We start from the raw sequence: 71,556 nt of genomic DNA, 5'->3' as shown, positions 1-71,556 counted from the left end.
CAAGAAGGAAATTATTCAAATTTAAAATCATCAAATAACATGTGTACATGATTTTTTTCCTTATATTCTAACTTTTTATTATTCATTTATTTGTGTTATGCAGTTGACTCTAACTGTAATATTTCCTTTTCTCATAGATTTCATTGGGTCCCTACTCTTAAGAAGGCTGTGGTTGCTTCCCATAACTCAAAGGTTACAGCTGGTTTTTCTGGACTTTTGAGTACAGTAATTGAGAGTTAACTGTACTATGTAGTAGTTTGTCTACACATCTGAGAAGTGTTAGCAAAAGCTAACTGTGTTAGCTTTTTCTAACTGAACTGTTAGTAGTAACTGAACTGTTGTTGTTGTTGCAAATCTCCGGTGTTTAGCAGCGCTAAACCAGGTCTATGAAATTTGTCACTCTCAAAAAATCCAATACCAACATTGGATCCGCCAAAAGATCCAATCTTGAAAGTCCCAGACAATTCAGTATATGTTCGGGGGTGGCCTGATGGTCGGCACACTTCACACAGGTTGGAAAAGTCTTTTTTTCATTGCAATAAGTCAATGATTTTAGGTGTCCACTAATGAGCCTAGTGATGGTCGTCTGATCTCGCCTACCACACTTGAGAGATAATGCACCTCCCAAGCACTTCGCCTGGTACCAACTATGGGTAGGAGGGACAGTCCAGGAGGACTTTGCATCTCTTTTAGCCTTAGAAAATAGCTCCAAGTAAGTCAAAGAATCAGGTGTATATAATGGCTCACCAGTCCCTTTTTTAGCCAAGATATCGGCCATCTCGTTACCGTGTACATCAACATGAGATGGAATCCACTGAAAATGCAACTCTCGAAAAGAAGAAATATACTCCAGTTTGTTAATAATAGAAACACCAGTACCATCACCCACTTTATGCCAATTAGAGAGGTACTGGATGGAACTTCGGCTATCTGACAGAATCCAAACGGCTGAAGAGCCGGGAGAAGACAGTAAAATTAGAAGTTTTTCGCCAAAATAAGCGATTACTTTGCCAATAAGTAGCCCCTACTGGAGTAGACTTCGTTAGCCAATCATAGCTGCTTATTTTCAAGGAGTAGTAGCAACGTCCGTATCGATGGCATAGAGTTTTTTCATTACTCGAGTCCCTATATGAATACGTCTTCATACAGGGACTGAATTCAATTATACGATGAGTTGGGTTTCCCCTCCGTTCACCCAAGTGGTCACTGGTTAAGTAGCGCAACTAGAAAATTTTTATTTATTTATTTATTTATTTTTTGGGGGGGGGGCACATTGAAAAAAAAAATGTAACAGGGAGAAGTCCGGGGGTCTCCCCCGGAAAATTTTAAACTTGTAGTTTAAAAAACGCAATTTTTTAGACAGTCTTCTTTAGCAGATGTTAATGGGGAAGAAAGGTACAGAGGGCTCAGGGGGTTAGGGTAAGGGATGGAACTCAAGGACGGTCTCCGATAGATCTTTTTAAAAAAATAGATCGAGATTAATTTCTCCCTTCCCTTCAATTTTTGAAGTTTCGCAAATGCAATTGTGAACAGACTTTGAAAATTTTCGAAATTAAGATTCTGAAAACAAGCAATATTCCAGAAAGAAGAGTTCAGGAGCTACACTTAAATTTTCCATAAGAATAGTTTAAAAAATCCAATTTTTTTATGACAATAGGAAGGCGGTTCGGGAGATCCTTGCCGAAAAAAAAAAATTATCTTCGAAATTGAAGCTCCAAAAATAAATTTTAAGCGATTTTTAAACGATGTTGTTAAGTATTTGAAGGCTCTCCCCTAGAAATTTTGAGAAATTGAGGATGAGAAAATGAAGTTTGAGATTCTCTGTAATGCTTTTAACGGCGGGGGAGCTTCGGAGAAGTCGCATTTTTAAGATCTTATTTTTCAGACGAACTAGAATTTCATAGGATGCGTTCTTTTCTTCGCTTCATTAATGAAGAATACTTTTGAAAAACATTCAACTCGGTATTTTAGGGGGAGGGGGCGTGCGGGCGTACCTCCCTTTATCGTTGTGCCACTGCACTGGTTATTGAATTAGTATATTGATAATTTCATACAAATTACCAACTTTATTTTGAATATATTATTTAGAGCACAGGAAATTGAACAGTAGGTTTTGATTGAAAAAGCGCAATCAAGTCCAGATCCATATTTTGACTTTATAAACGATAATGAAATAGATTCAGAGATGAAAAATATACTAAAAATCTTTTAAAAAGGTAATAACGCCGAAAATATTTATGTGTGACTAAAATTACAGTCAGACCTCCATACATAGAAGTAGCAAATTGCCGAAAAAAAATTCGAATTTCAAAAATAGAAATTTCTATGTATAGAAACGATTTTATTTTATCCTAAAAATCTCCTAAAACATTAAAATTAGCTAATTTTCGTGTATGAAACCCAACTTATAATTTATACGAGCATCGGATTGAATGAAAGTTAATAATTAAAAAAAAGAAAAAAAAAACAGAAATTACATTTTGCGCCTTTACATCTTCATTCTTTTGGCAATTCACCTTGATCCGCAATCTTAGGGGATTTTCGTTTTAACAATATAATCGAGAGAAAAGTAAAAAATCAATCAACCTAAGATTGCATGATTTTTACTGCAGCTAAAAAGACTAGGAACGATAATCAACAGACAAAAGGGATAACTTGAAACTGATTTTACATCAATGTTACTCGTTACAACTAAGATTTGAAATAAACTTGAGGGAATTTAAGAACTCCAGAACAAAACAACGACCTATCTACACATCCCACAACCCCAGATTCTTTATGACTATGGTAGCAACCTTTAGTGAACATTATTTTCTCCCCTAACCTTCAGTTTTTACGAGACAAACAGTCTAAAGTGGAAAAAAAATCTACGAATGTCTTGAAAAAAAATTGGATATACATACAGATTTTTTCGATACATAGAAACAATTTTTCTATGTAATAAACATAGAAATTTGCTGGGATTTCGATACGTAGAAACTTTTGATACGTGGAAGATCTATATATGGAGGTTCGACTGTATTAGTAAATTATTTCAAACATTTTAATGCATTCACCCGCACCCTTGCAATTCTTCTAGGTATTCCGGGTTGAGAAGAACTGCTATAAAGGCCAGGGCCGATCCTAGGGTATCCGCCGCCCGTGTGCAAAGAGCTAATGTGCCGCCCCTCAAGAGTAATTTGCATATTTTGACTACGCTTTAACGTCTATATAAATCTTTCTTTAAATTTCCATGCCAAGTTCGAATTCAAAAAGGGGGGGGGGGACAGAAGAATGATCTTATAAAAAGGAACAAATTTTTTTTAGTAAGAAACTCCTTAGGTACAATTTATATCTTTTAAGTAATAGATACCAAAATTTACTAGTCGTAAAAACGCATTTTATAGTCTTTCTTCGGTGACATCAGAGAAAGGACGGAGGAAGGGGAAGCGTGGAGGGAGGTATCAGGGGTTCAGGGGAGGAGAATTGCTCTAAGAAAATTATCGAAATCGGCGTATGAAAAATATTTCTAGTTAATCTTTAGTTGTGTTTGGTTGCAAGGACAAAAGAGTCAAGTATATTCAAGGTGCATGGAGAAATTTTCGAAATTGACATCAAATATCGCAATTTTAGGAACTTTTTCGAGACTTTAGGTGAAAGTAATGTTGCAGTTCTTTCCTAAAATTCTTTCAAAATTGAAATCAAATTGAAGCTATTTTTTAAGACCGTAGCTTAGGAAGGATCGGCGTTCTTCCCGAAAAATCTCCGAAACTGAAGTTTTAAATCCGCAATTTTAGGTCTCCTTTGTTGACGTTTCAAGAGGGAGATTCAATTGTCTTGCATCGAAAGATTTCGAAATATGAGTTTAAAACGCAAATTTAGGCCGTCTTTGGTGACGGTAGGGGATCTGGCGGCTATCCTCCGGCAATTTCTCGGCACTATTTTTTCAAAAACCCATTTTTGGCTAGATTTGAAAACAATAGGGGAAACGTGAAAATATTCCGAACCAAAATATTTTTCGGAACTGAAATCCAATATAGGCTTTTTTTGGGAAGGAAGTATTTTATAGTTCTTAAGCGGATATTTCTAAAATCGCAATTTTATATTATCTTTGGTGACGTTAACAAAACTGGAAAGTTTCTATGGATCTTTCGGATATTTTTCAACATTAATATCTGAAAAATATAACTATAGACTTTTGTTCACCTCACCTCGACAATTGATGGATATGCCCTAGCGCCGTGAAAAGTTACATAAGCCTGGCAGTTCTCCTCCGGAATTCTTTAGAACTATAAGTCCCAAAATCGTACTTTAAGCATTGTTTGATAACGATGGGACTAAGAGCGGGCGGGGTTCAGTGTGCCCTCACGAACTGTGTTTTTGAAACTGAAGTCAATTTCAGACTAGTTTAGGCAGGAAGCTGTGTTCGTCTAAAAACGAAATTTTTAGGTATAGTGATTGCGTTGGAGAAAATGGGGATCCGGGGTCTTTCCCCAAAAGTTCTTGAAACTGATGTTTGAAAAACGCAATTTTAGTTTGTTTTTCAATACGTTAAGTGAGAGGGGGTGGAATTAGGGGCTTCCCTAAAGACGCTGATTGAGACTGTCTTTGGTAGTAATGTTTGCGAATGGATTTCGGGGTCTTTCACTGCAAAAAATTTGAAAAATGCCAAAGCAATTTTATATGATGTTTGATGATAGGAAGGGCTGTCGTCTGAAAACACGTTTCGGATTTTGGAGTCAACATTTTTAGGCTATGTTTGATTAAGTTAAGGTGGAAGAGTTGAATCAGAGACTTAATTGGGTCCTTAAAATCGATGGTTCAACCAGCGAAATTTTCCGAAAGTAAAGTCCTAGAAACGCAATTTTAAGCCTTCTTTAATTTCGTCAAGGAGGTCATGGCAGCCTTTTGGATCTTCGTTTTGGAGCTGCATTTGCTTCCCGGGGCAAGGGCCATGTCCTCCTACCTGATGAAACCGGGCAGTTCATTCAAGATTTTAATCAGAAAAATTGTCGTAAAGGGGGAAAAGTACATCATTTAAGTTCGTCATTCATATATGTTAATCTCAAGGGAGTCGTAATTTTCCACTTTCTCTCCACGCATCCACGACTGTTAAACACAGAGTTTGTTACATAGTTTGTTGTTTGAAATGCTTGCGAGAGTATCTAATCAGTATAGCTTTTTTTTGAAATAAATAAAATATGTCTTCATTGTTTAGGTCTATAGAAGCTTGGGGGGTAAACATTAGTGGCCGCCCTCGGTGCTCCTTTTAGACGGCACGATTTCATGCTTCAGAAGAGGGCCTTTCCCCTCCCCTGTATCCATGCCTGATTACCGGTTCTGTCGCAAACTTTGCAACCAAATGAAGCATGTGTGTTAAGAGCAGATATTAATGGACAATGAACCAACACAATTTTCCCTAACATTATATTTTTCTTAAATTATGCTATGCTGTCAGGAAATCGACACATACTTTGACAATTGAAATTTTAAAAATCAGCATATTTATTCTACTTATTATAAGTTATCTTGTGAGAAATTCTTGAGGAATTTTGCTTGATTATAAGAACTTTATGATTCGGCCTGCGGCCGCCCCTTTCTTTGGCCGCCCTTGTGCGGCGCACACTCTGCACACCTGCTAGGATCGGCCCTGATAAAGGCTATATGAATGCGTCGTGGGAATGACCATCAAGAAAACGTCATTGACGATTAAGGACGTTCAAAGGCATAGGCGACTGGTGCGCAAAAAAAGTGAAGGGTTAAAAGAGTGTGTGTTTGTGTGGGGAGGGAGGGGGCGCTAACCCCAAAAGTTGATTTTCCCCCCTCGATTTTCATAATTTTCAGCTATAGGTTATTGTGTATTCACTTCACTGATTAAGTGACCACTGAAAAATGTCAAATGGGACCTAGAAAATCGGGACAAATGACCACACTGTAGACTTCCACCATTCAATTAAAAGTTCCATTCTAATGAAATTGAATGAAAAAAGTCCATTTATTTGGCATTTTGGTTTTTATTTTCGTGAAAAAAATTAACTTACTAGCAAAAAATTATTTTGCAATCGATGATTAATTTTTAACTCTGAAAAGTGAGGGAACAAAGCCCCTTCACATTTGGAAGTGAGGGGCAGTCGCCCACCCCCCATTACGAACCAGAGCCCTATTACCGCAGGGGCATGTGGGGCACAGGCCCCTGCTTAGATTTCAGGGGGCCCAAAATCCCCTTAATTTATCATGCTAAATAAAAATAAATAATGATTTCACTCAGAATCTAGATTACAATACTATCATCGATATTTTTGCAAATGCCAAAACAAAGAAAAAATATCTTATAAAAATTCCTCTTAAAAATTTGATCTCTTTGCAAATCCCAAAACCACTCCAAGCTTGATCTGTATTTACTGTTAAAAGTTATACCATAGATAAGTTTGATATTTACGGTAAACTGTAACAGGTAAAGTTTAACCACATCTTATCTAAATATCGTATACTATATCACTTCTACTTTTTAAAGGTTGTGATATGAGGTACCACCAAATTTAGCATGGTTGTGTTAACATGCAAGTATCGAAATATTTAGTAGCTTCAGAATAAGCGGAAATAGGAGGAGGGGGCACGAAATGACTTTCATGCCCAGTGTCTTCAAAAATCTTAGTCGGGCTCTACGGAGCCCTGAAATAGAAATGTGCCCCATGTCCAATATCAGAATGATCAGGCTCTGGTACGAACCGCCTATGAGTTAAAGCATTATTTGTACTTGCATTTTTTAATTTATTTAACAATTTAAAAAATTTTAGTATCTTCATTTAGTTTTATATTGGAATACTTTTGTTCTTAATTATTTTATTTGCAAAGGTTTTCATTGCTATATAAAAAAGTGTATTTCTGGTGAAGATTTTTTAAAAATCAATCAAGATTATGACTGCAATTTTATTTGACTAAGATATTTTTTAAAGCTATATAAATTAAATCAAAAAATAAAATAGATGAATAAAGAAGTTTTCACTTAGAAAATTTATTTTTGCTGCAAAATAAGTTTTGAACTTAAGTTGCATTTTACTGTTGGACAGTAAAACAGTTGTCATAATGTATCAATAAAAATCAACTCATTCATTGTCTAAGTGTAGCAATGTGCATTTCATATTTTTATTACATTATTTCTGAATTCTCAAGAGTACTCTAAAATATTTTCCTAAAGCTTGAAAAACACAAAACTGTTTTTGTGGATGGAATGAAAATTAACTCTTTTGCATTACAACGTTCAACAATTTTTTTTTCTCTTCAATTTTGAGTTCTTACTCGTCTATTGATGATCATGAGTAGGGTTTGAATAGCATTGAAGATCACCTCCTGCACTTCTTTTCAAATTTACGTGATTTTCCAGATTTTGGACAGCATTCAGAAAACATTAAAATAAATTCTAGGGGCTGTAGGGTTCTTGCACTTCTTCCGTAGGAAATGAAATTCTGATCATGAATCTCGATAAATATACATATATATTATACTTGTATTAGAGGAAATAGCACAAGCATAGTATACTAAGTAAAAATAGCTTTTATGAGAGTTAAAAATACGAAATATGTAATAAAACTTCTAAAAGATTACCTCTATTCTTCAAACAGTAACTTTCGAATTTTCAATTTTTAATGTAGTAGCAGGAATCAAGAATCATCACTCAGTTTTACTTTTCTTCGGCTTAAATACCAAGTGGTAAGGAAAGATATTTTGTAGTAAGTTACCGCCCTAAAGCCAGGGCTAAGGCAGAAATACTTAAAATACACCGCCAGCTCAGTTATTCCATCCGAGGACAGCAGTTTCGTGCTTTTTAGCACTCAACAGCCCGGAATAGGAATCACATGAGCTGGAGGCGAAAAATCTCTTAAGGCTAAGGCAGAAATACTTAAAATACACCGCCAGCTCAGTTATTCCATTCAAGAACGGAATAACTGAGCTGGCGGTGTATTTTAAGTAAGGAAAGATATTATCTTATTAATGTAATTTCACAAGTTACTTACCCATATCACTTGTTAATAAAAGTTATTTTTGATGTAACACAAAATGTTAAAGCATGAGCATCAAATTTTCAAAATGGCTTGTGTTATCATATCTTTCAGATTACCCTTTCCTGACTAGAATGAACTACATGTTCATGCACATAGTTAAAATATTGCCAGATAGATTGTTCTGAAAACTGAAATATTTTACCATTTCACTTTGCCTTGCTATTTTACTTTGCCCTACATTCCCCTACTTAGGTTATAACTAGTGTTCTTTAGCGTATTTTCATTTAAATGCAAATCATTAAAGTTTTCTACATTTAGTAATACATGATGCAAATTCGATAAAACTTATTACTGCTTCAATTAATATTGATTTTCAGCATACTGTATAAATATCCCATTATTGTTCTCATCTGAAAAGTAGAGCTTAAAAAAACATGAAATACTGCTCAAGTAATCTGCTGTGGGAAAGTAAAGGGCAGTATTTGCAAATTTTTCTTTTGTACCCTGCCAGCTTGCTAATTTGATTTCGGCTAAAAGTAAAACGTGTAACAAACGTCAAATCCCAACATTTCCTTATTGTAAAGATGAAATCCAAAAGGCTTTCTTCAAATATCTCAAAAACTCAAACTTATTTTTGCAGATACTGCCCTTTACCTTTCCATTACAGTAGTTTTCCCCCTACTAATTAAATTATTAACATTTAGTCATCTAAGCAGTGCTATTTATTATCATACAAAATTAACTTTCCTAACTCGTAAAAAGAAAGTCTCAGCAAATCCTTTGAAATTAGTAAAGTATTATATCATTTAGAATTAATTTTCATGACTTGTACTTTTGTTAGTAGTTATAGCCTTTGTTCCAATGAGCCTTTGTTTATTATGGGGTTAGGAGGTTGACACATTAAACAGCAAGTACTTTCAAATAATTTTGCTAAAACAATTGTAAATTTGACACGTTTATGTTTTTACTTTTTAGTATGCTATAAATTATTGTATTTACAAAACATTTGCCACTCAAAATTCAATGGAAATTTCCACTCAAATGAATTTGCAGCTAAAAATTTAACTTCCTACCAATACCAACCTTATCCTCATATAAATAATAGCCGATGACCTGCATGTTTCAACAATGAAACTCACGCCACAGCATGATAATTTGATAAAGTGTTTTGGTAATGTTTAACATGCAGGGAAAGGCTTTATTGTGACAAAGCTGAATGCAATCTAGCATTTTAACTGTTTTACAGGTAAGACTTTGTCATTTCAGGGGAATGAAGAAACAAAAAAATGGTCAACAATGAACACTACCTACTGGAGTTTAGGGTTCATCCACTGGAGTTAGGGTTACAATTTCAACTATCGAAATATCACCAAACAGGCTATTGCTTGGTTAAAAAGGAAGAGAAACACTTTTTACCCGTCATACCTTGACGGGCGTTTTTCTAGTTATAAATTAAAGAGAAGCTTTTTGGTGTCATGTTGGAGCAAGATCTTCAATAAAAATATTAACCACTCCTTAATCAGTTATGTCGCATCTTTTGTGATGTACTTTTATGTAGGGGCCAACTGAAATATGTATTTTGACCACAAAAATCCATTTTAACCAGTTCTTTGTAGCCTATACGTACATACGAGTCTCATATAACTCAAAATGGTTAGTCTAGAAGGATGAAATTTTCAATGTAGAATCAGTACTCTAGTTGTACACCCTTTTTTGGTTGCAATTAGGTATTAAATAAAAAGGTTTTACTTATTTTTGAAGCAAATCAAGTTATTTGTATCTAGAGTAGCTATTTTTCTTAAAGCGTCACTCAATCCATCTCTAGTATAGTGAAGTAACTACTTCTCACCACTTCCAGAGTGCCCCTGACAGATCTTCTAATAACTTTTAATTACTTTTCTGTATGCAGTTAAGAAAACACCACAAAATAAATAAATAATAATAATAATAAATAAATAAATTCAGAGCTCTTAGTATCTATTACATAAGAATGTTATTGTTAAAACAGAACTCAATTTAACAAAAGTAAATATTTACACAATGTAATGATATATATATAGTACACGGGAGTTATGAGTTGTTAACATTAGATATTTTCAGGTACAGAGAAAAAAAAATTATATTGAAGACATTCTTTGTTTTCCCCAAATTACAACATCTTTCAACAAAGAATACAAAAAGCAAATAGTGACAGTAAAAAGTAAAAAAGACAATGTCTCAGTAACAGGAAACTAACTCCAATAACTTTTCCCCTCAGAGTTCCCATGCAAAGCTGGGGATCCTTGGATATTATACCCACAGGCTAAAATTTAGGAGTGGAATTCGGTCTTCCTGCTGAAATTTATCAGAACCCCAATTGAAAAATTTTGGGATGGAATATTCCTGCCCGCAGTATATGTGAAAATCTTCTGTGATGAAGAACTGTTAGCAATTCAGATCAAGTATTGTACAAAACACAACATAAAATTTCAAAGGGTGAAAATACACAGAAATCAAACAGTAAAAGTCAATGTAGATGTTATCCCTCCCCCCTCCTCCAATTGTAATTGCCTCCTAAGATAATGTTTTGGAAGGGAGTCCACAGTCTTGGGTTGTCATAAATCTAGATAAGATAAAGGTAACTTGCTGGAAAAACCTGAATGTGGCAATGGCCTTTTTGCTGGGTCAAGCCAAAATGTTTTGATCCAAACATTTTTTTAAATTCAGTTGCCACTTTGATGAAGAAAATTTAAAATCCTGATAAAAATATAATATTTTAACTTCTACCTTAAAAAACAAATATTGCTTTCATTTACTTCAGTATTTTTTTATTCTAAAAGTTGACAAACATTAAAAAAAAAAAACATAAGGCTCAAAATATCAGGATATGCAGATTAAAGTACCCTGCACATTAACAATGTTATTGCAGGAAATTTACTAAAATAATTAATCTGTTTCAACAACTGAAACTGATAATAGAATCTTGTGAGAAATCATGGTATGAAAATCCACTTAAAGATTAAAATATAAATAAATAATGCTCATTGAAAATTAAGCTCAATAAAAAAAGAAAGAAGACTTTCTAAGCAAAAGGATTTTGAAAATTACAACATAATAAAAATTATCGCACAAACTTTGTTATTATGCTTTATTAAAGATTACATAATCAATTTTAACAGAATTCGGAACACTAATAACTATTGAAATATTAACTACCATCTTTATTTGGAGATGTTTCTGTATGCTGCAAACGAAGCAAAAAATGCCATTTGTTCTTCAATTGCACTAATCATTGGATCTACTGGTACATTGCCTCCAGAATCATAGTTCAAGTCAAACAGCCATAGCGATTCAATATCATATAAAGCTCGAGTTTCTTGCAAAAACACATGAAGAACTATATTTCCTAAAATATAGAAGAAAGCAAACATAAAAAAGAAGGATAATTTTTATTCTTCTTTTAAAGTGATATTTGTAGAAACAACGCATTAAAACAACAGGCAAAAGAAAAACAAAATGATGTAAAACATTATCTCTAATTATGATATTGCAGAAAACGTTAAAATAGTTTCTGTACACAGAGCTAGATAAAAATACTAAATAAGAATTTTTTAAAAACATATTTGATCAATGAACTCAATTTAAGCATCATACATATCAGGCTTGATCAGTGGTTGGAAGTAGCATGCTACAAGTAGCGACACTACTGTAGTAGCTACATTTTTTAGTAGTTTGTAGTGTAGCGCACTACTTTTGAAAAAAAGTAGAATAGCGAATAGTTCAATACAAAAAAGTAGTTTGTAGCGATTTCAAGAAACTACTTTTAAATAAAATTAAAAAAAAAAAAAAAAAAGACGAGATTTTAAACGAATCTGATTGGTGCAAGTCCCTTAAGAGAGTAAAAGTTGCACCAATTAGACTTATATAAGACTCTGAAAAATACAAGCGGACCTCAAGCATATTATTTTGACGCTGCATGTTCTTTCTGTTTGACGCTATTAGTTTGTTCGGCATTGGAATGTAATGTTTATACTATAAACATTACATTCCAATTATACAGGGTGGCGACAGATCAGGGAGATCAGGGAAAAGTCAAGGAACTTTATTAATCAGGGAAAAGTCAGGGAAATATCAGGGAATTTTGAAAAAATTACAAAAAATCAGGGAAAATTGATTTTTTGAAGGAAAAATTTTTTTTTTTGCTTTACAAAATTAAGTGCTCTAATTCCCTACGCACTTTCCGCCAATTATCTGTTCAAAAAAAAAAAAGTAAAATAAAAATGAGGTGCGATTATACACTGCCGCATATTTGTGCATCTTTTTTCCTCAATGTCTAAAGTATTGAATCTTACTTATAACCACAGTATGAACTTCCTAAGATTGCTTCTGTGTCTGTTAGGTTGTTTATTTTACGTAGCTTGAAACTTCCCTTTACGCTTTCAATGCTACGTAAAATAAACAACCATACGGGCAAAGAGGAAGCCTTCATTAATGCCTTAGCTCCTTTGCCTTTATTCCATTGTCTCGAAGTAATTAGCCTACTGTGATCACGATTTCAAGAAGAAATCTTTGGTTTTTGAATTAATACTATAAAAGCTTAAAAGTTATTACTTCTTTGCGTTTTTCATTTAATTGCTAAAATTGAACTTTCAATAAAAAAAACTTTGTTTTTGCCGTTATACTATTTGTTGTCACCGCAGATTATAAAGGTTTTCTTTTCTTCAGACTTAAGTAATTCTTTAATTTTATAACCAAGTTGTATTCTTCTTTTATATATTTTAAAATTAACTAATTGCTTTTTTTTTCTTTTTTTCTTGCATTTCAAAGTTGTTTATTACAAAAGCAATCTAAGATTTTTTTCGTTACATACTGAAATCATTTGAAATAGAGTTAACTTGTGTACTTAAGAAAATATCTTAATTTTTTTATTGTTAAAATGCTGTATTCATTCATTAAAACCTATGTTCTTGATTAGAGAAAAGCTCCCTATGAATGGATGTCAAATGGTTTCATCTGTTTTGCATAAATATTTCAATTAGTTATATAAGAATAACTACATTACTTCTATTCTTTCACTATTACTTGTTATTCTTGCATCAATTATTATACTGTTTGAAAACTTAGTTCAAAATAATTTCAATTACTTTTTAGTTCTATCATAAATACACATATGTTTTTAAGAGTAATTTTAATAGTTTAATTCTTATGCTAAGTGGTTTCTGGAAGTAATTTTTTTTTTTAATTATCTCTAATTTTTTCGTGTAGAAAAATTTAATATCCTGTTTTGTAGGGTTTTTTTCCCAAAAAAATTGACTTGATATGTTTTTTTTAACCATTTTATTTAAAAAAGTAGCATCTTTTTTAAATATATCTTTAGTTCAATAACTTTAAACAACTTAAAACGTTTAAAATACTGCATTTTATACAAACATACAATGGATTTCAAGTAGAGCAAAGAAAGAAAAAAATTATTATTGGTAACGTAAATCAGGGAAATTTGGTGAACTTAATCAGGGAAAAGTCAGGGAACTTTTTTTCACAGTTCCTGTCGCCACCCTGTTATAGTTCCATTTATAGTTCCCCAATGTTTGCCTTGAAAAGAGCATGCATAGAAATAAAAGAAAAAGTGATAATTGCCAATTTAGTGCAGTGCTTGTGCTTTCTGGCAGCAAAAAAGTCCCGTGGATGAGCATTTTAAAATGTTTTAGTGCCTGACCAGTTAATAATATATATTACATAGTTGTAGAAATGTATGATAACGGAAATTTTTCCGTTTCATGCAAACTTTACCCGTCAAGCAAAAAGATTTCAGTATCAATGTCATCCGCACGTACAGTCGAATATCAACTTATGTGAGTGGTGTGTTTCTTGCATCGCTTGAAAAACGTGTTATTGAATAAAAATAACGTTAGGAATAGGGGAGAGGGGGGCACATGTGAACAAACCATATTTTACCCAGATAACATGAGGAAAAAAATCTGAAAAAAATTCATGTAGATGACAGCAGTAGTACTGTATGCTGCCTGAAATTTCAAAGATCTCAACCATTTTGCTTTTTAGTTATCATAATAACTTCTGTTTTGGAAGGTGCCAGTAAACTTTCATGTTCCAGTTCTCAGAGTAAAAACACATTCAACACTATCTTTATTGTGATTTGAACTTTATTCATTTTGAAGTGGGATTTATAAAGCAAGTTTTTGTACTCTATTTTTTTTTTAAAATTTGAAAGAAATATTGCTTTTTATCAGATTAGGCTTAAGTTGTTATATGGGGCACATGTGAACACACTATGTCGAGGCAGGTGTGAACTGTTTACATGTGCCCTTTGTGTTTCTTTTTTTAGTTATTTCAATTTCAAAAATTGTTTATTTTTTTTATTTGATTAGGCTAATTAAGAAACATTGAATAATTAAAAATTTTAATAATTGAAGTTAGTATCAGCTGTATCGCGACTGTGTTGGAGGCTCCAAAAGTGATCGCAGTTTGTGGAGAGAAACAAGTTGGACAAAATGTTTCAGGCGAGAGAGGTGAATTTGTATCATTTTGTGGTATAGTTAATGCAATGGGAGACACTGTACCTCCTGTTTTTGTATTCCCAAGAAAAAGATACAAAGATATTTTCTTAAATGGAGCACCATCAGAAAGCTTAGGGTTAGTATCCAAAACTGGATGGACGACAGCAGATATCTTCCTAGAAGTTGTAAAACACTTCCAAAAGTACTCCCACTTGTACCGCAGCAAATCCTGTTTTGCTTCTACTTGATAATCATGAAAGTCATATCAGTTTGGATGTAATATTATTTTGTCGTGAGAATGGAATAGTACTCCTTACATCCCCCCCTCATTGTTCACATCGCTTACAGCCTTTGGATGTAGGTGTTTATGGCCCCTTTAAATCTGTACTGAAAACTTCTTTCAATGAATGGTTGACATTACACCCAGGAAAAAGAATAACTATATATGAAATTGGTCAGTGTTCTTCACCAGCTTTCACAGCAGCCTTTACATCCAAAAATATTAAATCGGGTTTTTCTAAACCAGGAATTTGGCCGTTATCTCGGCTTGCTTTTACTGACACTGATTTCATCCCAACTCAAATAACAAGCTTAATGCCAGTTAATCCTGAGGATGCCTCTACCAGCTGCAATGCACATTCAAATCCTACCCCAGAATGTGTGAGACCATTGCCTAGAATAGAATTTCACGATTCCACTCTAGGGAAAAGTAAGCAGCGTCAAAAAAGAAAATCAAGAATTCTAACAGACACCCCCGAAAAAGACATTGTTGTCAAAGCTATGGAAGAAAAGGGAGAGAAAATGAAGGTAAAATGTGAAAGAGTTGCAAAGAAAACAAAGTTAGAACTTGCTGAACTGTTGAAAAAGGAGCAGTCAAAGGTTGTAGTCAGTGACTCCGAGTCCGACATTAGCTTTGAAGAGAGTAGCCATCAAGAAATTTGTGCTGAAGTCAACCTTGCACCAGAAAATTTAGCTGTGAATGACTTTGTCCTCGTAGAATTCACTACAAAAAAGACAAAAAATTCACTATGTTGGCCGTATCGAGAAAATGGAGAGTGATAAGGCGAATGTTAAATTCATGAGGAAGCAGAAGAAAGAAACCTTTGTATTTCCAGAAACAGATGATACATCGATGGTAAACACTGATGATATTCTGCTAAAATTACCCCCACCTACAATTTTAGGTAGCACATATCGAGCTGTTTCTTTTTCTGTAAAACTTGAAGGCTATAATGTTCGTTGAATCAAGTTAATTTATTATGCACTCAATATTTATATTTTCATTGTGTTTATTAATGTGTAATAAAGAGTACTTAAAGATATGCTTAGGTGCATTTTATACCATTTATGTATCTGTTCACTTGTGCCCCAGGTGTGTTTACAACTGCCCCCCCCCCCCACTGTGGCAGATGTGAACAAAATGTAACATATTTTAGAATTAATTTTTAGGTTGGAATTTACTCTTGTAGAAGGGGGATAACTGCATGAAAATATTAGCAAATGTTTGATTTATCATATTTAGCACTTTTTTCCTTTTTAACTCAAATCAATAATGAAAATTATAGAAAAATGTCGTTTTTGTTTACATGTGCCCCCCTCTCCCCTACTAGTAATACTTTTAATACTAGAACCGTGTTTGGGATATTTTTCCCATTTTTTATTTTATTCTTTTTTGTTGATTAAGTTTTGACATATTAATATAATAAAAGTCAATTATTGAATATTGTAAGTTTTTGAGGTTATTGAGTAAAATTGAATAATGTTTTTATTTCATTTTATCAGTGGCATAAGAAAGTAGGTGGCGTCCATGTCCAGGCCCGTAACTTGAAGCTCAAAATCAATTAATTAGCTCCTACAAAATATAAGTTCCTATAAAATCAACTCCTATAATGGGTATCAAAGTTTTTCTTTTTTGTTCAAAATATGTTTTTTATCATCTAAATCAATTTTATGTATATATGTATGCATATGTAAAATTTAAATCAAATTACGCCTGCATCTATTTACATTTTCAAGTAGCCAAGTTGTTCTTCTTGATTTAAATCTTCACTGTCAGGAAAGAATTAAAAATTTTGAGGTTGAATTCTTTCAGCTTTTTAATCCAACTTTCAACTTTTAATTTCTTGCAGAGAATATTCATAAAAATCGTAAAAAAGGTTTGGAATGACTAATTGATTCAGTAAAGTGAAGGAAGAATAAATAATACTTCATAAAACTCTCTGTTCAAATGGACCACTTTATTAATCTAAATCATTTTTTAAAATTTTTCGTTCAATCCTCAAGCGGTGTGTATGCTTTCTATTTATTTATTTATTTATTTTTTGAAAAGTAGCGACTACTTTTCAAAAGTAGTTTGTAGTTGCTACATTTTGAAAAAAGTAGTCGTAGTTTAATAAAGTAGTTCTAGTTTGCTACAAAAAAAAAAGGACTCCCAACCACTGGGATTGATCTCTTTAAATACTGATAATTACTTTACTGCAGATTATGTAAAAACTTTTTAATACTTTTAAAGTTGAAAATATAAGGGGCATTCAAATGAAATCTGGTCACTAGCCTAAAATAACGTTTACAATTTTATTAACTCAAAAATAGTCACCAAAACTGTTGGCACATTTATCCCATTGTGACACTAGGCAGTCAATTTCATCTTTGAAGAAGCTAGTAGGGAGCTATTGGTCCCGTGGCAGAAAGCTGCCGACACGGCGACATTGTCGCAGAATGAGAGAGTTTGTGCAGAAAGAGTTTGCACTAAGGGGAGGGGGGTAGGAAGAAAAGGAACCCAATCACACACTTCGTCGTCAGTTGTGATATCCACGATATTCGGTGTGTTGTCTGCGAATAGCTTGTTTTAGAGGTCCAAAAACATGTAAGTCACACAGTGAAAGGTCTGCAAGGTAAAAGGGTGCACGGTGGCTGTTCCAGCTCCAGTGTTTTCCACCGAAACTACTGCAATGTCATCTTCACCGCATTGGCCGTATGGTGACACCTTTGGACAACATGCCTGGCAGTTTCGACTTAATAGCTCATCTAAGGCTCTGTAAAGTGGCTTGATAACGCTGGGCATTGGTGGTTCCCCGTTTCAGGAACTGGACAAGCAGTGCGCCCTCTCCCCCTGAGTGGGCCCTTGTGGTCAAAACAGGACATGTTTCGTAGTGGACAATAACTTGTGTGACCACCTTCTCTGCGGCGTTAAACCACCGTCATGAAACAGTCGCTCTACCAATAGATGATGTCTCCATACATGCAGTTACATGGCAACCTGGTTTCATTTGAATGAAACATATAATAATAAAAGATAGTCAAGGATAAATGTGATGCTGTTCTATTCAGCTTCCCCGACTTCTTTAAACTGACAGGTCCCTCAAGGGAGGGGCAATCGGCTTTCTTGTATCTATTCTTGATTATTACATATGCCCACTTCCTATACACTGAAAAAAATTTAAAATTTAGAAAAGTGCTTCCCAAAAGCCCACCATTTCAAAATTGTCCAGGGCAGAGGAGCAAAAGATATACACTCAAAACATTTAATAGAGGAAAATGAAACTCAAAATACATTGGGCCATTGGGGTAAAATAAGGGGAGTAAATGGAAACAAACTCAAAAACCACACGGGTGGTAATTTTAAAAACTAAACTGTTGGTGAGGTAAGTGAGGACAATAGCTCTGGCTTAAATGTTCCACAAAAGTAAACATTTGATTAGTACTGTCATGTCCGCTTTACTCAGTGTCCTTGTATGTCGATTCTCTAAGGCTTGTTTCAATAAACCATAAAGCACAAAAGTCTATTGGAGAAGCGTCGGATGATTTTGTAGGTCATCAAATGAGATATACTTTAATCCTGTTTCTGATTTTTTCTTTGCTCAATAAGCGGCAGTTGACTTAGACGTGCAACTAGTGGATTGTCCGTATAGAGCTCAACTATCTATCTATCCATATATCGCTCATTTGGAAGAAGAGTGCCACAATACAAAATTTTTAATTTTCCTTTTTTTTTTGTTTAAAGGCCTTCAAAGGACGTTATCTTCTTTAGAAAATAATGACAGATTTTTTGTTCAAATATTAACCACATGAGAGCACATCAAACTTACTTTTCATAATGCCAATTGCCTGAAGAGTTCAACTTCAAATGTTTTGCCTGTAAATTTCATTTCTTCGTATTGTGGCACTCTTCTTCCAAATGAGCGATATCCATCATTTATACATATAAATGATGGTAAACTATTAAAAGTATTAGTAAAAAGAAAAGAAAAGGGGAAAGAAAAAGTCAATTCAATTGATCAATTTCTTCAGCATTAGGAATGTCAAGGTTGAGAAATCCTTTTGGATGCATTACTTTTGAAAAATCAGGCCCTTTTCAGAAAACCTACGTCTTTTATGTGCTACATGTGAGCGGGACACCTGGAATAATTTTGAACCTACTTTGCAGAGTATCTATGAAATTGACCTATTCTCAATTACCGTGCCACCCTATTCTGCGGATAATCAGGAGTTAACAGTAGATGGGAAATCCGTTTGCAATATTTCCAAAACTGAAGGTCTGACAAGTTTATTGCACAAAAAAAGAATGCAAAACTGTAATAAATTGCTTTCAAAGCACTTTAAAAAAATAAGTAAATCTCTGTTTTTTTAATTAAAGCTGGCACATGTATCTAAATTGACCTGTTTTGAGCTAACAAAAATCTGTCAACCACGCCATCTTACACTATAAAAAGGTAGGTGACCAAAAATATTATTTTCCAGCTGCAGCAACTGATGAGAACAATTGGTCAAAGAGAAATTTTATCTTGCAAAAATCTACTTTCATGCTTACCCATATCCATGGCTTTCCATTCAGAAACTTTCTCTCCTTCAATTATAATGAATGGATCTTTTATATTTTTCTTCTTTTTGTACTGGAATGAAAACAATTTTTTAAATGTAAAGTCCAAAAATCAACTACTGTCAACACATATTACAAAGAAACCTAAGTACTGCCAAGTGAAACCCACTTTTGCAGTAGACTTGCCAGACATCCTGATTTGACCGGGACAGTCCCGGTTTTCAGACAAATCCCGGTGTCTCGTCTGGTTTACATCACGTCCCGGAAAAAGATAAATTTGATTAAAAATGGTAAAAAGGTTTTAAAATAATCAATTTTGAATGATTATTTCGGATAATTACTTTATCATTTGTAACATTGACTTGTATAATAATTACCGAATTAACTTATGAGGATTTTTACAACAAGATTAAACCAAAAAAGACTGTCGTAAAAAGTTCGATGAAATGAAAAGTATATCTAAATACAGTTGGCTCTCTGTTTAACGACTTTCAAGGGACCAAAAAAATGTGTAATTAAGTAGAAAGCGTTCTTAAATAGAATGTTTTTAACACTATAGTGGACCATCTGGGAACGTGAGAAGTCGTCGTTAAATACAGCGTCATTAAACAGAGAGTCAACAGTATTGTTAAATTTTTTATTCCTCAATCAAAGTGTTTTTCTGACTAAAATAAATTGTGAATGTATTTACATCCACAGAGTCAAATGTTCAAATTTCATCTGCTTACGTCATTTTTTACTATCCCTATTTTAGGTCTATAATTAGTAACAATTTATTCGTAACATTGACATTGAGCATATAATTTAGCACTGCCCTATAAAACACTCTTAGAAGCAGCGAAAGGCCTGTACTCTTTTGAATACTACCGATGTATGAAGGGGGGGGGGGGGCATTCCGGTGTCCCAGTGGAACATATTTGAGAAATCTGGCAAGTTTATTTTGCAGCAATCTTTAGAGCAGGATAACTAAATTTGGAGCAGTATAACTTAAATATTATACCAACTTACAGTATTCTTAAACCTCATTTGAACTTTGTGACTATCCAATCATTTGCAAGTGTAAACATTACATTTAGATATTCCACTTAAGCATATAGAATCAAAAACTTTAAGTCATATACATACTGACCAGTTTATTAATTAATTCTGTGACAGCTTTAGAGTGACGAGGGGATTTAGAAGTTACTAAAACTAAATAATCTGCATAATGGAGCTCTCTCGGGATTGAAATCACAGCAATATCTGAAACCCGTTCCTGCCGCAGAACATCAACTAATTCCTCAATATCAAACACTCCATGCACTCCACCTACAAAAGCAAATAGACCAATTTTGAAGATTTAACAGAATGAAAAACTCAGTTCAGAGTAATTTCTTCTAAAATTTTACTCAATAGAGAAAAGGAAAATATGAAAGTTTTAAAATGAACTTACGTTTTAATTTTGGCTCAATTAAATCATATTCATATTCTTGAGTAACATGGTACAGTATTTGATCATTTTCAAGTTTTGTGGATTGTAAATCTTCGTAACTAAAGATGAGAGACGAGTCAGATTCATTGAAATCTGTATATTTTTCTTTTGAAACTGAATGATATGAATGTAACACTTCAGAGGACACATCATTTTTTTCTGATGTATCATGTGAAAATTTATCGCCTGTTTGATTTAAATTTTTTCTAATGTCCTCTAAAATGGTTTGTGACTCATCACCAACTTCAAAATCCTTTGCAAAGTCTTTTAATATATTTTGAAACTCTTCATTATCTAATGCTTTCTGGGAATTTTCATCTTTCTCGTGAACTTTATCTTCACAGTTTTTAAAACTACAACCAGAAAGAAAAGCTGAGTTCTTGAGAATGTTATTTCCAGTGCAAGATGTTGCACGAAATGTATAATTTTTTCTTTTATTCAGAATGGAACAGTAGAATCTCTGAGTCAACAAAGAGTTTAAACTTGTTTTCTGAAAGCCACTTTTAGAGGTTAATAGGGTCCTAAATTTTAGAAACTTTAAACTATTCATTGTTAATTTAATATCCAAGTGCATGAATCATATGCTATGGCTATGCAGCATCACGATAAAACAAAATGAAAGAAAATCCGAACAACTTTTACTTTGAGAAAACTCATTTTTAGCTTCAGCAACATTTGCAATTGAAATCTTTCAAACACAAAATATTGATAACTAAATTATCACATGAGATGCAAAAAAAAAAAAAATTGAATATTAAAAAAAGAAAATCTGAAAGTAAACTCAAAACATGACAGCACTGCCAGGTATCAAAAGAAATTTTACTAAGGGTGCGTTCGACGAACCTCACCGGTTAACCAGTAAGCAACCGGTTACTTACCACAGCGTTCTATGATCAACCGGTTACCTCACTGGTTACCATTCTAAGCAGTTGATTGGTTGATTGGAGCACGTGATCATCAGTTGTCACGTGATTAACTAACCGGTCGCTCTCGGTCGTGCTCATCGAACACAACCTAAAAGAGGGCCTTATTCACAGCTCTAAATGTGCATTTTAAAAATATAAAATCAATAATATTCATGATTTTTCAAGTGTTGTTAGTATGTTTTATTTATTCAGAAAGCAAAATAATAATCATAATAGAAATAATTAATAGAAATAGTAAAACATTCTTAAGTTCTTAAAATAAAGTGGCAACACTCTTTTCATGTAGTAAACAAAAACATTGACACGAACTTTTTTTTTTAATTTTTCGTTTTGGTATAAGTATGAAAATTAAGGAAGGAAAGTATCAGTAATTATGAAAATGAAAGTGCTCTTTATGAATTTATAGCTAATTTCAACCAAGAATGAAAGTATTTTTACTGACAAAGCCAGTAAACGTCAATATAATCATGTATTGAGTTATTTCACGCCGTGACCTGTACTATATAGGGCATAACGTGTCCTCCGGCAATGGGCTAAGGTGTTTTTATTAGAAGATGATTCGGGTCAAGGGGTGTCATTCACCTTGAATCTGAAGCCTCAAGTTTGTCAAATTTCATTCTCGTATTAAGTAGTTTTAAAAAGGCTTTTAGAACATATGCGTAATAATGCTCTCGAAAACACCAGTCTTAGTATATGATGTATGCTTGAAGTTGTTCTCTAAGACGCCTCGTTTAAGGCAAACTTTGATGCACCGTAATATTAATTCTCAAATATCTGCTGCTTCAGTGCCTACGCAGAAATGGTCTCCAGCGGCAAAGACCCATGATTGGAACCGAGCGGTTTCAGATGCAGAGAAAATAGTTGGTTATCCTACATCTTATTTTAGCTTGAAGTGTTTACTGAGTGATGAATTTACAAACATCGCAATGCATCTCAGAAAATTAGTTGGAACAAATCATCCTATACTTAAAACAGCTAAGTGAGTATGTTTTCCAACTTAGTTAAAAATAAGTTAATGGAACAGAAAATTTTTGTCTCATACCTGATAAAATTATCTGGTGTTTTGAAAATGTATATTTTCTATTATTCTCTCAATGCATAATAAATTACATGTATCCTGCATTGGAAATGTTAGGTTAGGCTAGCTATCTAATTTTTTGCAATTTTGAAATCAATTTAAAAATGCATAATTATTGAGCAATAAAAATTTTGATTCTAATTGCAATGTCTCTAATTGTTTATTCATCAGAATTAAAATTCAGATAAATGACTTACCATTCCATAATGAAATATTGACATGTATAATAATGCTACGGATAAATTCATTTCTTTATTTTTGAAAAGTGCTTAATTATTGGATTTCATATCGAAAGTTTAAAAATTGTGTGAAGAGGTGCAATCTGCAGTGGATTATGGGTCCTTAAAATGGAAGTTCTCAAAATAAATTTCGAAGTTTAATGATGCAGATGCAATGTAACATTTTATTTCTTAAATATTTTTATTTATTTCATGATTTAATTAACTTTTTAACTCATTGATGGTTTGAACATTTTATCACACCCTAGTGAGCATTTTTCAAAAGCATTTTGCACTTATTTTTCTGATGCTAAATGTTCGTTGTCGAGCGGTCAGTTGCGCTTGATTTACATGGCAAGTTACTTCAAAAAAAATTATAATGAAAAAGAAATTCACACTTCTTACTCATGACCTAAAACCTTCAGAAGGGTTAAAAGTTATTTTTATTTTTCTTCCTTATTTATTTATTATTACAGTAAAACCCCTCCTAACGGACACCCCTCAAGTGCAGACACCTCTCTTATACGGACATTTTTTAATTCCCCGATTCCAATGCAAATAACATTATTAAACCCCTGTTCTGCGGACACCCCTCTATTGTGAACAAAAAAATTTGTCCCGTTAGTGTCCGCATTGGAGGGGTTTTACTGTACTATTCTTTTTTTCCTTGAGGGAAACAACTCAATAACATTTTTATTGAGTTTGAGTACTGCAAAATCCCGTTTTGTAGCAAATTTCAAGGGGCCGCAAACTTTGTTCTTTGTATTGGAAATCAGGCAATGTAATTTAAATTAAATCAGATCTGAAAATTTATTTTGTTGAAACGGATATCTTGTATTTGTTGCAACAGGATTTCACTGTATGTCATTTATCATGCTGTTTTCAAATGAGAGCATGATCAAAGCTCTTAGTTTGTATTTGCTTTGCTCATAGTGCTTCTAAAAAATGTTTTAGCCCTTTTATAGGTATGAAAGTTAAAACTGAAAAAAGAGACTATGCATGCCTCCTAAACTGTTTGATGTATCAACTGAATTATTTCACCATACCGAAAGCCAGGGTCAGCTCCAGTAGTTCTACCGCCCTACGTGATATGGAAAGTGCTGCCCCCACTGAGTAAAAAAAAATAATATAGAGTAATATATTGATAAAATAAAGATAATAGTAAAGCGCTCAAAATGAAAGAGTTTCCAGTGAAATTCCAAATTGGGTTTTACAGTAGTTCCAAGCGCTGGTACACACTTTAAAATAATGTTTTTGTACATTAAAGTAGTATACCATTTGGCACTGACAGATATTAATATTTTTAAGACTTTTCAACGCAACTTGCCGCCTCTAAAATTAAATTAAATTTCTAGTTAAATTCCGAACATGTTTTGCATGTCCAAGTATTGGTATACACTCTAAATTAATATTTTTAACACTGAAGCAATGAATCTTATGGCGCAGAAACAGAAATTCGTACTTTAAAAAAATGCTTCAATTTCGAAATTTGCCACCTCCCTAAAATCTGCCACCCTATGCGGCTGCCTACCCCAGGTGCTGGACCTGCATAAAGCAAAACTCTGTCGAAAGCCAAATATACAAATTTTTTGTTAAATAGCTCCTCAGGACATATTAAAAATATTTTGCGAGAATGTTACACAGTGGTTCTTTTGCCCTCCCTCATCTTATCTGCTTTTGCAACCATCAGATGGTATTGCAGGCGCTCTTGGCTCACAAGTGAGATTGATCGGAGGAATAATAAACACTTTGAGTTAATCAATATTATTTTAGCTGTATATTAGCAGGGGGGGGGGGCACGGCTGGATTTGGAAGTGTGGAGGCCCCGTGACAACAAAGGAGTGGAGGCCCCTAATCAGGGTTTGAAAAGATCATCATATTTTCGAAAATATCTGATACTTTGATATATATCCAAATATTTTGATATATATGTATATATCTGATACTTTCAACCCGTGAAAGTTAGGATATTTTGTAAAATTTTTGTTGTGGAGGCCCCAGGGCAGTAGCTCTGCCTGCCCTCCCCTAAATCCGGCCCTGGGGGGGGGGGAGGAGAATTAAATCTCTTCGAAATTAAAACTATTTCCTAAAAGTATATTTTATCATATTATTTTTCTATTTAAAAAACAAATGTGTATTTCTTTCCCGCCGGGGATCATGTGCACAAATAAAGGAACTGATGTGATATACCCCACCCTTGGCGACTTTTTCCTGTTGGCGCCAAGAAAGCGTCGCCAAGAAAACGATGTATGACGACATATGTCATACATCGTTCTTAGCGATGCTTTTTTAGCGCCAACAGGAAAAAATCAGATAAGAAAACATGATCAAAGCACTTCAGAACACAATATATATAAAAACAACATAAAAACATAACAAAAAACATCACGAATATATGCTTCAAAAATGTACAGGGCCGGGGTTTTTTGTAAACATATTAAAATACAATGAAATAAATTATTGTATTAATTACAAGTCGAAATTAATGCATTAATTTTTTTTTCATCATTTCTCCGGGATACGAGCCCTCGGTCTCATAGTACTTTCGTAATGAGACCTCGGCTCGCCGGCCCTGCCTCGGTCTCATTACGAAAGTACTATGAGACCTCTGGCTCGCCAGGACCTCGCTTCGCTCGGTCCGTTATCCCTCCGACTGTTAATATACATTACAGTCGGAGTATGATCACAGTTATGTATACTACAAGAACCCCTCAAGGATTTGTAAAAACAAAGAATTTTGGAAGTGAGAGGTTTTTTTTGAATTCTAAAATAAAGAACTTACCTTTTTATATGGTATAAATATTCACACTCAGTCTAAAACAATACATCATATGACAATGGCACGTTACAGATACACACCACGTTGGAGTTAACTTTTAATTATCCTTCAAGTTTGAAGAAACTGGCATTTTCTAATGTTTTTACTTCAAAACACAACTACTGAATTTAAACTAACACAAAATAAGCATTCCTGTAAGGTATATTGCACGAAACAACACCACGTCGTAAAATCCCTCTAAGAGCGGAACATATGTGCACCTACCTCCACGGACACACGTGCGAAAAGAATTAGTTCACATCTGTACTTCCCAGGTATATTCTGCAGGGTTACTAGGGCTACCGGAAAAAGTTTTATCGCCAACGTTGGCGATTTTCGAAATGAGCTAAAAATTCTATCCTCGCCAAGGGGGGGTATATCACATCTGTACCCAAATAAAGCATAGGAGCCTCCACTGGGTGCAAAACTTACATTTCAAGCTGGAAATGATAGTTTAAAAAAAATCCTATGAATACCATAACTGAAATTAAAAGGCATGAGTAACTTTTTCATATGTGCGCAATACTTCTCAACTCTGATGAATTACTTTGTAGTAAATAAATATGGTACAGATGTGATATACCCCCCCCATTTGGCGACATCCGATTTTTTGCACAAAATTGAAATATTTTTCTCGCCAATGAGGCGATAAATTTTTAAGCATGGCATCCCTGGTGAAACTAACCTGTGGTTGGCAACGCGAAGGCAAACTTGTCCGAACTTGTTTACTTGGGTTCTTGGTTTTACGCAGGAGAGATACGTGTTGTTTTGTGCAATATACCTTGCAGGAATGCTTATTTTGTGTTAGTTTAGATTCAGTAGTTGTGTTTTGAAGTAAAAACATTAGAAAATGCCAGTTTCTTCAAACTTGAAGGTTAATTAAAAGTTAACTCCAACGTGGTGTGTATCTATAACGCGCCATTGTCAGATGATGTTTTGTTTTGGACTGAGTGTGAGGATTTATACCATAAAAAGGTAAGTTCTTTATTTTAGAATTCACATAAAAATTCTCACTTCGGAAATTCTTTGTTTTTTACAAATCCTTGAGGGGTTCTTGTAGCTTTTAACTTTATTTTTACTGTATGTTAATTAATTTTACAAAAATAGTTTGGTTATTTTGTTCTAAAAGTTAATCCTTATCGATGCCACGAATTATTTAGACATTAACGTGCCTCCTTTAGGTACTGAATTTTAAGTTAACAATTGAAAGTTCTTTCGGTTGTACTCTTAAAAATGCTGAATTTTATTAATAAATCTGCACAATAATGGTGCATATTTCACACTTAAAACTGTCATTATTGTACACTGAACGGAAGGAGCCACCCTTGGGTGTACATACACATGAATATGCATAATATACATAAATATACATAATTGTGACCATACTCCGACTGTAATGTATATTAACAGTCGGAGGGATAACGGACCGAGCGAAGCGAGGTCCTGGCGAGCCCGAGGTCTCATAGTACTTTCGTAATGAGACCGAGGCAGGGCCGGCGAGCCGAGGTCTCATTACGAAAGTACTATGAGACCGAGGGCTCGTATCCCGGAGAAATGATGAAAAAAAATTAATGCATTAATTTCGACTTGTAATTAATACAATAATTTATTTCATTGTATTTTAATATGTTTACAAAAAACCCCGGCCCTGTACATTTTTGAAGCATATATTCGTGATATTTTTTGTTGTGCTTTTATGTTGTTTTTATATATATTGTGTTCTGAAGTGCTTTGATCATGTTTTTTTATCTGATTTTTTCCTGTTGGCGCTAAAAAAGCATCGCTAAGAACGATGTATGACGTATGTCGTCATACATCGTTTTCTTGGCGACGCTTTCTTGGCGCCAACAGGAAAAAGTCGCCAAGGGTGGGGTATATCACATCAGTTCCATAAATATTTATGTTTAGCAGTCAAATCACTAATGTTTGTATTGTAACTGAATAATTTTATCTGAGTGCTATTTGGATTCATTAATAGTCTTGCAAATTTACTGTGTTGGAGCTAGTGCATGTTGTATCCTTACAAGTTTAAGCATATTCGTTGTATTCTGTCAATGGCATTTGAGTTTGAAATGCCCAGCAAGGTTGTAGATTCAACATCATGGCAAAGAAAATTCTAAGATTTAGTTAAAATTAATTCGGTGTCTCAGCCATTAAAAGAGCAGTGTGTCACCAGACTCGTAACTGAAATGTTCTGGGTTCGTTACCAGCTGGGAGAAGATCCTCTGTGTTTGCTAATGGTGACTGGGGCATGTTAAATATGTCATTGTCACCAAGTTCTCCAAGTGCCCATTCCAAGTTAATACCTCTGGGGGTGTTAAACCAGGAGTGGTTTGACTCTTTTGGTCAAAATCATCAAAATGTTGATACATGATGCTTTGGTGCTCCTGTGATTTATCCCTCTCTTTTCTATAAACAGTGTTGAGAGGTGACTCGTTTTTAGGCTAAAAGGTGTGTCCCCATCAGTGGAACTGGAAAGTAAAATAATTTCACCTTGGTAAAAAAGTGGAGATAACCCCCTTAGATAGCCTTCTGTCTGTTTCTGTTTGTTCAGACAGATGTTAGTTAGTAGAACCTCTCAGTCGCTGAGTGCATGGTGTTATCTTTACTAATAATAAAGCTGAAAGTCTCTCTGTCCGGATCTCTTTCTGTCAGTCATGATCTCTCTCTGTCTGTCTGGATCTCTGTGACGCGCATAACACCTAAACCGTTCGGCCAATTTTCATGAAATTTGGCACAAAGTTAGTTTGTAGCATGAGAGTGTGCACCTCAAAGTGATTTTTCGAAAATTCGATGTGGTTCTTTTTCTATTCCAATTTTAAGAACAAAATTATCATAAGATAGACGAGTAAATTACGAAATTATCATAACCTGGAATCGTAACAAGGGTACAAGCCAATTGAAGAGAAAACACCAGCACAAATAGACCAATGACAAAAAGAAAAAACAATCTCAGTTGGAGATTCAGGTCTTTAAAAAAATTGAACTTAAATTACAGAAACAGCTTTTCATAAAAATTGGTATTTCATAAATTAACCCCATACACTTTATTGTTATTTATTCTTTGCCATATCATTTTCATAAAATTATTTTCCTACAAGCTAAAATTTTTCTTCTTATGTTTTTAAATCATTCATTAGTTTTTTTCTTGAAAAAAATTTCGTAAATATAATTTTTGCAGAAATAATTCAATATGTATAGAAATACATTATTATTATTATTTTGTTAATTTATTGTCCTTACCCCATGATTTTAATTAGAATTAAGGAATTTTTACTATGCCAAATTGTATTACAGGAAATAATTTATTCTGATGCCACTGACAATCATTTGTGTTTTCATTGTTTCTAGGAGGTTAGTTTATCATGGCCGTACAAATATGCAGACTAGAGGCCTTATTGTCTTGCTCCTTTCCAAAGCAGCTGGTCATGCAGCCACTTGCTCTGATATTAGTTCTGTCGGCGCTTCTGGGGTGACAGGTAGACAGCAGACATTAGCAGAAATCACTGAAATGATTCATACTGCTCATTTAATACACAAAGGGATTTTGAATTTATCAACTACTGCAGTTCCTGATCAAGATGTTTTGCAAGATCTTCAGTTTGGCAACAAAATATCCATCTTGAGTGGTGATTACCTTTTGGCCAATGCATGCAAGGGACTTGCTAACCTTAGAAATTGCAAAGTAATGCCAGTTTTTAAATCATGGTTTCACATCTTTCTCTCTTTTTAAAAATAATATTTAAGTTGTGTCACTTGGTATTTTTCCTGCCATAGTTACTATTAAAATATTTTTTGTAGATTTTAGAAAAAATATTTCATTTTTGACAGTTTAAGGTGACATCTAAGGATAACACTGATTAATATTTTTTCATAAAAAACATTAGTTTGCACCTTTGTTTATGCAAATTTCAAAATTCATGTTTTGCAATGCTGTTCATAAAATTGCTAAATACTGTCAAAGTAGTAGTACTTAAACATTTTAATTTTATCTTTAAAATAAAATTTTGCAATTTTGAAGATTTTTATGTTTTGTTCTTTCATGTTTTTGAGTAGATATGGAATTTAGAGGTATGCTTAACTTGGAGTGTCCACCAAGAGGGGTCATGGTGCAGAGTGCCCCATTGAAAATTTCATGGTAGGGGTATTTTATAACATCTGATGGGATTGTGCCATCGTCTTTGGGGGTATGGGCATCCTAGCTTAACATTGCTTCTGTGATGAGTGATTAGTTGTTTAGAAAGAAGGTATGCAAGGAGCACACAATTATGTCCATTTGTTTCATAGATGGCTTGTTCAGTGGGGCGGTTCAAAAAAACTTTTTTTCAGATAGAGTCCAAAACACTAGGACTCGACCGATGCATCGGCGCCGATGGTTCAACAATTTAGCCATCGGCATTGGCGGCCGATGCTAACTTGCAGGAAACATCGGCCTTAGAAACATCGAAAAGCCGATGGAATTGGCTGATGTTTTTGAAAAAAAAAGACCTTTGCTGTTTTACTTTTTGATGCAAAGTAAAGGGAGTTATTGTTTTCATATAAAATTGTTTACTTAAACTTCAGTATGAATTTCTATTTTAGTCACCCCTGATAGAGTTTTTAATACTGCTTTCAGGTATCAAACAAGTTAATTATTGCATTTCTTGCGGCTATATGTATGTATGTATCTCTCATGTTATAACTCAAAAATGGTAAGCTGTAGAAGGTTAAAATTTCGCATAATAATATGTAGTGTTGTTTTTTCATTTCAATGCATTTTTTAACCCTCCTCCCCATACTGATGAAGTTTGGGGGAGGGGGTTGAGCAACCTCTTTCAGTTGAAGTAGGAGGCTGAAATTCTTCCAGTATATTGCTATCCACAAGTCTAAAAATATTGAGGGGTGTCCTGGTATCTAGGAGAAACTTTTTTTTACATGTATTTTTTGGATTATCAGACGAAAAAATTTCAGACAAAAAAATAGTGATTGATTTAAAAAGGAACATGGTGAATTGATTTCACACGATGAATTGATTCATTTCACGAAAATAAGAACTAAAATTTCTGAATTGTAGGGATTCTTCTTATTTTATTTCACAGTGACAAATCCAGGATTTTGTTTTGAGGGTAGCTCAGGTCAGTAAAATTTTGTGTCCCCTTGATATCACCAAAGGTCATTGAAGAAGCAAAGGCGCTTTTTAGAAAGTATATTATCATTATCAACTACTAGGTGTGTTGATGACGAATGAAATTTTCGGAGTCACACTTGAACTTGTCTGAAATCTGGTATTCAGTGGTAAATTTCTAAAATTTAAATGCACGAGTAAATAATATCAAAGGAGTTAATCATGCAAGAACAAAGATTATAAGGATTGATGAGAACCGTCACAATGTCAAAAATGTTGGGGGTGTAATAATTTGGCGATCCCCGAGTTACTTCAAACCATTAATTACACACAAAGAGATGATGTTTTTCAGTTTCTGATTTAAAGGGAGTCATTACTATATCTAAGTATTGATAATATAAGAAACTAATCGTGAGTATAATATTCACACAGAAAAAGGGGGTTCGTAAATTTTTTGAATTTGTACTCGTAAAAATACATCTTAGACGATTTTTGGTAATTTTATGATGGAAGAGGTTTGAAGACAATTCTCCGTCCATTTTGCAAAATGCAATGGTTATCTTCGATTATATTAAGAAGAGGGGGATTCAGGGGCTCTCCACTGGAAATTTTTGAAAACTCTAGCTCCAAAAAGTTTCAAATAATTTTCGGTAATGTTAAGGGAAAGAAAGATTTGGGATCCAACCCCCAGAAAATTTTCCTTGTTTAGTCTTAAAAAAACATTTTGGAGAAATTTTTTTCCCAATACTAGGAGGAAACGAGGTTTAGGATCACTCCCCCCAACTATTTTAGGAAATTAAATCTTAAAAAACGTAATTGTAGATTATTTTCAATTATGTTAGGGAAAGGGATCTCTCCTTAATTTTTGTAGACATTGTAGCTGTAAGAACGTAATTTCAGATGATTTTTAGTCATGTTAGGGGCGGAAAAGATTGCGTAAGAAGGGAGTTTAAAATGAAACCTTGAAAACACGATTCTAGGCTATGTTTGATATCCTTAAGTGGTCTTCAATGGTGTTATTGGGGAGTTCGTGGTCTCTTACGGCTTTCAACGGTAATATTTTCAGAATTGAAACTCTTAAAACAAAATTTTGGGCAATCTTTTGTGATATTTAGGTGAGGGTAAGTACGAGGATTGCCAAAAAAATTTTTATTTGAATTTTTCGCAATTAGTTTCAAATTTTTCTGTGTATGTAATTTTTTTTTCTGTTACTGCTACTGCTTATAGGGGGGGGGGAAACTTAAGGTCTGGGGGGCAGCTGCAGCCTCATAGCCACCCCCTTGGATTTGCCTCTGTTATTTCCTAAGAATGGAACTTTGATTTGAAAGGTGGAAGTCTAGGGTAGCCATCCCGTCCCGATTTTCGAAGCTATATTCCACATTTTTTAGAGTGTATCTAATCAATAATGTAAAATCCAACAATGTAGACCAATTAAAAATAAAAGTCGACTTCAAAGAGTGCCACCCGTTGCTAATCACACTTCCTTTTTGACTCCTCACTGTTTTGGTGCACCAGCTGCCCATGATTTGTTTGATAATGTTTTCACGGGGTTTGTACGGGTCATGGAAATCCTGGAAAGTCATGGAAAAAAAATTAGCAAATTTCAGACCTGGAAAAGTCATGAAAATTGAAATTTTCATTGAAAGTCATGGAAATTTATTTCAAGTCATGGAAAAATGTCCTGGACAAAGAGAAAGTAACAGTAACTAAAAGAGCATTAGAAATCTTAAGTGATTTAACACTGTAGCGCATAAAAACTATTAAAAGTGGAAAACTGAACGATCCCAAAATCATATCTGAATTTTAAAATCTCATTGCATCCACTTCTGTCGCAGCCGCTTGCCTTTTTTTGAGATGTGATTTTTCTGCTTGGACATCACTGATTTCGAATAAATTGTTATTTTCAACACTTCTTATGTTTCATATTCTGTAGTAGCGAACTCGCACGTTCTTGGTTTTGCCACGCCCAGTCAAAAAAGGCAATTTAATTGCATCCGAGTTAGGTTCCATGACTTGTAAGAACTTTATTATTAAATTTATCAGAGTTGATCTTAATTTATTGAAGATTTTAGAAAATAAAGAACTTTAGTCAGGCGATAGAATACAGAAAAAGAGGAATTCTAATACTCGAAAAGAGTAGTGCCCAACATACGGTCCGCAAAACTAATCTATGCAACCCACTGCTACGCTCAATGTCAGGAATCTAACTTGTTCTGGAATTTCTGAACCTATTAATTTATATGCATTTGAAAATGTGCAAATAAGTAAACAAAACAAGTATACTTTTAAATGAGAAGATTGAAAAAACCATTCAGTAATGAATCAAAAAAAATCTGGTTTAGAAACTTAAGGAACTAAACTATGCGGCTTTATTTTAAAGAAGCAAAATACTGTCAAGTTACGTGGATGATTAAATGTTCTGTTGACACTAAAAGGCAACTTTTGAAGCAAATTTATTAAAACTTAGTGATGACTCACTCATTCAACCTTTGTCGCATTCAATATCATTCTGCCTGTTTATAAAAAAAAAAGTTACATATTTAAGCATCATATTCGTTTCACTGTATTTTTACGTTACTTAAATTTATATGATGAAGACAAATAAGAATAGTTTTTTAATTGTACACTTATATTTTATCCATTACAAGTAAGTGCTTCAATGAGGCTGTGGCATTCATGTAGACGTTTTGTTAATGCTCATTTCCAAAAATTAGTAAGTTTGAGATTAAATAGTGCTATTCTCTTCGTGTAACAAGGTCATGAAAACTTTCATTGAAGTCATGAAAAAGTCTTGGAAAAGTCAGGGAATTCTTTCATCCAAATAGAGTATGAACCTTGTTTTCAACATTTCTAAAAAAATTGCATTTCTCGTGCATTAAAATAAAAGATTTAAATTGTTTTTAAGACTTTATTTAGCATTTTGACTGTATGATCAGTGTAATCATAAACAAAATGAAGTAAATGATGGCTTTCTACTTTATTTTAATAGGTTGTAGATTTGATATCACAAGCAATTGGAGATTTCATGCAGGCTGAATTTTTGGGAGAGCATGACAAGCAAGGCAACCCTATACCTATAACGGAAATGAGTATCGCTACCTGGGAGGAAAAGCATCTCCTTTCAGCTGGAAGCTTACTCGCCAACAGCTGTAAGGCTGCTTTGGAGTTGGCTGGACATGACGAAACTTTGCAGGAAAAAGGTTTCGAGTTTGGCAAAAATGTTGCATTGGCTTGGCAAGTATGTCTCTTTCCATGATCTTATTAGATAGGCTTGCCAGACGTCCCGGTTTTTAACAAAATCCCAGCTTCCCGTCCGGTTTACTTCACGTACCGGAAAAAGATAAATTTGATTAGAAATGACCAAAAAGGTCTAAAAATAGTTAACTGTGAATGATTATTTAGGATTATAACTTTGTCATTTGTATTATTGACTTGGATTTTTACAACACAATTAAAACCAAAAAAGTACTATAAAATGAAAAGCATGTCTAAATATTATTCAATTTTGTATTCCTAAATCAAAGTGTTTTTGCTTACTGAAGTAAATTGGAAGTATTTAAATCTCGGATGTGAAATGCTGAAATTTTATCTGTTTATGTCATTTTTTATTATCCCTATTTTAGGTTCATAATTGACACCCATTTATTCATAGCATTGAGAATAAACCGTCCTATAAAATGTTTTAAAAAAATGAGCTGTGGTGTGTACCTCTTTGAAAACTATCAACATTGGGGGGGGGGGGGGGGCGTCATTCCGGTGTCCCGGTTGAACACTTTAGAAATCTGGCAAACCTATTATTAGACAATATATTATTCTTTTATTTATAACCATTGATAATTATAATTTGACTCTTATTAATGAGGGATTAAACTGTTCATTTGCTTTTGCTAAAAGAAGAAAATCTATATTCAGTAAGTTACGGACCTATAGCCAGGGCTAACTTATTGAATATACCATGCCTTGCCTTCAATCTTCAAGTTGAACCGAACCATTGCTTCGGTCGCTCATCTGGTCAGTACTACTTCTATATTAGCTACCAGTTTGTTTGACACTCTTGGCTTCTTTAAGAGGTTTTCCACCTCCAGCTCAGCCACTTCCTAAGCCAGGCTGATGAGTGCTAATAAGAACGAAACTGCAATCCTCGGCTGGAATGAGCTGGCAGTGTATTTCAAGAAAAACTAGTTTCAGTTTGAGAAGGAATGCATGTCTATATGGTCTGCATCATTGTTGCACATTTGGCATTAAACTTCTCAGAAGTGATTTTCTTTTCAAAAACTTGTAGAATGTTCTAATAGCCAACCCTATATTCTTTAAAATGACACTGACATCAGTTACTTTGTTAGTGTTGAAAATTTCTTTTCAGAACACTATCATCCCTCACATAAGGAAATTTTTATATAATAGAATTATTGACAATTTTTTAACGTGAAACATTTTTTAAAATGAATATTTCAGAGAGAAATATTATCAAGTATTGATTATTTACATATTTAATGCTTATATATTTATGCATTACTAATGTTGCAGTAAATATGAATTGGTTAGATTCGACCCTTTTAGCTTTAGTATACTTTTGGGCAGTTCTAGACAGTTTTGGATGGTAAAAAACTGCCTGTCGTGTCCAAAACCAGTTTAGCACGTTCAAAATTCCAACTCTGCTTTATTTAATTTGTGTTGTATTATCCTTTTGAATAGAAAACTACTGCATTATTACATAACATTTAATGTGTACATGAGTAGACATTAATGTCTACTCATTGTATAGTGATGAAAAGTGAGAATATTTGCTTTTAATTTTATTTCTCAAGCACTTGTGTTAATGATAATTCCTCAGTGTCTTTATTTATATTTTCTATTTTAGATTACTATGCATTTAAACAACATTTTAATTTTTTGTGCATAAAGTTCTAAATTTAAACTGAGGGGGGAAAATGAAACGACCCCCCCCCCCCTCCTTTTTAAGTAAAAAAAATTCTTCCTTGAGATTTTTTTGCAACCTTTGCCAAGTGTTGGCTATCCTTGCCAATAAGATAATTGTAATGGTAACCCTCTGTGTTTACTTACACTGAGACTACTTTCCTAAAATATTTAAATCTTTAGAGTTGAGGCAGTAAGATTCAAAGGGATGTCAGTAGACTTTTTAAGTCCTGAGTCAAGTTCGAACCATAGATAGGCTTTCATTAAATTTTTTTTCTAAATCATGCTATATAGCAGTGTCTTCAAGTTCAAGTAATGTGCATTCAGTGAGAAGTGATAATGGCAGTAAACAAAGCAACGTAACACTTGGCAATATTGTTTTCAGCTTGGCGCTGGGATGTTTGAAATCAGCTCCAATCAGACAAGCAAAATGTTCATGAACAGAATTGCTAATCCAACGAATAAGTTATGAAAGTAGGAAATGTTGGTGCCGAACAGCAACCTTCTTGGTTTACTTCTGCTATAACTTCTCCAGGAATCCACTATCCCTATCCTACCATCTCTTGCCCCAAAAGAGAAGAAAGTTTCATCTAGCATTTGTACTAATCTCCAAATTTTTAATGTGGGCACTTACACCTCTTAGGCACTTAACTTCTAGGTGCCTCAACTCCTTTTTGCATAGTACCCATTTGAATCAGCAGTTTTCAATATTGAGTGTATGTAATAGTTTTGTCTCTAAACTTTGTGTTTCACCAATGTGTTCCTTTTATTACTATAGTTGATTGGTTTATTTACGTTTGATGATAAACTCTTTCTGTTTAAATTATCAAACTGATATCACCTACTTTTTTTTCCCTTTGCAGGTATATTCTGATCTGCAGCCATTTGTGGATAGCCTAAATTTCTCACCTGGTAACCCATTTGATTTGTCATCCCTTCCTGTTGTGTTCTACTTGGAACGTAATCCACAGAAGATAAACGCCATCAGAAGTGAAATTGGTGATGATATTAGCAATTTAGATTTTAAAAATGTAAGTTTCAGATCAACATAATTCTGAGATTATTGCTTTGTCTCCTCTGTGCTGGCATATAGTGTGGCTGTGGTAAGTTGAAGTATGACCTTGACAATGTTTACCTCTTTTTGGGGAGTTCAGTGAAAAAGGGACATGTGCTTGGTGCAGATTTGAGTTGGAATACTCTTTCAAAACTACTGCTGAAGTAACCCAACTCCCACTCAGCCCCAATTATTCTATACTATTACCTCAAAAGGAGATAAACATTGTACAGATCAACTTATTAGAGCCAAATTGTTCAAACTTTTTTTTATAGGAATTGTATAAGATGAAATCATAAGTATTACAAGCACTGTAAATTAACTGATGAATAGATTTTATACATGTGTTATTAAGAGTGCTAAGTCTCTCAATGTTTAAGTTTGAGCTTACACATGTGGGGTGCAGAAGAAAGCATCAAAATAATTAATTAATGAGAAAATACTTCAGAGATTTTTTTCAGCATGTTTTCTATTTTCACATCAAAATGAAAATTGTTGATGATCTTTTTTATGTTAAGCTTTTCTTTTGAAAAGAGAAAAAAAAATCTCTTAAGTGCTGTATTAGAGACTTCTTTTCTTCCCGAGGTTTTAGAATGTTAAATTGATGATAGTAGAAACATACAGTAGATATAGTGTCACAGTTTTTCTTTCTTTCCTTTTAAAAAATAATTTATCTGTGTTGCAAGTATGACTGTTTACAGTCACGCCTCATAGGCCCCCATATCAGTGGCTGGCCGCCCATGTACCAGAGGGACTAGGCTGGTCCCTTAAATATTTGCCCCTTCAAAAAATTACCTTGCAGAATAATTTATTAAGAAAAAACGTGAGCAGAAAAACAAGTTTCTTAGAAAGCGCTACTTCTTTTACTGCTCCTCCCTCCCTTTCTTCCCTGTGTGCGACGTCTTAAATGGACTTGTCCGAGGGACTCGCTCTGAAGAACCTGTTCCCCAGATCTCATATAGCTTTGTTAGATCCTTGGCGTTCGCTCGCAAGCTTATTTGATTATTTTACGCATTTTTTAAACCAACGGATCAATTTTTGTTTCCGTATCTAGTGTACAGGTTTCTGTGTGAGCTTCAGGAAACAACAAATTCACTCGTCAAAGTTATTTTCCTGCGTGCATTGTGTTTTTTTTTTTGCAATGGAAGGGGACTCGGTCGAAAAAACAAGTCCCCAACTGGAGGAGCATGCGCAACAGAACAGACTGCCCGGGAGCTCGGAAGAGAATTGCTGCGTGCTGGACGTTCTCGCTAAACTTTCGTTCTGAGCTTTGACTTTCCAAGAGAAAGCTCAAATAATTTCCCAGAGCAGGCCTACTCCTGACCTAGCAATATCTACGAAGCTAAAAAATTACAATCAGCATTTTAAGAAAGATTACTTTGAGACTGTTAAATGGCTGACTGCTTGTAAGTCAAGAAAAAAAATTATTTTGCTGGCCCTGCGTTCTTTTTGAAAAGGAAAAAGGCGTCTGGAATGCCAATGGATTTTCAGATATGAGCAATTTCCACAAGGCAACGATTCGTCACGAGAAAACCCAAGGACACTACCAAGCCATTACTCAGTTGAAAACTTTTGGTAAAACTCGAATAGATTTTCATCTTAGTGAGCAATGTTGCTCATCAACTTTGAAGTATAACACTGAAGTTGATAATAATAGGGAAATTATGAAACGCTTGATAGATGTAACATGCCTTCTGGCAAAACAGGAGTTATCATTTAGAGGCCACGATGAACGTCTGGAGTCTCTTAATCAAGGCAATTACGTTGAAGTTTTAAAACTGATATCTAAATATGATGCAAAACTGGAAGCCCACTTGCAGAATGCTAATGTTTTCAAAGGCACCTCAAATCGCATTCAGAATGATCTGATTCAATGTATTGCAGATGTTATGTGGGACAAAATTAAGAAAGAAATGAACTCAGCGCCTTTTTTTTTCAATAATGCTTGATGAAGCAACTGACGTTGCAAAAATATCTCAGCTCTCTACCATTGTACGATACGTGAGAAATGGGGAGATAAAAGAAAGGTTTATTGGGTTTCAAAGATGTCAGTGATAACCGTACCTCAAGTGCGTTGAGTGAAATAGTATTTCAAATCTTATCTAATTACAAATGCGAAAAAAATAAGCTCGTTGCCCAATCATACGATCGAGCTTCAGTCTTTGCTGGTCATTTGAATGGGCTGCAGTCAATTGTGAAGGAAAAATTTCTCTCTGCACTATTTGTTTATTGCTATGCGCATAGACTAAATTTAGTGTTGTCAAAGTCGGTAAATTTTATTAAAGAGTGCTAAGTGTTTTTCACAATGTTAGGAGGATTCCCTTCATTTTTTGCTCACTCATCAAAACGTGTACATGCGTTGCAAGAATCTGACGTAAAAAAGCGTTTTCCTTCTGTGGCAGCTACCCGGTGGAGTTACAATTCTAGAATTGTGCACATGGTTTACGAAAACAAATTGGAACTAATAGCTTTTTTCCGGTATGTATCTAGTGACGTAGATAAATGGGATGCTAGCACAATTGCTTCTGCCACTGGTTATCTATCCTTCTTAAACACATTTGACTTTTCTTTTCTTCTTGAAGTATTTATTAAGATATTTTTCTCTAACTGATACGTTGTTTAATGTCCTGCAAAATAAGTCTCTGGACATTCAATTTTGCTGTGAAAAAGTCAAAGTGACAATATTCATCCTAAAAGAATTTCGAAATGAATTCGATGAGATGTACCAGAAAGTTACTGAACTCAATGCGCCGCCAGAAAAACGGTGCCGACGAGATGATTTTCAGGATCCAAAAATAAAATACTTGGGAGTATATAATGAAGTAATCGATACGATTGTTGGCCAGATGGAATCACATTTTCAAGACCTGAACAAATTACAGTTTTTAGAGCTGCTGAATTCCAAAAAGTATCAGGCTTTTAAAGCCAAATTTCCGGTGGACAGTTTTAACTATCTAAAAAAGAATTACGGAGACATATTCTGCTATGACAAACTACGCAGTGAACTTGTAGCAGTCTACAGGTTAGCAGATTTTTCAGGTAAAGCAATCGTCGAAACCATGAATTTTTTAAGAGAGACTGATTTAGCAGATGAAACCTATCCGGAAACTTACAAGTTATTCTGTCTTGCATCGACAATTCCAGTGAGCACTGCGAGTGCTGAACGAAGTTTTTCAGCATTAAAGCGGATAAAGACATACGTACGGAACTCTCAGGGTGAAGAAAGGTTGTCCAGATTATCTTTGTTATCGATTGAAAAAGGTCTTCTACAAGAGCTGCAGCAGGAAAACGACTTTTACAATGCTGTGATAGAAAAATTTATTGCTATTGGAGAGAGAAAAATTAACTTGATTTATAAATAGCTTAACAAAAAAAAAAAAGATTGTTGGGATATTTAAAGATTAACATAGCAGAAAAAGGAAATGAATTTGTTGACTGTAAGTAATAAAGATTTTTTTTCCCTTATGTGTTCAGCTACTAATCCATTGCAAATAGTTTTAATTTTATCAAAGCTCAGCATAAGAAAATATTTATTATTATTTCGGGAAAACTTTAGGGGAGTATTTTTCAGGAGTTATTGTACATATTTTGTGTATATGTATTATCTATCTATCTATATATCTTTTTACTTTTGTGTATTGTAATTTACCTTAACCAACTCGTCCCCTAAAAAATATTGATCCGCACGCCACTGCCCCATATGTGTAATTTTAAGAAGGGGGGGGGGTAAGAAAATTTATATGCTTCCAGGTAGGGATTGCAATACCGGACCAAAAATGCAATACCGGTATTCAGTATTTTAAAAACGGAATACTGGTATCGGAAATTTCTCAAAAAAGGATCGAAAACATGTTTCGTTGCCATGTTTCATAATTTTGTGCAAAAATGGCCCTATCTATGGAAATGTATTGTGAACAAATAAAAAATGAAGGAACAAAATCGATAATACTGAGAAACATAATGCATCTATTTAATTATCTCTTTACATAAAACTCACTTTAATGCAGAAATTTCCAAAAAAAAAAAAAAAACAAAGTACAATTGAGAATACACTTTCTGATTACATGCAGGTCGATGGTAATGTTAACAATGTATGATGCACATCCTCTTAATTGCATCGGAAGTCCTTAATCTTCAAATAATTTGGTCTCTTGCATGTTATTTTTGGATAAATCCTTTTTCTCATATTGTGTTAGTGTGTATTTATTTAGTATTGTGTGTAGTATTATTATTTTTTTCTTTTGAATTCAGAGCTAGTTGTAACTTTTCTTCAAGTGACGATACTTTTCCAATATGAACATCATCTTCAATGATTTCCTCTTTGAAATTTACGATGAACTTAATTAAATTTGATCTTGTTTCCTTTTTTCTTCTATAGATTTTTGTTTTCTTCTCAAAACTTCTTTGCAATTATAATTATGTAAATAGCTGAAAATATATGTTACAGCTGTTATGCCTTTTCTCTATGCGAATTTTCAAGGCACTACATAATTTCTAAATATTATTTTGCCAAGTATAATGTCAAATAGTGAGACAGGACAACAAACCAATACCTGTGACAACAAATTACCATTTGTTATACCAACAAGAAAATATTTCTGTCAAAATTCAATATGGTTGAGACAAATATTTAAAAATATGAATCATCTGCATTCTATTACTGCAATTGATAGTTGTAATAAATTATTCATTAGACAAATACATTCAAAATTGTCGTGAAACTAACTTTCAATTGAAACTAACTTTCACAAAAGGGAAAGTGAGTGATCAGGAAATTGAAAAAAGAACAACGTAAGTGCTGATAATTGCACAAAAATGTCTCCATCTCACCATCTAATAATGAAAATATCATTTTGTAATTCTTCCGCTACTTTTATTCAATTCTATTTGCTTGGGCTTTTGAAGCCAAATTGTTATATCAATAGACTGTTTTGGTACTGTATCATGGGCAAAGAAATGTGCTATCAAAACAAAAGTAGATTATGTATTAAATTTTTCTGAAAACTCAACTATTTATTGTTTTCAGCTAATACCGAAAGTACCGGTATTTACCTCAGTAAATACTGGTATTACGAAATTGCAAAATAGCTTGAAATATCCTATTTGGTATACCGATTTTGCAACCATTTCTTCCAGGCTTTAATTTAAAGCGGAAAAAAACTTTGTTTTCTTCTTCTGTTTGCTACCAAGTAACAAAAGAAAGTTAGATTCATGAAATAGATCTGCTATAAAGAAATTGTTAGATTTATATCCATTTAAAGAGATTATTACATATTTTCATTTTCTTCAGAAGACAGGTGGAAGTTTGTATAAAATAAATTGTTATAACTCTAAAGCAAAACCAATGCAAATTAAAAATAGAAGAAAATAAAAGTAAGGAAGGTTTTAATAATACTTTGTTGAAATGTTTTCAAAGATATTTATGCTAACTTGATTGGAAAAAAAAAAAGAACTGACAGTACCCACATAACCTGAGAGGGCTCCAGTCCCCCTCTGCCTCCCCCTATCTGCGGCCATGTCACACCTGCAACATGTACAAAAAAATTACTGAAATCAAGTACAAATGTATACATGAAAATATCACACCTATGCAAATAGATTGGATAAGAGGTTGAATGTCATGATAAAAGGAAATGTACATTGTACTGCTTGCAGCAAATTCATGTGCTCAGAACATGGATAGATTTATCAGTATTGTCTGAAAACTGTTGCAGAGCAAGTTTATTATTTATGGATTCTTATCTGATTTTCTAGTAAAACATAGTTTTTTTTTCTTAATTTTGTTATTTTTTTTTAGTTATATGATGCCATCACTGATGATGATGCTGTAGAAAGAACAAAACAAATGCTTCATCAGTATTCACAAAATGCAGAAGATTTACTTCAAGTCTTTGAGCCATCAGCTGCAACTAAAGCATTGTCCAACATTATTAACTCCTTGAGGGAATGAAAACCAACTGGAAAATCGTGTTATTTTTAGAAAGCATACATAAAAATAATACTAAATATTTATATTTATTTTCATAAATCTGTTTTATATGCAGTTTTTATTATGCAATAATGTACAAGTGATGCCTATCTCCAGATTTGTTCTTTTAATTAAGTATTTTTTAATGTTTTTACTAGTCTAAATAAATATTCAATTATTTCAGCTTTCTTGATCGGTTCAAACTCATTGAGAATGTCTTCAGTTTTCTTCACATATTTTTCCATCACTTCTTTTGCCTGCTGTACACTTCTACTTGAAATTACTATTGAATTTAACTGTAAAAAATGAGTTAAATTAGTTTTATTAGTTATGCTGTACAAATTTAATGTACTGCTGATAAGTATGGTAAAAATGGCTTTCATAAATCAATAATGATGTCATTATTAAAGCTTTTACTAGTATTTTTTACTTGTAAATAAGTTTATATTTAAACTTTCATTTAGCTCGTTTTTTTCCTCTCTTAGTGCAGTAACCCCTCGTTATATCACGCTTGTTGGGGGGCGACAAAAAAACGTGATATAACTGTGGTCATTAAAAGTAGCAATTCAGTTAACGTACAACTGACTTGTGTGCCTACAAAAAGATTAGATCACATTAGGACGACTTTCTTAATAAAAACAAAACAAAATTGGCTTACAAATTGTGAAATCTCTTTTAAAATAAAAAGAAAAATAATTTAAAATCTTTCTATTGTTTTACAGTGGAATACTTTTTGAAAGCTATAGCTGCAGCGAATTAAGATGTATGGGAAACATACCAGTTTTGTTTATTGATTAAAAAGGAAAAAGTACTTTTTCTGATAAATTAAAACATTTTATTTCACTGTGATGTGATATATGAAGCAACATTTTTTGAAAAAATATGTAAAAATATTTTTTTTGTCTGGGGGAGGGGATGGCAAAAGTAGATGCACAATGCATCCAAAAAAGTGATATAACTAGACACATGTCATGAAGGGTTACTGTAGTTGTAAACATTCATTTTTAGATTATGTTGAAAATAGCCTTGAAAAATTTCTGCAAAAAATTGGAATAGAAACTTAAGTGACATGAAAATTATTTGCAACTAAAATAAAATTACCTGATCAAGATCAATGTTATCCATTCGTCTCCCATAAGCATAGATGTTTGCTAAAGTTTCAGGATTGTTGGACAAATGCAAAACAACTGGCAAGCCTGAGGTGTTAATTGTAGAACTCTGAGTGGATTGGTAACTTTGAAATTGTTGAATGTCTGCATTTGCCTATGAAAGGAACTTTTGTTTTATGGTTAATCAATTGAGAAAAATGCATAGCTGTATCAAAATGGAGCCTTGTAACAAGGACAACCAATGTCAAAAATATCAGTTTTGAAAAATGTGTAACTGGAAGTCAACAATGTTTTGACTCACAAAATTAGCAGATTACTGCATACATGTGTTTTGAAGTTTCAGGGAGCCTCTTTTTCAATGCAAATAGTGAGCTTTTGGATGAAAAGAAATCGTATTGAAAAAGAGGTTCCCTGAAACCTCGAAACGCGTGTATGCAGTAATGTGCTAATTTTGTGCGTCAAAACGTTGTTCATTTCCAGTTACATTTTCGCACGAAGATATTTATTTATTTCTTGAAAAATGCGGTTGTAAAGTTTTTTTTTTCCAGACTTTATCTAGCTTTTGTATCTGAGCCCAGCAACACATTGAACGCCTCAAGAAAATGCCTCATGCAGGCCTGTCCCTTAGGAGGGGAGGGGGGGGGGGTCAAGAGATGGCAGTTGCTCTCCCTGATCTTGAGTAATCAATGTATTTACATTTTTGTGAACATGTGTTTTTCCCCGATAATTATTTCACAAAGTGCCCATTGACCCCCTAGAAAAATTGGACGTCATGGACCTGGTCTCATGCCACATTAGGAACGTATGCAAAATTTTTAGTTATTTTACTTATTCTTGAGTTACAAGTGAAGTTGGTTGCTTTAGATTCGAATAAAAATACTGATACTTGGAAAATTAAAGATTATAGGATTTAGGTAGATGCAATTACAATAACTCAATACTAAGTTTCTGCACCGCATTGGTTGCCATTGCACTGAAAAATTTACTACATAGTGGACAGGTTTCTACCATGAACTAAATTTGGTAAACTTCTCAACAATGTCAGAGAATTGACGATCATGACAATTGATTCATAATTTTTCAGGCATCACGTTTCGGCAGGTTTCATTCTTCTGCAATATTAATTAAAACATTAATTTTCTGCTATGTCTCATCCTTCGAGACCCTTCTGCTGATAACCTGCGAATAATTCCTTTGCTACTTTGTGTGAAAGTGATACTACAGAAAACTTGGCCCAATAAGTCTTGGTTTGAGCGAAAATAGATAAAGAGCTAAGGGTGCCCTGGAAAAAAAGATTTATTTAATGTACTGCTGAATAATTAATGTTCAGCTACAGGTGGTAAGAAGAGGGTGAAGCCCCCAAAGTCTTCCTTCCTTTGGCGCTGTGCACCAACCCGCTGCAGACAGCTGTCTAGCTGTTCTGGTATTTCATAGATTTATAAATTTTGAAAATGGTCCCTTGGTGTTTGGCTATTTTGATACTACACTCCTGTTTGTGAAAATTGCAACACCATGAAGGACTTACGCGAGTGAGCTGAATATTGCAGGAAATGTAAAGTAGCGCATGATGTGCAAATGATTAGAATTGCAGACCGGTAGCGCATGCGTATGCTGAGCAGCGCCCTCTGAATGGCAGATCGAACCGAATATAAATAGACGGCTGTAGCGAGGCGTGTATGATTATCGGTGGTTATATGCTTGAGTAAACGCTAACTGAATCTTTACTATGCCTCTTCGACGAAAGTAATCGAAATTTGAGAAAATTTCGGAGTTTCAACGGGGCAGAATCGTCGGCCTTCGTGAAGCTGTATTTTCTTATCGTGCTGTAGTCGCTCATGTGCAGCATAACAGCAGTACAATCATGCGTGTTTGGAAGCAGTGGACGGACGAAGGTCGGACAGCTCGGAAATCTGGGAGTGGATCCGGAAATGTGACGTCAGCTCGCGATGACAGACACCTGGTGCGTATGGTGCTGACGGATCGCACAGCTTCTTCTTGACAATTGGCAGCACAGTGATCAACAGCTACAAGTGTTTCATTGTGTGCTTCATCAATTCAGACCTCTACTGCAGCATGGGTTGCGCGCAAGGATTCCTTTATACAGGACTCCTCTCACGCAAAACCATCGCCGTCTGCGGCTGCAATGGGTCAACGTGCATAGGAGCTGGCATGCTGATTGGCAGCAGGTGGTCTTTTTTGACGAATCCCGCTTCAATTTGTGGCACCATGATGGCCGAATTCGTGTCAGGCGCTATGCCAGTGAATGGCACATTCCGGAGTGCATTACCGAGCACCACAGTGAACGAACACCGGGAGTTATGGTCTGGGGTGCCATAGAATATCATGGACGATCACAATTGCTACAAATTGTGGGCAATTTGAACAGTACCCGATACATAAACGAAGTTTTACAGCCCCATGTTATTCCTTTCATGTAAGGATTGCCAGGGGCTGTATTCCAGCAGGATAATGCCCGTTCACATGTCCCCAGGACTGTCAAATCCTACCTTGATTCGCAGTAGGTACAGCTTCTTCCTTGGCCTGCATATTCGCCGGATATGTCACCGATTGAACATGTGTGGGATTTCGTTGGGCGGCGTCTCACTCGTGATCCTCATCCTGTTGCTTCGACAGACGAACTTTGGTTGCGCATACACACAATATGGAATACTCTTCTGCAGGCAGATATTCAAACTCTGTTTCACTCCATGCCGAGTCGTGTAGCAGCTCTTATTGCGGCGCGTGGTGGTCACACAAAATACTAATTTCTATCTCTTTTTATTGTTTGTTTGGTTTGAAAATGTAATCGTTTATTTGTACCATTACCACTTAACTGTGTATTAAATTTCATTCAACTATGATGCTTCTTTCATGGTGTTGCAATTTTCACAAACAAGAGTGTAGAAACAATAATGCTTACCTTAATGGCGAACGAAAATGATTGTCCAAATTCAAATGCCATTTTCTGTATTCGTTCACTGTATCCTGCCAACTCTAAAGCAGCTTGGCATCCGTTAGCTAGCAGTATTCCTTGTGGATAGAAAGCGTCGATTTCCCAGGCTTTTAAATTGTAAATAGTATGAATATCAAAGTTTCTAAAATTTTCAATTCTGGTTTTTGCTTGGGATTCTAGCACTTCTGACAGCAGATGTAGCACCTACACGAAGAAAAAAGCATTTAGTTGGATTTTTAACAAGCAGTTCCTTCCAGATCTAAACGGGCCTACTTTCCCGTTTACCTACTTCAATTTTCTAACACATACGCGCAACCTCTCCACTCATTCAGTCGCATTACACTGGAGAATTATTCCAAACATACATTTTTTCACAATCAGAAACAATTTTCCGAAAAAAAAAATGTCTCAAGGAAAAAAAAAACTAAATTAATATCTTCGGCAGATTTACTACAACTTAAAATTACTAACAACTTAAAACTACTTTAAATTTTAAAAACACAGAAAATATTTCACTTTTGTTAAACACTTTGTTTAAAAGTTGACATAAATACTTCTAATAAAAGAAAATTTAGAAATTGTAGTGCAATAATATATGAATCAAGTCTTTACGTTTCCCCAAAATCGTGAAAGAGCAATCTGTTACATTATTCTCGAAGAAGTACTCGTAAATAAAAAATAATAATAATAATTGTAGTTACCTACTTGCAGCATTCTTCCCCCGATATAAAGACTATGTGAAATTTATTTTTTCAAACTGTTGAAATATTTACATTTATGTTTTAATAATTCCAACTGTTTTACTAATCCAACGCTGTATTTCACTTGTTCCGACTGTTACGAGCTCCAATTTTCATAACCTTCGACTCAAATCAGAGCCTCGCAAATAGCGTTACTTCATCAATATTGAAATAAAAATATTTTCTTTTTGCTTAAGGAGCAGTTTGCTATCAACGAATTTGCAGAAAAGTTTTAGAAACGTTTATTTTTAAGTTTGTTTGTTTTTGAATCGTTTATTTAATTACACCATGCACCGGCGGTAATGCCGGTTATGGTACGGTAGGTAATTACACACAGTTTGGATGCAAGTTTAAGAACGACAAAACAAGCCATATATAATTGTATGGGCTGTTCACATTCCTACATATGTGTTACATATGCAGGAATGTGTTGGTTGCAGTACATGGTTATTGCAACTACTTTCCACATATTTTAACCATATAACTACGGTGAAGTCACAGTTTGTTATTTATATCGAATTCTCTGCTTAAAAAAAAAGTATTTCTGCAGGACTAAATCAGACAAAACAAAGCATTTCTGCAGGACTAGATCAGACAAAAAAAAGAAGTTAGAGCATGCACAAAAAGTATTCCCACCTCAGTGTTGCCTGTATAACCGTTTCAAGGAAGCTACTTGCATTAACCTGCCAACAAAATTAACGGGGGAAGGGGGGAGAGATTAATGCGTCTTATTTATTTAGCTAAACTATGCTTAAAGTTCTTGGGTCAAAAACAACTAAAAAAAAAAAACAAACCTCGAGTTTTATTTCGGGAATTAATATACTCTCACAAAATATTTTTGCTACAGCATTGATAGTGCATTGAAAAAAAAAAGTCACCTTCCAACAACAATCAGCGGAATTAAACGTCAGAAAAAAAAAAAAAAAAAACACCTGTTGTCACCAGTGCAAGGAACACCATTAATAAGTATTTCAAAAGAAAGGTGAACTATTTTAAATTGTGACTATCTGTGTATTTTTTAAAAAAGGCATTATTTTATACCCTTTTGTTTAAATTTTCGTGGATTTGCGGGCGAAAAAAAGTGAGTGAAAGACTTAATAAACCACAACTTTAAAGTAATCATTCACACGTTGGCATGATGGAGCCGATCAGGGCGATGGCTTGCCTGCAGTGCTACAAGTGGTGCAGGAAAGACAGTTTTACAGAGATGCTCTGGGGGCCTGGTAAGCGAAATTATTGCTGCGTTTTCAAAACGAACAAATTTAAAATTTGTTTTGATAATTACAGTACTTAGAGAAATAACAATGAATTTGTAATAAAATTGGCATTGAAATATTATTTTTCAGTTTTGGCAGTAAACTTGTACCTTCAAAAGAAAAGGCGAGATTTTCACTTTGTCACGGGGCGAAGTGAAAAATAAAATATTTTTCGAACAAAATATTTTCTATTTGGTAATTAGAAATATTTTTCATCAATAATGAAACAATTAACGAATGAATCCCTTTTAATCCTGTTCTTTGCTGCGTGTTTTTTTTTTTTTTTTTTTTTTTTTATTTTTGCGTTGCTTAAGTTAAAACATTGAAATAAACCGGATGAACGATATACTTATAAATACCTACTTTGCTATTCCTTAATCCAGAGAATCTGCTAACTGTCGATGACGTGAAATAATCACTCACTATTTGCTCCATCCTTCTGAATGTTCTAAAATTTTCTTTTTTTCTCCTTGATGAAGATAGGATACAGTTCTCTTTACGGAATACGTTGTGGCAATGAAGTAAATTGATGATTTCGGCGAGAAGGATTTGTGACGACCAAATGACATCTTCTGCTCTCTTACTAATGAAGTTATCTGTTTCGAAAGGACAGCCGATCCCCTTAGATATCAGTAATGTTATCAAACCTGGCCACCGCAGTCTGCTGGCTGCTTCGTCGGTGTTGTTCAGCACTTGCCTGGAAAAAAAAATAAATAAATAAATAAAGAGGGGGAAATGAAGAAAACTTATTATTTTTTTATCAAGCATATACAGGCATCTTGTACAGAAAATTTAATCCAATGTTACTTAAATACTGAACACAACCATTTTTTTAATTTTATTTGTTTCCGTGCAGTTTTTATCAGGGCTGCGGAGTTGAACTGATTTTGGGGGGAAAGAGTCGGAGTGAGGAGTCGAAGGCTTAAACTTCCAAGAATAGGAGTCGGAATCTGTCGTTTTCCCACAAAGACCGACTCTCTGCCAGTGCTTACGGAGTCAGAGTCGGACTGATTTTGGGGCGAAATGAGTCGGAATCAAATGTTCTGAAGCTCTCGCAGTCGGTAATTTTCGCTCCGACTCCGCAGCCCTGGTTTTTGTTTCTTTTTAAACTTTTAGCTCAGTGGTTTCTAATCTATGGGGCTCGCCCCCTTAGATAGGTATAAGAATATTGTTAGGGGAGCACCACGCAACGGCTGCCAAAATATTATTTTTTAATGCATAAAAAGAAAACCTTGACAACCCTGCCTTAACGCTTGTATGCAATTATGGGATTGATTACAAACAATCTTACTTTTCCCTTTCCTTTGTGTTTTATTGATATAGATTTATTATGTATGTTTTACGATATTTGTATCTTAATTATTGATGTGTTGGATATCGAGGGATCTTTATTTTCATTCGGAGGGGGGGGGGGGGGTACCAAAGGAAAATAAAGATCTGATCCGTATCCGTATCCCCTTTACGTTGGTGGATCTAAAACGGATATTTTACTTTCCTAAATTTTATCACATATTTGAAATTTTACACAGCTATAAAATACTATTCAGTTCCGCTTAAATTAGTTTTAGTTCTGTTTAAAATTACAAGGTATCACTTCAGCAATTAAATAGTCAATTTTATTGATTTGGATATTGTATTATTTCGCATTTTGGGGGTTCTAAGCATTCACTGAAATAAGTGAGACAAAGTTCTTAGTTTATCGTTTGTAAAGATGCTCCTGGTTGTGTAGTTTCGTTGGTAGAGGTGAGTCGGGGGGAATGGGGATGACTGCATTTTATCAATCGAGATATTATTTCTAGCTTGTCCAGTAGGTGTAACATCTATAGACACTTGCTGCTACATCTGCGGAATAAGCTAGGGGTAACTTTTCACATTTTATTTCTACTTAAATGCAGTCGCATTCCTCCCGCTGCCCCACTCCTCTCGCTCTCCATTTCTCCGCTGTCCCATTCCTCCGCTGTCACATTCCTCTCTCGGTTCCATTCTTACTGACTCGCTCCTATTCTCCTTAGAAATTCTTTTACAAATAAATTATATTCCTGATGATGTTTTCGCTATAGTATATTGATTTTTTTTTTTCAAAGAATTCGTGTCTTAACTCTTGAGAATATCTTCCGTCAACAAATTTTACCTTTGGACCGGTATTAAATAGAATTAAAAAAAAGTTGAGGCCCGAATCCGTATTTGCAGATCTAGACCCGAATGATCCGTATCCGTGGATCTACATTATTAACGGTTCGGCACATCACTAATTTTAATACGCTTTTCTAACAGTGTTAATGTTTGAAATCTATTATTTATTTATTTCCTGATTTTACTTGAAATGTCAGGAACTGTGATTGAGTTTGTCAAGTATTTCTATTTTGAAGTATAATAAATCAAGACGAAATGCGGTTTTAACAATTAGCGTGTGAGCGGAGTTTACGTTATAAAAGATTAAATTTTACTTACCTAAAAGCATTAATCAAATGACTATGACGGCTGGATGTTTTCTGTAATCTTTGAACGACAGCATTCACTGAAATAGGATTCCTGTAACCCAAGGAATTGCTAGGGGCTGTATACCTTTGCAGTGCTGCTCTGCTGTCTTGGATAACAGTATTCCATTCTTCACTTGTGCAAATATCAGGAATGTCAGATAAGCGAACAGTATGGCTAAGGGTGTGGCTCGCTTGGAAAAATATTAATCTTGGCACACAAAATGAAATGCTGTTGAGCTGGCAAAGAACTTTATTCACGTTCATAGTTTATTTAATTTTTCAAATCTTTCACTTTCTTTTCCTTTGCATTGCGATTTTATTTTTCGTCATTTTCTGAAAAATGGAATATTAAGAAACAAGTAAGGTTGAGTATCAATAGTCACACATAAATACAGAAAAATATCATTAAGTCTTTAATTGTAAACTTGGTTTGGCAAGTTTTAGTTGCTTCTGTTTAGAAAATTAGTTGCTTTCATTAACGCACAGAACCTGAGTTAAGGAAAAGTAATCGTACAGTGAAACCTCCGTAAGTTGACCACTTGCGGTGCAGTATTTTAGTGCTAAACTTAGACAGGAGGTCAACTTACAAGGATGGTAAACTGGTGTTACTGTATCTAAAAACATTTTTACGGTAGAATTTTTTTTTCTCCTGATAAACAGTCTCATAATGTTCAATTCATGACATAGGGTACCAAGTGAATTTTGTTTTTGATTCAAAAAGGCCTTATGCAGATTTATTATACATAATATTCGCATCTATTCCACGAGTTTTCTCAGTTGGAAGTTCATTAAAACAATACAATAACTGAGGCTTTCATGACCTGCGTCTATGATACAACTACTTTCTGGGTTTATAAGCGTGGTTCATCCAGGAAATCCAAGATGCTTCAGGATGGCATTTCGCCTGGCATGTCTCCAGGCTGAGGCGTCTTCAGAGCAAATTCAAGTCTGAAATTGACGCCCTATTAGATGAAGAGTAAGATCATGATCCATTTATAACTAAATGCACACTTTTGAATTCACTAGTGTTCATGAAGAAGTCTGAGGTGTCCGGCGAAAACGTCATCCATAAGTATCCTCGATGATCGAAAGTAAATGAAATCAACCTCGCAAAACACAAATTACTTATTTTTAACTAGTGGTACCCGCACGGCTTTGCCCGTAGTTGAAAATTAAAAATCATTCGGTTCGCCTGTATGTTTACAAATAATGGATGAGGAATTTCTAGCCAATTGGCTATGTTCATTCGCTCTCCCATTCCACGTCATGATAATTTCGTGATTTACTCGTCCATCTTATGATAATTTTGCTCCGGAAAATGTTCTTAAAATTGAAATAGAAAAAGAACAAAATCGAATTTTCGAAAAATCGCTTCGAGGTGCACACCCCCATGCTACAAACTAACTCTGTACCAAATTTCCTGAAAATCGGCCGAACGGTCTAGGCACTATGCGCGTTACAGAGACCCAAACATCCTCCAGACAGAGAAACTTTGCGCTTTATTATTAGTAAAGATGTAGGACATTTATAATTTTCATGCTCGTCGATGAAAATGTATCGCTTTTTCGATCGTGATTTTTTTACTGTAAAATTTTTTTCCCGAAATTCTCACTGAAAAATCCATTTTTTAGGGAATTTCTTGGATCTGAACTTTCTTTGTTTGATGTTTATGAAAGTCTTAATATCTTAATAAGTAAAAATTGAGAATAACAGATATTTTGAAAACTTATTCGATCGGGGAAGTAAGGGGATGAGGGGCAAAGTGAAATGGTGAAATGTTTACTCTGCTTTTAGAGCCACCTACCTAGTAATATTTTGACTATGTAGTAACACATGTAGTCTATTCTAGTCAAGAAAAAAATACCTCTGAAAATTAAAGAGTATGATAGCTCAAGCAATTTTCAAAAATTGATACTCATTTTGTAATATTTTTTTGTAAGTCTAAAATTATTTTTGTCATTATTAAAGGATAAAGTTCTTGTTATTAAAATTTTAAATAAAAATTGTTATAGACCTAGTAATATACGGATCTAGTAATGTTTGATGCAGCATCTATTTGTTTTAAATGTTTTGTAAAGTTAGTCAAGTTCATGCGGGGCAAAGCGGATGGGGTGAAGTGAGGTAGTTCATTTCATTTACTTATTTAATCCTTTATCAAATCACTAACGTATTCAAATACAAATACAAAAGTGACGACCAGCAACAGGCTCTGGGCCGTCCTAGACTGGTCCTAGTCAATTTACAATCCCCAGTGAAGATCAATGGTCCTCTTAAAACTATCTACTCCAGGTACTCATTACCGCCTCTCCCGGTAAGCTGTTCCAAGATTCCACCACCCTGCTATAATAATAATTTTTCCTAATATCCGTGTTAGCCTGAGATTTAAATAGCTTAAAACAATGACCCCTTGTCCTGTTTTCAGTGCTAAACTTCAGCCCCGTAACATCTTTCGTTTTAATAAATTTAAACAACTGAATTATGTCCCCGCGGTCTCTTCTTTGCTCTAGACTGTACATTTTTAGCCTTCTAAGCCTGGAATCATAGTCTAAATAAGAAAGTCCATTTATTAGCCTTGTAGCCCGCCTTTGAACCCTTTCAAATACATTAATATCTTTCTTTAAGATAAGGAGACCAAAACTGAACAACATACTCCAAATGAGGTCTTACCAAACTTCTATATAAGGGCAGAAGAACTTCTTTAGATTTGTTTGAAATAGAACTGATAAACCCAAGCATCTTATTGGATTCATTTATTAATTATTTTATTTACTTTTCTTCATTAAATAATTCCCTTATTTATTCATTCATTCACTTATTTTCTTATTGATTCACTATTTTTTTTTTAAATTCATTAACTTTTTTTCATACATTAACTTATTTATTTATTTGTTTATAGTTTCATTTCTTTTTCATTTATTCATTCACTCTTTTATTTGATCAAAAATATCTTTAACGATGAAATAGAAAATATTTCATTAAAAAAAATATTTTTCACTCTGTCCCATGAAAAAAGAAGTGAAAAATTTCCTCCTTTTTTTTTTGGAAATGTGGAAATAAAAAATAATGTTTCCCAAAAAAATAAAAATAAAAAAAATAAATAATAAAAAAAAAATAATAATAATGTTTGATGCAAGTTTTATTATAAAATACATATATTGTTCTTTGTTTATATACTGTAATTTCCAGAACAAATTTCCAATTTGTTCATTTTGAAAAAGTAAGTTATTTTAACGTGGAGAAAGTGAAATAACTTAGCCCCACATTCCCCTACATTGAATTTGTTAATTTTACAGACAGCTTTCAAAATGTGACATTAAATTAAATTTCAATTTGTTCAAGGTAGGCGAAAACCTGAAACATGATTTTCTTTAATTTTCATTTTATCTTTCTTAAAGTTAACCTGATCATTCATTACATGGATGATACTTTTCGACTTTCAATTGAAAAAAAAAAAATCTTTGCAAAACCACATCCTGTTTTTTTTTTTTACAAAGACTATATTTTTCCTTACACTTACAGTATATTGAATTTTTCTCTTATTTGTTAACTTTTTTTTCGGAAAAAACTCTACGCTTGATACCAAAGTGAACGTGCAATGATTCTTCAATAATGTATATGAATAACTTTAACTAAATATTTTAGACAAGTGTTTGACATTTCTCCCATAATCGTGGGGTTTTCCCCCGCTTAACTTTCATTCATCATTACTTAAATTTAAAAAAAGCACCTTTCTCCCCTCCCCAAAAAAAGTGTTTTTTTTTTTTTTAAACTTAACTTTCATCATTATTATTAAAAAAAATCACACCAAAACTTTTTTTTTTCACCATCCACTTATTATTATTAAAAAAGATAATAATAAATAAATAATAATAAAAAACCCACACAAATATAATATGTACATCCGATTTTAGCAGGGCGGATACAGAAAAATCTTCTGGAGTGGGCCCGGAAAATTGAATAGCCCCCCCCCCCCATTCGATGTTTCCCAACGAAGTTTTCATGAAATTTAGAAACTATTTTTGTGTGAATTTCAAAACAGTTGCTGATTTGTTCTAAAAGCTATGACACAGTTGACATAACATACTGATACTACATGCCGTTTCCATTAATAATCATGGTTTTCTCAAGAAACTACCATATGATTTCTTTCATTTTGCATTTTTTTTTTAGCTAAAAATGAAATGTACTATTTCGCAAATAACTTTCTGGATCAAAATGACTCTTTTAGGTGCGTCTACACATTTTTTTAAAAAATGTTAATTATTGATTCCACCAAAGAAGAATTAATAGAGGAATGGCGATAATACGTTCCCTTGAATTCGAAACCAATGAGTTAAATGTATTCTGTCACTCTGGGCCTCTGACTCCAGTATTACTTCTTTAACAAACAAGAATGTTTTTATTCAAAATATGCTGTGTGCGTTTAGTGTTCTTTTTAATAACCTATATAAAAATGCAAAAAAGAAGTCAATTAAAATAATAAATAAAATAGTTAAATTAATTAATCCTTTTGCTCCCCCCCCCCAAAAAAAATCCGCTACTGGATTTTAGAGGTTTATTGCTCAGTAATATGATTAATTGTCATATTTGCAAAGTTACAAATGCATAGAGTAAATACTTTTTATTGCTAGAGTTGCTTATGTAAATGCAAATTTTGAAAACACAGTTTTGAGCGAAAGAAAATCAATTAAAACGTTTACGCCATTTGCGTTCATCAATTTCCTCTAAAAATAAATAAAGATGGGTTTAGTTTTAAAAACAAACTAATTGTTGATTTTCCAATCACGGTAAATAAAATTTAACTGTCTAAAGTAATCCTTTCAACTTTCTTCCAGCCTGTAAAACAGAAATCGCGCAATGACATATCGTATCGGAAAAGAAAAAGACGGTACATATATGTAAGCAGAAAAATAAAATATTTTGTTTTACAAAACTATTTGCGTAAAGTTTAAAAGGCTGATTAGATAGTATCACGAAGCAAGGCAGGAATGACGTGGATTAGGGAAAGTCACTCGGCGACGACGTTTCAATGGATAATGTATGTGTGTCACGTTATATTTTAGCAGTTCTTTTTCATAATCTGCAGCTAATAAAGAATGCATGAAACAACAAACTATTTCCAAAATAAGCTAATTGCCAACAGTATTATTGTCAAACCATTTTTTTTTGTTAAAAAACATATGGAAACAATTACGTGATGAAATGTATTGTCAACAAAGAAACAAAAAATGCATGCTTGAAGTTATTCTTTTATGTCATTTGGGAATGTAAAGTCGTTACGTTAATGGCCTTTTTTTCAAAAAAGCGTAATTTCTCTCATAAGAGATAACAAAAGCGTGTGGCTGCAAAAGTAGATATCTCCAAAAAAAAAAAAAAAAAAAAATGGGTAGAATTCACCTATCTGTAGCTACAAAAAGATATGAAAAACAAAAAATTTCCTGTTTTATTGTGCTTAAACCAGAGATTCCCAAACTTCAGTCCTCCGCGAACCCCTTCCGGAAAAATTAAACCTCAACCCCCTCCCCCCGCGCGAAAAAAATGACTTGACACAGATAAATCTTTCTTTCTTCAGTATATTTTTACGTTTTTTTTCCTTTAAATTTATTTATTCGTCGATTTGTATATTTTTCAGAGCTCTTATCTGGTTTTCATTTCTTACATCATTATTTTGAGTTATAGAAGCAAAATTCTATTTGAAATTCAATTAGGAATTAAAATGTTATCACCAAATTTCTACAAGTTTAATAAAAATGAACTTTTAAAGTTAGTGAACAAAACACTGTTCGCCTAGTTTAAATGTGTTCATTTTTCATATGAGTTGTATTTTTATGGCGTATTAGAACTTTAATTATTAACTATAGTTCGGGCAAACCTGCCTTGGCAGTTGATAATGCTGTGATTAGGATCTGCGTAGCCTTCACAATGCTGCCTGCTTAAGTTTGCCTCAACTATCGGGAGCCATCACCTTCTATTCCCTATTAGTCACCAGTCCCCGTAAACTCCAAGCAGTTTCATGCATCACAATGAATGCATTATTAATGCTTTTAAATGTAATTATAACTCTAAAAAAGTATGCTTACCGTTAATACAGATAAAAACATCAACTAATTCCACTTGCACTAGTGTTACAACCTTGCTCACCGCTCTTGTTCATCAGTTTACCACATACTAAGTACATTGCATTTTACTTAATCTAGTTTTGTAGCAAAATTAACTTTATCGCGTGCACAAAATCAATTAATGTGTAGTTTGTTAACTTCCGTGGCAGGGGGGGGGGCAACTACGTCATGCACGTACAAAAGCAATAACTTTTTTATTCCTTATAAATGTGCTTTCTTTTCGAATTAAAACATCGTTACTTGTTTATCAATCTCAATTATATTTAACGTTTCAGCTGGATACCGCGGACTCCTGGGGTGCGCGAACCACAGTTTGGGAAACTCTGGTTCAAATCATTTAGGGAAGCGTTTCTCAACCTTTTTTTTGACTCGAGGACCGGCAAAAGCTGTTTTAAAAAATTCCTTCTTCCTCTTCTTTTTTTTTTCATTAAAAAAAAAAAAAAAAAAATCTTCCCTCGTGGAGTTTGAAAAATTTGATTTTTCTGGACCGGTAAAGTTTTTTTTCGTTCCTTTTTTCTTTTTCTTTCTTTCTTTTCTTTCTTTCTTTTCCTTCTTCCTTTCTTTCTTTCTGTTTTTTTGTACAAAAAAAAAAAAAACTTTTTGACTCAGGGGGTATGTTTAAAATTAAAAAAAAAAAAAAAATGTGGACGACTGAGTGTTTTTTTTTTTTAATTATATTAAATGACAACGAAATAAGATAAATGAAACTTTACTTGCGTCACAAAAAATGTTTAAATGTTAAGATAAATAATTATCGAAACAGTTATACGTTAGAAAAAAAATTGGCTAAGGAGTTTAGAAACTTACGAAAGTTAATCATGATATTCGCGTAAAAATGTCGTAAAGGATATTATTATTGTTGTTGTTATTGCTTTTCTTTTTCAAGAGTAAGGAAAATTTTTCCCAGGCAAAAAATCTCTGAGAACTGTTATATTTTTTTCACGGACCGATTAAGAATCGCTGATTTAAGGGATCGTTTTGAAACTTTCTAACTGTCTCAGCCTGCCTACCTGAGTATTGCGATGAAAAAAAACTGAAGGGGAAAAAAACGCATTTGCGAAAAAATTGGAGTTGGAGATACCTACTTTTGCAGCAACACGGTTCAATTGTGGTCTAAACTCGAAAGTTTCAAACAAAAAAAAGGGGAGGGGGGGGGAGGGGGGATTTTCTGTTCAAAATCCGTAAAAACAGAGATGGAATTCAATTATGGGGGAGGGGGGAGAGTTCTCGAATATTGATCGAATTTATTTTGAAACTCTTGTAAACTACAATTCCTTTGAGTGTGTAAGGACAAAAAAAATGTTGACTTTCATAACTAATGCGTTGTAAAGGTATTTGATGAAAAAATTGTGGGGGAGATTATATGGACAGAATTGTAAAAAAAAAAAAAAATCTTTTGTAATTTGCTTAGTTTGTCTCGTTGATTTTTTCGAGGTTTATATTCTCTACTACAAAGCTTACAATCATTTACTTTATCCTGTACAATTTTCAGATTTAGGTTATGTCATATTTCTTACGATTGCTTCGCTAAAATGTTCTTGCTATTTTTCTAAATGGAAGGACAATTTTTGATTTTTGTTAGAAATGTTAGAGAAGTTTTTTATTATCTTTTTTCCCCTTCAACTACTAGTTTTTTCTATTGTGTTTAGTTGTGTTAGAGACATAATGTCTTTTTACCTTAAAAATAAAGTTTAAATGACGGTTTATAAGATTGGATAAAAAAGAAAGGAAAAAAGTTAACCTCTTCATATCAGACGTATCTGATTGGATATATTGATAAAAAAAAAAGTTCGTAAAAATTAGTCTTTATTCAAAAATCATTTAAAACTAGTGAACTATACTGAAAACATTTTAATTTCATTATCATCAGGTAAATGACAACATAGGTTACTTTTTTTTAAAAAAAAGGTAACCTATCAACCTCAAACAAAAATAGCTGATGATAACTCATTGAAGTTGGCCCTTATTGCGGTGTAAAACGTTAGGATATGTTTTCTCTTCTACTTCGAATTTTTCACAGAAATTGTCTTATTGCGTATCCAGTGGCGAATCCAAGATTTGATTTGGGGGCGGCTGAGGTCTAAAAATTTTATGTTTCCTTGTCATCACCAAAGTTTATCAATGTAAACTAACGTGTTTTTTAAAACTATGTTTTCATTATCTGTTTATCTAAGGTGCTATTGGTTAATGAAATTTTCTCACTCACACTTGAAATTATCTAAAATTTGATATTCAAAGGTAAAATTTTAGAATTTAAATGTCAGTGAATAAAAAAAAATAAAAAAAATCGTGCATTTCAGACAAAATTGCTAAGCAATTTAAAGGCAAAATTTTAAATATTTGTTAAGGATGCTAAAAAATTGCGCATGGCAGTTGTAGGTGGTGTAAACGAAATAGAAAAAAAGAAAATCTGATAAATCGTAAACTAATAGTTAAAAATAGCTAGAAAGGAGAAAAAAATTTCAAGAATTGATAGACATTAAAAAAAAAAGACTTAAAAAAATGTTCTGGTCTGGGGGCGGCTGCAGCCACATAGCCTCCCCCCCCCCCGGATTCGTCACTGCGCGTAGCCCGCGATTTTCATGGGCAACATAGAAGTAGCAACATTTGCTCTTCTCGCGATTTTCACGTGTATTTTTAATACCTTATTCCGTCATTTTATCATTTAACTGTCGGTAATGCATTTTTTGAAGTATTTAGTTTGACCGCTCGTCCATTTTACAACTCACATAGCGCTTGATTCAATCAAAAAAGAGTTTTACCGAAAGTGTTGCTTGTTGTAAAACCGCTGTGCTACAATAGCTGTTGCAAAATCAAAAAAAAAAAAAAAAAAAATCTAATTTTGTGACAAGAATGCGAAGTTGAACGTTTCTATGAATCTTGTTTTGAGATCTATCATACTAAGTATAATGTCTTACGTAGTTTGTATAAATTGAGTACATATGTTTTATGTATTTCTTACGCATAAAAAATATAAAGATTTTGGAGCGAAAAAAAAAAAAAAAACTGAATAGTCAGAGGGTTAAAGTGTTTTATTTTGTTAAGCAAGTCCCAAACTTAAAATTAACCTAAAACAAAATTTCATCCACAAGTTTTATTTTTGCGTATTCCATTCTCACGTTCACATAATGATGGTTCATCATTTTTTACAGTCAAAAAATCAAATATTTATTTTTCCATTTATTTTTATGTCGTTAGAGTCACAAAACTACAACATGCAGCAGTAAAAAAAATTTTTTAACAGTGATTTTTTCTCGGGTTTTAAGCATGGACGGATACAAGGGAGGGGCGATGGGGCGATCGTCTCTCCCTTGAGGGGCTCATACCGGAAATTTTTCAACGCATTTCTAAACGTATTTTTTAAACAACCTCTGGTAAACTTAACGGGGCTCTCAACCAGAAATTTTACGGAATTTGTCAAACTTGAAGTCTTGAAAAAGCGATTTTAAACCATTTACCGTTAGAGGAACGAATGAGGTTTGCGAACTTTCCATTCCATTGTAAATTTTCCAAAACTGCAATTCTAGAAACGCAATTTTAAACGATATTCGATTATGTTAGGGGAAGAGGGTTTGGAAATTCTGTAATTTTTCCAAAATTAAAGTTCTAAAAACGCCATCTCGCCCCTCCCTTGAAGAATTTATGGATCCGCCCTTTGTCTTAAGAGGTTAAAAATGAAGGAAATCTATCTCTTTCCGTGCGAAAATTACTTCAGAAGAATGCAAAATGGCTTTACTTACCTCAACGGTCGAAAAAATCGGAAGGAAAACTCAACTTCCTCTCCAGTTGATGCTTTTTTTGCCTTTGGATAAAACTCACTTTCACTACCTGCCCTCGGTAGGGCTGCACTTCCACTTTCACTTTCCGGGAGCAGGTGGTTACATAACTTCGCCAAAGTTAAGGACAACCTCATTTGGGAACGATTCGCTTAAGTAGCACACGGAGTTAGTTCTCATGAATTAGTCTTAAAAGTGATGCAGAAATTAATTTCTTCCTTGGAGCGTTTATTGCTATTTTTATGCGCATAATAAGCGATCAAAGAGCTCTTGCAGTTCATTAATGCATGTAATGTTCCATATTTTCTTTGCAATTGAAGGTTGTTCGAACGCATGAATGTTTGTTTTTGTAAATATGTTTTGAAGATCGCTTAAATAAGCACTAAGTTATTTTGATCGAAAATTGGACAAGAAGTACTGTCCAGAACTGAACGAGCCTACTTTCCCGTATACTGCCGTGTGCAGGTAAAGGGCAGTAACTGCAAATTTTTCATTTTTCATTTTTTTGCATTTTTGTCATCTATTGTACGTTATCTTTATTGAACAAGCTGGCTTATTTGGTTCCCGCTGAAAAAAAAGCGCGAAAAAGATGTCTAATTCCAACATTTTCCTATTTTTAGTATTGAATCAAAAACGCGTTTCTTCAAATATCTCGAAAACTCATTTCTGCAGATACTGTCATTTACCTGCACACGGCAGTATAACAGTATCAAGTTTCTAGTATCTTATCAAAGTTCTCTAAATTAGCTAAAATCACAAATAATTTCAAACATATATTTTTTAATATTTTAAGCTGATTTCTAGAAACAAAATTTGCCTCACTCATCTGCTGAATGAGATACGTTAAAAATGAATAAGCAAACGAATAAAGTTGTAGCAGCAATAAATTTTTAAATAAAATAATATACTTAAAAAGTAATAAATATTAATAAAATGCCCATTTGAAAAATAAATAAAATCATCATCAAAAAAAGAAAAAAACGTCCGCACAGCTCCTTATGCTAAAACATGAAGGACTCCAAATTTCGCTTTATTTGCCGTTGCCAAAAAAGAGAACCACATGAATTAAAACTTTAGAGAGTTAACCCTCCGAATATAAATCTCTGCTAATAGTGCGGAGTCAGAGTCGGAATCCAACTATTTTTGAGGTACAAAAGTCGGAGTCAGAATCGACGGCCCCTCAAATTCTAGGAGTCGGAGTCAGCAATTGGTCATTATTTTTCCACCGACTCCGCTGCTCTGTAAAAACATTTGAGCTTTGAATTCAATTTATTTTGATTCAGTCATATTTATCTCTCACTCGCGTCAATGTTAAGTCTACGGAGTATTGTACTATATTTTCATTTTTATTGGTAGCTTTTTTTTTCTTTGCGTGAAACCAAAAATTGAGAATGTATTCAGAATCTGCACAATATTTTCAATTCTTTTGGTGCCAAAAACTAATTTTTCGAATTTTCTTTATTTTTAAAAGTATTTAAATTGTTCAAAAAATACGTGTAAAATAGCTAAGTCAAAAATATACATGTTCCTCATCAAGAGCTATTTCCAACAAAGTTTGTATGAAGAAAATCCGCCTTTAAGTTCGGTACCTATTTTGACTTTTAGTTTCCTCGTAGGTGCTAATGCTAAAGGTTTTTGAACTGTTCAAAACTGAACAAAAAATTGTTCAAATAAAAAAAGATCTTTTCTATAAATGCTCTCAATCGAGAGTTTTTTCCAATATAGTTTGAAGCTAATCCGTCTTTAAGTGCGGGATCTGTATTTGTCTTAAATTTCCTCGTAGACGCTAATGTCGTTTTTTAACTGTTCAGGTTCAAAATTGAGCGAAAAGTTGTTCTAATCAAAAAGTGATGAATAGGAATGAGGTGTCCTTGCGGGGGTCTTTCGAACAAAAACAAGTTTGTTCGAGTCGGACTATTCACTCAAAAGTTATAGTTGGGGCCAGATAGACAGATCGAAAGGCACATTTTCCCCATCTCAAAACCCTACTTTCTAATTTTTAATTTTTCGACATTTAATTAGTTATTTCATTTATTTTTAACCTTTCATATTTTGTTTTTAGCGATATTATGAAGATACCTCACAAGCCTTCTTTCGTGCTTTTTTCGTCTTCTTTTTATTGCTACGGAAAAGTTGGTTAAAAATGGTGTTTTTTTTATTGAATACGAAATAAGTTTTTGAAATGCATCCCCATTCCTAACCAAACTTCTCCAAATCGAACTTCTTATTTTTCGTCATTTTTTATTCATCCCCAATTTCTCAATTTTGTTTCAATGCTAATTAATGTGTGATGACACGTTATTAGGGTAAGTATTATATTTAATTGAAACTCACGCACTTTAGACAATAGCATTTCAGTACTATTCAAATCTAAGGTATAAAAACACTATTTCGGACACCAGTTCAACATATTTATGTCATTAAACCTAATCTTATTTATACTGCCGTGTGCAGGTAAAGGGCAGTAACTGCAAATTTTTCATTTTTTATCATTTTTGTCATCTATTGTACGTTAGCTTTTTTCTACAAGCTTGCTTATTTGGTTTCCATTGAAAAAAAGGCTCGAACAAACGTCTAATTCCAAGATTTCCCAATGGTTAATATTGAATTCGACACACATTTCCTCAAATATCTCGAAAACTCATTTTTGCAGATACTGCCATTTACCTGCACACGGCAGTATACCTATTTCACATCACTTAAAAATTTTGAACACATTTCATACATTGAAGAATTTTTCTCGATTGCTTTTTTTCAGTTGGTAAGATAAATATTGGTTGATGCAATAGACAGTGAAATCAGTGCTGCTGGGTCGGAGTTGAACCAATCCTGCGTTAAAGGAGTCGGAGTCGCATATTTTCCCTCAGAGTTAACTGCTATGCTATTGATGCGGAGAAGGGATCGGGGTCAGTGGTGCACACAGGGGAGGAGGAGGGGTCCAAAGGATCCGGACCCCTCCCTTAGGTCCTGCTTTTTTTCCCGATTGATTACGATTCTATGTATTTTGTACGTAGAATAATTTCAAACAAAGGTAACAATAATTTCGGTTCTAATAAGTGAAAAAAAAAACCCTCATGTTAAAAGATTTTTAAAAATATTGTGCACTTCTTAACCGACTTCAAAAAGGAGGCGGTTATCCTATAACGAATTGCCTATAAGAAGCAGAAGGGCGATTGTAAATTAACACTGTAATAATCGTGTTTTTAGTTTTTGTAATTACAGATTAAAATGAGATTCTATCAACTTGAATCTATATTTTAATTATGAGAAAAGTAAAAGAGCAAACTATTTTGCTCTCTGGTTATTTATTTAAGTAAATATATTTCATTAAATAACGCTAATTATTTATTCAATAATTTATTTTTTACTGTTTTTCGTTCTCGGGAATCGATAAAATCAAGTCAATATGTTTGACGGCGTACTGGGGTATGATATGAGAATGAGGTTTTCGAGCATGGACCCTCCCCTTGCAAAATTTCTTTGTGCGCCACTGATCGGGGTCGTGGTTGGAGTCGGGTTGATTTTATGGTAAAGAAACTGGAGAAGCTGTTTACGGCTTTAAAATTAAAGGATTCGGAGTCGGAGTTGGAGTGGCTTACTTTCCCTCGACTCCGCAGCCCTGAGTGAAATAATGATATGCAAATGAAAACAAAACCCTGAAAACATCATTTTCATCAAGTCGCAACACATGCCGTTGTTTTCCATGTCACTTACAAGCAGAGGCGTGCACAGAAATTTTGGGGCACGTCACAAGTGACTTTTCCGGGCCCCCCTCCATATTGTTTACCCTTATATTTCATGCCTAGTTTTAAAAATATTGGGCCCCTTCAGGCTCGGGCTCGGGCCAACAGGTGTCCCTTCTCTCCCCCCCCCCCCGTGCACGCCCCTCCTTACAAGAGAGCTGTCAATATCTTCCTGACCGAATATAAAGTCACATTGATGGTAAATTACGGGATTGTTTTCGTTTTCGAAAAATGCTACTTTTTTTCTATAATAGTAGAGAATTTTTTTTAAATTTCCCGCTTCTCAGCTCTTATACCCATGCTCTAACCAGTAGCAACTTCCAGTATCCCCAACCCCACAACCAGTACCAACTGCAACTTCGCATTAAATAATAATCAATTTCTCGCTTTTCTGTGACTTTCAATAAATAGTTTTAAGGGGAATGATGTTATTTTATTTTTAAACGATCGTGTTATTACTTTTTTATTTTTAAATAGGTATCACGGTGAACTTTTTCATTGCGGAGGGGACATTTCATTGTTTATTTCACCTATATCCATCAGTACAAGTTATTAATGTTTTTCCATGCTTTAATTTTTTAAAGGAGCATACTGAGTATACTGCGTAAACATTCCTACCTGAAAATTGAATCAAGTATTTAGTCGGAAGTTCACAAAAAAGATTGAAAATACGTTGCTGAGTGGATTTTCCCTCGGCAACAAAAAGGTTACCGTGCTTTGGTACAAATATTGTTGATAAATATATGCTCAGACAATTTCAATTTCTTTGTTGCTCTACAATTAAAAGAGATATTTTGAAATTTTTATTTAAACATTAAAAACTGACGGTTTTCAACTTCTCTACAATTTTTTAAGAAAAATATTCAATTCATGTTTAAAAAAAAAAAGGAACTAACAACCCAATAATACCAAAAACTCCACCAATAGCTTTTCCTTGTATAATCTTTAAAGTCTGGAATATTGATGAAGTCTTTAGTATCACACTATCAATCCATGAATGTGTTTGAAGCATTGAGAAGAGATAAAATGGCGAGAGTGAAGACTCATTCGTAAAGCAGACCCCAAGTCACATGATCGATTTTAAAGTAAAGCATTGGAAGAAATCAGGTTCCTTTTGCTAGTTTCACGCAAAACGTGTCAACCATTCGTCATTGTTAAGTCACGTGTCTTGGGTCTTTACCCCAACTTTTGCTAAGAAAATGATTGGACTTTATTTGATTTGAAATGACAAAATGGCGCACGAATGGAATTAGAATTTTAATGGTAAATGAGAAAAAAAGGGCAATTTATTTCAAAGCAGCTCAAAACAATTTATATTTATGTGTACTGTTAATAACATAACTAGACAATACTGTTCATTCAAAAATAAAAGCAAAAATGAAATCTCGTACACCAAGAGTTGGTTTCATGAAAATTATTTCCTTTGGGAAAAAAAAAAGCAAAACGTGAATTTTTTTAACCTTTCCTCTGTAAATTCATTTAAAAAGTGGATTCAGCTGGTTTTGACGCCTCAGGTAATATCTCTCCTATATTAAAAAAATCCTTATATCCATAATTGTCTTCTGATTAAAAAATAAATAAATAAATAAATAAAATAAAAATAAAATAAAATAAAAATAATAAATAAATAACTAAATAGTGCAGAGTGCATTAGTAATTTGATTTAACTCAGCGCAACGTTTTGGACAACCAGTTTCACATTCTTCTTCTTTTTTCTAATTTTTTGTTTCGCAAATTTTTGTTTCCTTTTAGTCAGAGGTGCCATCCTCCTCCCTCACAAACTTGCATTATGTCAAATTCAGTGAGCATGCATATAAGTGCTCTTTTTTTCAGAATTAATCAATTACGCAGTGTTACTTGTAAAAAAGTTGGGAGGAAAATAAAAGAAAAGAAATCCACAAAATTTCTTACTTTAATAAAACTACTATTTTTTTTTTTTTTCAAAATGTGTAAGTAAAAAGAAATCCAAAATTTCTTCTTACTTTAACACACACACATACACGTACACACACACAAGAACTTTTTTTTTTCGTAACGTATAGTCGTTCAGCGGTTCAGCAAAGAACAAGTTATTTTCCAGTAAAATTTTGTTTGACTTGTTGAAACCAGCTTAATGCTTCTCTGAGTCGAATGAATCACTAAGCGACCAACTCAGTCAGCCACCGATTTTTCTGGGTAGAGCGAATAGTCGCTCCTGAAATATTTCGCTGTATTTATTGCACATGTCTATTACACATCCGTGAAAACGTTTTTATTTTTTTAAATTTTGTATTTCTTCTTTATAAACAGCTAGTACATGCTCATCTCCACTTTAGTTTTTTAAATGTCTCAGCTACCATTATATATATATATATATATATATCGAATATATATATATAATGGTAGCTGAGACAGTTCATCCGTGATTATTCAATCATTCTGCACATTGTGTAGCACAGCCAGAATTTTGAGCTTGTGCGTGTGGCGGGGTGGGAGCATGACAGTCTTTACATGTAAATAAAATAAGCATATTAGGGTTAGAATGCGGCATAACCAGGGATTCTGGGGGAATTTCACTCTCAAACCCCTTGCTGCTCCCCTGGTAATGACATAGATTGGCGATTCTTGACATAAGAAACGTAAAAAATGATATTGAAGTTGAATACTCGTTTTTATCCTGTTATACATGTTGTAATACTTACTTTATTTCCTCTTGTTCATTATAGGACTTTACATTCTAACCACTTGTTCTTGTGCCAAAAAATGACGTATGGGTTATGGTTGTAGCTAGAGGGGAGAAGAAGGGTCAACTGCCTCTCCCTAAAAGAGAGCCTCTGATCCCCATGTTCCTCCCTAATGTCAGTAAAGATAGTTTAAAACTAGGGGGCTCCACTCACTGCTCCTTTCGGTCACCAACCTAGGATTTACTTGGACCCCCCTTCTCCTTCTGATTTCAAAATTATAATGCAAATGTGGATATTGCATTTATTTTGGTATTTCTTTCCTATAAAATGCATTGAGTATATACCTTTTGCACCCGCCACCCAGAAAACTTTGAAATGACGAGCCTGAAAGCTGGAGGGGGTTCAAACATACTCAAAAAAAAAAGTGTATCGTGATTCACTTAACAGACGGAACCGAAGCCGCCCCCCCCCTCCATGAAAGAAATTTAAACTACTCATTATGAATAAGGATTTTAATGCTCTCAAACGTAAATTTGGATAGTTTTCATGATATTTAGCATGGGCCTCTCTCAAAATAAATTCCTTCATATATGCTTCTGAATACTCTAAAGGAAACATGACGCTTGAAATGCTTTTATTTTCGCAAGAACAATGAAGATATTAACAATGAAGATTTATCCTTGTTAAACGTACAGTAGACCCTTGTTCATCCGGATCTCCGGATCAAATTTATAGCACTTTCAAAATAATTTTGTTTGCACAAATAATTTTAAAGTATTGTTACAAATCCTGTAAATAGTAATTATTGTAGGAACGTAACCTGTAAATAGTTTCCCGTAATGAATATACAACCCCTTTTCATATGGCTAAAGTATACGATCCCTATTTCCTTTTTGTTCATTGATAACATTTGATAACGGTCTACTACTTTACAGAAGCGTGTGGAATATTTGAGAAATTTCTTTTCGGTGTCTATATAAGCCGTTAGCGATGGATAAACAGGGGAGTTTCGATTGATATTTCGAACTGAGAGCATTTCTGCTCTGTTTATTGCGAGGCATTTCGCTGTGTTGTTTTCGTATTTGGAAGTAAATACGTGTGTAAACGTCGAGTTTACGGTGTTGTGTGATAGTTGCTTAATTGCTGATGAATAATTTAGCAGTTGTTGACGATCTTTCCTGTACATAGTGTAAATAAATTTCCTGTGCTTTTATCAAGAACTGTGTCTTCATTTCAAGAAAGTGGAAGTCGCACCGAATCCGTTACAATTTGGCGCCCAACGTGGGGCTTCTTCTGGACTTTCTTGGAGTAAGTGTGACTTTGGGCATTTTTTTCTTAAAGACTTCTTTTGAATTAGGACTTTAGTTTTATGGTGATTACTCGCGCAATGGATGAACAATTAAAACAACTTCTTGACGCAATCACCTCTGTGAAGAGTGATATGGCGGCTAATCAAGAACAATAAAAAAGTGACTTGACTGCAAGTTTTACAGCTAATCAAGAACAATTAAAAAATGATATGGCAGCTAATCAAGAACAATTAAAAAATGATATGGCGGCTAATGAAAACCAATTGAAAAGTGATTTAACGGTGCTGAAAAATGACCTAGTTTCTAACCAAGAGGAAATTAAAAACGATCTTACTTCGGTAAAGACTGTGATGGAAAATAAATTTAATGAGATAGAGCATCGAGTTGATGCTATTGAAGGAAAGTTTGAGGCAGTTGAAGGTCGATTCATCGCAGTGGAAAATAAAATCGAAGAGAAATTTGAAGAAAAATTAAGTTCCGTTGAAGGCCGATGCAATGCTGTAGAAAATAAACTGGAAGAAGAAGATAGAAAATTTCATCAACTTAAAGAAGACATCTTTAAAGACCTAGAAAGGAGATTGGCGACCGCGGAAAGCAGCTCTGTACAGTTTGGTGCTCCCACATCGGTTGCTCGACCGTCCATTAAACTTGCCACATTTGATGGGAAAACTTCGTGGCAGGTTTACAAAACTCAATTCATGATAGTGGCGGAAGCGAACGGATGGGACTCTGCTACCAAGGCCTGTCATCTTGCAGCATCCCTGAGAGGTGACGCAGCGGGCATTCTCCAGACCCTTCCGGACAGCCAGCGCCTGGATTTCGCCGCCCTCACAGCTGCGTTGGAGCTTCGCTTCGGTGAGAAGTGCCAGAAAGATTTCAGCCGACTCCAGTTGAAGTCCCGTTTCCAGAAAACCGGGGAAACCCTTCAAGAGCTAGCGGCGGACGTCGAGAGACTGTTTCATTTTGCTTTTTGCGACTGCCCTGCGGATGTTCGAGACAACCTGGCACTCAACTACTACATCGACGGGATTCGAGATCCGGAAATCCAGAAAGCTCAACGGATGGCGGATGTCAAAGACCTGAATTCTGCTGTTGTGTATGCGATGAGATACGAGGCCGCCCAAGAAGCAACCCGTGTGGATCGCCATCTAATCCGGACTCAGGAAGCTGATGAGTCTGATTCCAGGTCGTCCCACCTCGCTGAACTTGAGAGACAACTCGGTGACTTGGCAAGACATCTGAGCAGCATAACAGCCCAAAAGAAACAAGAGCAGAAGTGCTGGAAATGCGGTAGTGAAGGACACCTGCGAAGGAGTTGTCCGGCTCGCCAAGCTACGCGAGGGAAGGAAATCACCACCACCAGAGCTCTGCAGATTTCCTCTTCTAGTAGTGGCAGTGATGGACTTTTCATTTACGCACATGTAAATGGGAACCCCTGCAGACTGATTGTCGACACTGGAGCCAATGTGACAATCATTAGGACAGATGTGGCTCGTGAATTTGGATTGAAACTGCTGTGGACATCGCCACGCGTAAGTCTCCAGACTGTGACAGGTGACAAGATCGAGATTGACGGTAAAGTGGACTTGGAAATAGTGTTTGGGAATGCCACCTACCATCATACGGCATTTGTCGCTAATATCACGGACCCCTTCATTCTCGGATTGGACTTTTTAAAGAAGTATGACTTCAACCTCGACTTCAAGACAAATGAGCTGCACTCGATGAGAGAAGACATAGCCGTTTTCCCTGTAGAAAGTGATGTAAAATCCGCTCATCAAATAATAGCCCAAACAGATTTATCGATTCCCTCAAGGTCAGAATCATTAATACCTGGCTCCCTTGAAGAAAGCAATAGTTTTCGATTTGGACTCATTGAATACCCTAACCTAAGCAATAACCTAAAAGGAGTGCTGGTAGCATCTACGCTTGTGGACCTTTCCAAGGATGTAATTCCTGTAAGAGTCGCCAACGTGAGTGAAAGGCCAAGGAATATTCGGAAAGGTGAAGTGTTAGCAACTTGTACTCCAGTAAACTGCATCATTAGAAGAATCAATTCCCCCGAAACTGTGTCTTCTGAGTCCTTGACATCGAAGTTAATTGGGAGTGCGCCATTATCGAAAGATCAAAGAACTGCTGCGGAACAATTGGTGGACGACTTCAAGCATCTGTTTTCATCTACATCGGAGGATGTGGGCCGGACGAACTTAACGCAGCATAGGATCTACACTGGAGAACACCTCCCTATTAAACAGCATCCAAGACGACTACCGTTCGCCAAGAAGGAAGAGGTTGAGACCCTCCTGAAAGAGATGAAGGAGAATGATGTAATCGAACCTTCATCCAGTCCTTGGGCCTCTCCCATCGTCTTGGTCCGAAAGAACGATGGCTCCACCAGATTTTGTGTCGATTACCGGCGGCTGAATGAAATCACCAAGAAAGACAGTTACCCTCTTCCACGGATAGACGACACCTTGGACACTCTGTCCGGACACAAGTGGTTTTCGACCCTGGACTTGAAGAGCGGCTACTGGCAGGTTGAGATACACCCTGATGAC

At 34.3% G+C, this 71,556-nt stretch overlaps 3 protein-coding genes across 4 annotated transcripts; 1 reads left to right on the top strand and 2 right to left on the bottom strand.

The window, feature by feature from the left end:
* Nucleotides 1-10,857: 10,857 nt before the first annotated feature.
* LOC129217512 (uncharacterized) lies at nt 10,858-21,561 on the bottom strand. Of its 2 annotated transcripts, XM_054851825.1 has the most exons (5): nt 20,728-21,561; nt 20,425-20,603; nt 19,465-19,539; nt 19,287-19,368; nt 10,858-11,367 (listed from the first exon to the last, which is right to left on the bottom strand). In XM_054851825.1, the coding sequence occupies exons 1-5, from the start codon at nt 21,338-21,340 to the stop codon at nt 11,183-11,185; spliced, it is 1,134 nt and encodes a 377-aa protein (XP_054707800.1). In that variant the 5' UTR covers nt 21,341-21,561; the 3' UTR covers nt 10,858-11,182. The 2 variants fall into 2 exon arrangements, with proteins under 2 accessions (XP_054707800.1, XP_054707801.1); XM_054851826.1 differs by lacking the exon at nt 19,465-19,539 and having other exon boundaries at nt 10,879-11,367.
* Nucleotides 21,562-21,986: 425 nt separating this feature from the next.
* Nucleotides 21,987-42,977, top strand: LOC129217510 (all trans-polyprenyl-diphosphate synthase PDSS2-like). Its single transcript, XM_054851822.1, has 5 exons — nt 21,987-22,671; nt 29,158-29,491; nt 33,900-34,148; nt 36,691-36,858; nt 42,679-42,977. Exons 1-5 carry the CDS (start codon nt 22,358-22,360, stop codon nt 42,829-42,831), a joined length of 1,218 nt encoding a protein of 405 aa, XP_054707797.1. The 5' UTR covers nt 21,987-22,357; the 3' UTR covers nt 42,832-42,977.
* On the bottom strand, nt 42,842-61,302 carry LOC129217511 (all trans-polyprenyl-diphosphate synthase PDSS2-like). Its single transcript, XM_054851824.1, has 6 exons — nt 61,247-61,302; nt 51,359-51,720; nt 49,271-49,604; nt 46,879-47,115; nt 43,951-44,112; nt 42,842-43,145 (listed from the first exon to the last, which is right to left on the bottom strand). Exons 2-6 carry the CDS (start codon nt 51,649-51,651, stop codon nt 42,981-42,983), a joined length of 1,191 nt encoding a protein of 396 aa, XP_054707799.1. The 5' UTR covers nt 51,652-51,720; nt 61,247-61,302; the 3' UTR covers nt 42,842-42,980.
* Between the last annotated feature and the right edge of the window lie 10,254 nt (nt 61,303-71,556).

This window comes from Uloborus diversus, chromosome 2, assembly GCF_026930045.1.
Source record: "Uloborus diversus isolate 005 chromosome 2, Udiv.v.3.1, whole genome shotgun sequence".
Lineage (NCBI taxonomy): Eukaryota > Metazoa > Arthropoda > Arachnida > Araneae > Uloboridae > Uloborus > Uloborus diversus.
Note: the sequence above shows the minus strand (reverse complement) of the source record. Positions and strands in the feature narration are given on the sequence as shown.

Coding starts and splice junctions, on each gene's coding strand:
- LOC129217512 (XM_054851825.1), bottom strand. CDS start 21,340: ATGCACTTGGATATTAAATTAACAATGAATAGTTTAAAGTTTCTAAAA. Junction 19,540..20,424: donor CAGAATTAATTAATAAACTG/GTCAGTATGTAT, acceptor GATGTAAACCAG/ACGAGACACCGGGATTTGTC. Junction 11,368..19,286: donor ATGGAAAGCCATGGATATGG/GTAAGCATGAAA, acceptor TCTATATTTTAG/GAAATATAGTTCTTCATGTG.
- LOC129217510 (XM_054851822.1), top strand. CDS start 22,358: ATGCTCTCGAAAACACCAGTCTTAGTATATGATGTATGCTTGAAGTTG. Junction 34,149..36,690: donor ATGTTGCATTGGCTTGGCAA/GTATGTCTCTTT, acceptor TTCCCTTTGCAG/GTATATTCTGATCTGCAGCC. Junction 36,859..42,678: donor GCAATTTAGATTTTAAAAAT/GTAAGTTTCAGA, acceptor ATTTTTTTTTAG/TTATATGATGCCATCACTGA.
- LOC129217511 (XM_054851824.1), bottom strand. CDS start 51,651: ATGAACGTGAATAAAGTTCTTTGCCAGCTCAACAGCATTTCATTTTGT. Junction 49,605..51,358: donor CATTTGATTAATGCTTTTAG/GTAAGTAAAATT, acceptor TTTTTTTTCCAG/GCAAGTGCTGAACAACACCG. Junction 47,116..49,270: donor CTGGATTAAGGAATAGCAAA/GTAGGTATTTAT, acceptor TTCTTCGTGTAG/GTGCTACATCTGCTGTCAGA.